Here is a 72,089-nt window from a genome sequence, read left to right as displayed (position 1 = left end):
CAAGTGACTGTCCAGTGTCTTCTTAAAAATTGCCAGTGATGGAGCACCCACAACTTCTGAAGGCAAACCATTCCACTATTTTATTGTTCTCACTATCAGGAAATTTCTCCTTAGTTCTAGGTTGGTTCTCTCCTTGCTTAATTTCCACCCATTGTGTCTTGTTCTGCCCTCAGGTGCTTTGTAGAAGAATAGAATAGAATAGAATAGAATAGAATAGAATAGAATAGAATAGAATAGAATAGAATAGAATAGAATAGAATAGAATAGAATAGAATAGAATAGAATAATTAGAGGTCTTCTAGTTCAATCCCCTACTCAATCAGGAAACCCTATACCAACCATATACCAGAATAATTTGACCCTCTCTTCTTTGTGGCAGTCCCTCAGATATTGGAATACTGCTATCATGTCCTCGAAGTCCTACTTTTCACTAGACTAGATTAACCCAATTCCTGCAATCCTTCCCCATATGTTTTACTCTCCAGACCCTTTCCAGAGTCTCAACATCTTTTTTATATCATGGCAATGTCAGGAACTGCATTTCTCCCCCAGGATTGGATGGGCTTTGCAGTACTCACAAGTGTTTCCAGGTTGTCTGAAGCTTAGCTGTAAAGGGAGGGCAGGACTTCAGTTGCACTATTGTGACAATATCTTGACTTTTTTGACCTCCCATCCTTGGGCAAGGCAGGAGATGCTCCCAACAACTGATATCTGGTCAGAGGCAAGGGAAGCAACCTCTGCCAGACTGACTAGGGTGGTCTCTATGGGGAAGATACGGTGCTCAACAGATGCCTCTTGCCCAGTTGAAGCTAGGTCAACGCCTTTCCATAGTTGGAAAAATGTCTGAAAAAAGCAGCAAGCTATGGGGAAGTGTCAAAATTGGGAATTCAAAGCACACAGTAACTGTGAGAGGGACCTAGGAGTCCTAGTGGACAGTCACTTATATATAAGTCAGCAGTGTGCTGTGGCTGCCAAAAAAAAACCAATGTAGACCTAGGGCTACATCAACATAGAGCAGCATCAAGATGTGATAATATCACTTTATATTACACTGGTGAGACACACTTGGAATGCTGCAGTCAGTTCTGGTCATCACAATGCAAAAAAAAATTGCTGAGGCCCTAGAAGAGCAGGAAAGATGATTAGGGGTCTGGAGGCTAAACCATATGATGAATGGTTATAGGAACCATTCCTATAGTATGTATCAGGGCTGGATTCTACTTACCTTTATTACCGGTTCGCATCATGCCTGTGCGATGCTTCTGCGCATGCGCAGATCGCTTCTGATGATGTCCGGGTCAGTGGGTGGAGCCTCCCACCGGTTTTACTACCGGTTCTATAGAACCAGTCCGAACCAGGGGCAACCTACCACTGGACCCAATACTAAGTATGTCTAGCCTAAGAAAGAAAAGGATTAGGGGTGACATGATTATGGCCTTCCAATACTTGAGGGGCAACCACAAAGAGGTGGGGGTCAACTTAGTCTCCAAAGCTCCTGAGAGCAGGACAAGAAGCAATAGGTTGAAGCCCATTAAAAGAGATTCAACTTGGAAATAAGCAGGAATTTCTTGATAGTGAGAATATTTAATCAGTGGGATAGCTTGCCTCTTAGAGTTGTGGCTGCTCCATCACTAAGGGATGGTATAAGGACTGCTATCTTGAGCAGGGATACTGAATTGTGTAATTTAAACTCACCTGTTCTCTGGGCTGCAACACTCATTTGACTGTGTCCATCATAGCCGCCATCTTTTTTTCATATGCTGCAGATTCTCCTGTATCCCAAGAATGTTTGCCTGCCTGGAAAGGATGGGAAGTTCCCAGTTTGATTGAAAAGGGTGTTTTTGCTTTGGAATGTGCCATATCATGATTTGTAGTTTTTAGGATTCGGTGTGAATATTAATGATGATGTCATATTTATTATATTGTTCTTGTCCATTTTAACTGAAATTATTAATTCAGAGACGTTTTGATTAGCAGTCCTTTAAATAATAACTAATAATTCAGCGTGGGAACCACTGTTGTCTGAAAATGCTACGTTGTGTAATTCAGCTGTACCTACAAAACCTCCAGAAGAAGAGAGTCAGCATCAGAGCTAGCAAGAATTCTGGGCTCCCGGGCATTTGGGTTGCTAAAGTTGAAATACCCGAAGGCCTTGAGTAGCATTTGATCATCTTTGGGGAACGGGGTGGGGGTGGGAGGTGCAACAGCAGCAGGCTTGCTTAGGAGGAACTCAGGTTTCTGTCTGCTCTGCTTGCATCTGCTGAGCAATTTCAAGCAAGCATCCTCTGCATGTTTCCTATGAAGCCAGTTCCGGGTCTTTGCAAAGCGCTATCCTAATTGATCCAGGCTCACTTATTTTCATACAGTGCTGCACTCCAAAGGAGCTTCGCTCAGCAGGAAGAGCTCAGTTTTAGACAAAACACTTCATCCATTTGCTTAGAAGCTGCAGGAAGAGAGAGTTACTTTAGATCAGATTAACTTAAAAATAAAATAGCAGTGAAAGGATGCATCAAAATTAAACATTACATCTGAAACAATATACAAAACACATGCAATTTTTTTGTAAAACATTCCAATGGAGCACTTGTTTAAGTTTCATCCTAGCCCGTACCAAATGTATTCCACCACATGAAATCTCAATCTCCTGATCATCTAATAGGGGACTGAGATAGCTACCCTCTGTTCTGCCTAGATATTATATGGAATTGAGAAAAGCATGCAGACTCTCTCTTTCTTTAAAAAGACCAGCACTGATGATGTTACGTAGTTTGGGTAATGAAATGTCTGCAACAAAACAACCAAGCTCAGAGAGTGTCAGGGCATTGATTAATCCCATGCTTGGCTATGGGACAAATCACCCTGGTTTAATTAGAGGATGGATCGAGGCCTCTCCAAGTTGCAATATTCTGAAAAGAAACGCGAAGAAAAGTTCTCTAATAAAACTCATTTATTTGTTATAAAGAAAATAAAACACCTCACTAACTAAGAGAAGTAATTGTTACATTTTGGCAAGCGAGGTCTCCTGCCGGTCCAGCCGGACCTCTCTGGCAGGAGAACAAAGGAAAGAGTGTGAGAAGGAAGTGAAAGAATGTGGGTGGATGGACATGCGTAGTAGCTTTTGATAACAATTCTTGGCAAGGTACGGAAAGTCTTATAGTCCAGAAATAATTGGCTCAGCTGGTAAATAAAATAACGCAGTGACATTCCCCTTCTTTTGCCAGTTGAGCGAATATCAGTACATCATCAAATAAGGCACATCTTCTTATGCAGATACTCGTGTTGAGCTGCTGGAAGTGGTTTGTTGAGCATATCAGCAATTTGATCATGTGTAGATATATATTGCATTTTGACAAAACCTTTTTTCACTAAATGTTTTATGTTTTGGTAACGGATGTCAATGTGTCTGGACCTAGAACCTGTGAAATGTGATTCAGAAATATGAACCACCGATTCATTGTCTTCCATCACGGTGATCGGTCGGATCGGGTGTGTCCAGATATCTGTGACTAAAGCATCAAACCAAGTTAGAGAATTACATGCATCTGAAAAACAAGCATATTCAGCTTCAAAATTCTGTTTACGTACTTGCCAATAAACAGGACATCCATTTAAGAACATCATATAACCTGAAGTACTTTTACGTGATTTCTTATCACTTGCCCAATCAGAATCTGCATAACAACATAATTCTGCATAATCAGTATGTGTTGGTTCTAACAATAACTTCAAATGTTTGGTGTATTTTAGGTATCTCAATAATTTCTTAATGCATGTCCAATGAAACTGTTTTGCCTTACCTACGTGTCGTGATAAGAGATTAACACTAAGTACAATGTCGGGTCTGGTCCAACTACTAATGTATAACAGTGACCCAATGACTGAACGATAAAGTGTTTGATCCTCGAACTCAGGACTTGCTTCTTGTGTCAAGTTATGAAAATCTGTTTGCATGGGTGTCTTTGTTGTGTTAGCATCTTTCATGTTGCAATGATGCAAAACTTGTTCAATTTTATCTTCTTGTGAAAGACTAAACCCCTTCTGTGTTTTTTCAATCTGAACACCTAAATAAGTGCTAATATGACCTAATGATTTCAATGTGAAGTATCTCTGCAAAGCTTTGGCAAAAATTTCACTCATTTGCTTATTTGGACCAATATAAACAATATCATCAACATAAACAAGAACTATCTCATATGCATTGTTAAATCTTTTTGTGAACACGCACTCATCAGTTTCGGACTTAATAAAGCCCCTTGAATTTAGTTTGTCAGTAAGACATAAATACCACATTAAACCAGATTGTTTCAGACCATAAAGACTTTTGTTTAGGAACCAGGTATCCCCTTCTTGCTGTCGGAATCCTGGAGGACTTCTCACGTAGATCTCTTCATCTAGGTCTGCATGTAGATAAGCCGTGTCAACATCAAACTGGAAAACTTCTAGACCAAGGATAGTTACAGTTGCTAAAGCAATTTTTACACTCTCAGTTCTGACTGTCGGTGAGTAGGTATTTGTGTAGTCCTCAGGATAACGTTGAGCGAAACCCTGAGCTACAAGTCTGGCTTTGTACAATGACTCACCATTTGGTTTCTTTTTGATTCTGTAGACCCATCGAGTGCCAATGACCTTTTTGTTTGCTGGAGGTTTTGCAGGTGTAAACACTTTGAGTTTCTTTAGACTGTCCATTTCAACCTGCATTGCTTCATACCATTTGTCTTGCTCTGAATCAGGGAGCTGCTTGATTTGTGTGAAATTATCAGGTGGAAGTGTAACATTGCAAATCAAAGGCAATGTCAGTTTGCCAAGTCAGTTGCTTTTGTCAGTTGCCAAGAATATCGTTGTGGAGGGATCCCTTTTGTGGCCCTCTTGGAACGTCTCGGAACAACTGTCCATTCTTCTTCTGCTTCGTCCTCGTCCTCACTTTCGTCACTCGCGTCAGCATCCATGGCTTGCGAAGATGGAACATCGGGTTGAGAAGAACTAGTGGAATCTTGATCATCAATCTGCGTAGCATCAGCAGTATCATCTCTAGGAAAATAAACTCCAGGATCATTGGAATGAATCCTGGAACAGTCAATATCCTCTTCAAAATTAGCAGATTGGGAAATCACAATTACATGTTTAGAGTCAATAAATTTGCTCCATTTTGAGTTATCATCAATACCCATAAATCTCAGTCTTTTTGCTGCTGGACTTCCTTTTCTTCTTTGAGCTAAGGGAATGTTCACCATAGCATACGAACCAAAAATATGGATGTTTTTAAGATCGGGCTTATAGCCATACAACATGAAGAAAGGAGTCTGATTTGTTACACTGCTCCAAGTACGGTTAACAATGTAATTTGCATACTTGATAGCTTCACCCCAGTATATCATATCAAGGTTGGCGTCTTCTAGGAGACAATGCATCATGGTTTGCAGTACCTCTCCGTTGTGAGCCGGTGTGTCAGGGGCCGAAGTCTGATGAATAATTCCATTCTTACGCATCCAGTCCTGGAAACGCTGAGACATGAACTCGGCACCACGATCACTCTGGATTCTGGCGATGCGAACTTGGTGTTGGGTAGAAACAATGGCTGCAAAGTCTTTAAAGATCTGAAAAGTCTCTGATTTTTCTTTCATAGGATACACATATCCATATCTAGAGTAATTATCAACAATTGTTAGAAAATATTTTCTACCACCAAATGATGGCGGGAAAGGACCAACTATGTCAGTGTGAACCAAATCAAAAATGCGTGTTGACAGGTGTGTAGCGCATTTGGGAATGGCTGCTGCTTTGGATTTGGCCTTTTTGCATACAGCGCAATCCAAAAACACCTTACACCCCTTTAGATCCAAACCTTTTGCGAACTCCGGCATCTTCCTAAGAACACGGAAACTGGCATGCCCCAATCTTCTATGCCATTTATGGATACACCTGGAATGCAAAGGTTTATCAGTTAGTGAATTCTCAACATTAACATTTTTATGCGGAACCTCAGGCTTGCTCTGAGCAACCTGTTTACCAACTCTCTTTTTGTTGGCTTTAGGACCCTTTGGAATAGCAACAGGATCTCTCTCTGGAGCATCTCTCTCTGGGCCTGTGCTTTCCCTTTTTGGAGTTTGTATACTTGCCTGTGTTTGTGGTTTAGGCTTTGGCTTTAAGTAATAAACACCACCAATTAATATGGTTCCAGAAACAATATCTCCATCTTTAACTATGTAACTTGCATTTTCAAGGTGGTGAACCTGGAATTTTAATGCTCTAGACAAGTGACTCTGACTAAGCAAGTTATTGGTTGCTGTTGGTATGTAATAAACATCAGGAATGAATGCATCGAGCTCTTCAACATAAACAGTTCCTTTTCCTTTGACCTGACAAGGATGATTTGAAAAAGAATAAAGTTCACGTAGTTCTGGTTCAGGCTCGTGCATCTCTGTGAAAAGTTCCTTTCTGTAGGTAACATGCAATGCTGCACCACTGTCCAAAGTCCACAGGAGTCGTCTGTCGTACTCTGGTTGAGGTTGTGGATCATTGGTTAAAGCCAATGTGGCGAGTGGAGTTTGTGGATCACGCCGGGGACCACGACGACCTTGTCTTCCGCCTCTGCCTCTGCCTCTGGAATCTGTTCCTCTGGGCTGGTACGTGACGGGAGCTGGAACTCGTTGGAGACAATCCCGGGTGGCATGTCCCATACGATTGCAGGTGTAGCATCTTGGCATCCTTGGAGCGTAGGATCTTCCTCGGAAGGGGCGCCTAGCTGGAGCTCTTGATGTGGGTGGTCCTCTCAAATGTGGCGTGGCCAACATGAATGCCTCTTCTTCAATTAAAAGTCTACAGACATTGTCCACTGTGCGTTGAGCAATTGGGACTTGGTTAATTTTTGTAACAGCATCTTTCCATTCATAGTTCAAAGAGTTAATAATGATGCTGATCATTTGAATATCTTCAATGTTATGGCCTCTTTCTCTCAATTCTGTTCTGATTCCTTTCAGTTTGGTCAAATGCCCTCCAATTTGTTCACCGGGTTTCAATCTCGAACCGTGGAGTTCAGACATGAGTAAACATGAAGATTCAATTGAGACAGGCCTGTAGCAATTTTCCAATTCAGCCCAAATTTGACGGGCTGTTGTATTTGGTGGAAAAGTGACCTGCAGTTCAGTATCCATGGACATCAATAATGTTGTGCAAGCCCTTATCTCTAAATCTCTTATTGCATAAATCCAAGGTTGAGCAGGAGGATTAAAACCCATGCACTGAGTGCCTTCTCTAAGAAGCAATAGTGTAATCTCACTGACCCAGGCTTTATAATTGTGTCCTGACATTTTTAGTTTTGACTCACCAGTTAGTGGAGAGACAGAAAATGCCTGGTAAGGAGCCTGCATTTGATATGCTGGCTGTGCTGGCAGAAATGCCTGTGGTATTTGCTGTGCCTGTTGTGGACCTAAAAATGGTCTTGGTTGTGCCATTGGAGGTGGGCCAGGAGCTGGCCCTATTTGCACTTGTGGCTGTGGCATATATGCAGGCATCTGTGCTTGAGCTGCAATATGGGCATGACCTGCTGGAGATGCAGTCATTTGCCTTTGCTGCATAAAGCGTGGTTGTGTTCCATCTAAAAGGACACCAACACCACCAGGGGGTGTTGGAGTTTGAGCCCGTGGAGACACTTGTGGCATTTCAGCTTGAATCTCTGAGTGAGTTAGAGACAGGTTTGCCAGGGTCTGCTGTAGTAATTTAAAGTGTTCATCTAAGCTCCTTTCTCTTTCAGCTTCCTGTAGTAAATTACTTTCGCCAGCAGATGGTGCTGCACCTTTAGCTTCGGGCAGCTTTGCATACGTGGCATTGTATGCTTTAGAGTAGGAGTGGTTATGTAAGACATGTGTAACTTTATCAGGGAGACTTTCATGTGACGTATATAGTGCTCTCTGTCTTAATTGGCCTGACACGGAATCCACCAGGGGGAGTGTCTTTGGCTCTGAGGAAGAAGACAATATGGCGCTTTTTGAAAATCTTAAGTCACGAGATTCTCCCTTATCTTGCTCAAGCATAGATATAGCCATTTGTGCCTGGGATAGCTCATGTTCATAGAATTTTATACAGTCACAATAGACTTTCATAGCCAGCTCATCCAGGGTGAACTCAAGAGTGCGAGGAGAATAATGAATTGTTTCTCTCTCTGCGTGGGAGGAATTTTGCTCGGCAGTTTGCTTTGGCCTTGCACTGAGCGTTACAAATTCAGAAGGTTCTGGGAGGACTTTTTCAGAGCTTTGAAAATCAGAAGAAAATGTTACTGACCTCAGTCATAATTCATTATCTTCAAAAACAGCTTCTGTCTTATCTCCCTTCATTTCTGTTCCCACAGCTTCTCCTTGTTCCAGGCGTGTGGCTTTAGCAAGGGGCTGGAATCTTGAGGGCATTACTATCTCCTGTTCTTCTTCGTAGGAGAGGTTGAAATCATTAATAGGGAATACTCTGAGTTTCATTTTTCCCTTTTTCTTCTGTTTGGGCATTTTAGCAAAATAATTAGCGTACCTCAGTAGCTAAGAACTAATTGCCTATGCGCTCTTATCAGAAATAACAAAACAAAGAAAAAAGCCATAAATCAACCATCCTCTGCTACCAGATGTCAGGGCATTGATTAATCCCATGTTTGGCTCTGGGACAAATCACCCTGGTTTAATTAGAGGATGGATCAAGGCCTCTCCAAGTTGCAATATTCTGAAAAGAAACGCGAAGAAAAGTTCTCTAATAAAACTCATTTATTTATTATAAAGAAAATAAAACACCTCACTAACTAAGAAAAGTAATTGTTACATTTTGGCAAGCGAGGTCTCCTGCCGGTCCAGCTGGACCTCTCTGGCAGGAGAACAAAGGAAAGAGTGTGAGAAGGAAGTGAAAGAATGTGGGTGGATGGACATGCGTAGTAGCTTTTGATAACAATTCTTGGCAAGGTACGGAAAGTCTTATAGTCCAGAAATAATTGGCTCAGCTGGTAAATAAAATAACGCAGTGACAGAGAGCACCAAGGATCCCTGAATCACCACGATGTAGGAAGAGATTCCTACACAGGAATGTACATATCCTATGTTCTGCACAGAGGATGCTAAAATGCCCAGCTGGTCTCAAGAGTAGCACCAAGCTTTAGAAATGAAGCAGAAACCCTTTTGGATTCTATTATTTGAAGGAGAAATAAGCAAGCGATATACAGTGCTGTGGGAAGCCATCCTCACACCCAGAAAAATGAAATATTTCAAGGAATATTTAAAAAGGCAGAATATTATATTTCCCTAAATGAGAAATGGAGAAACATGTTTTTTTTAGAGGCAGGAAGCAGACTCAGTCTTTCTTAATAGCCCCCAGCAGATACTTTGTGCCCATTAAGAAAGATTGGGCCAGCCTATTCAGAAACCAGCCCCCAGGCAGAAACTGAGGAGGCCACTTTTTAGAAATGCAGATTTGGTAATCCATTCAAGACAGGATATTTTGAAACAAAGGCAGAATGGTAGGTTTAGAAGCAGCCCAGAGCAATCCAAAGCCCCTTCATTGCACTATCCCCAGAGCAATCCAAACTTCACCTGGGAGCTCAAGATAAATACCTAGGATTTGCATTTCCTCTTTTGCCCATAGAGCCACTTATGACCCCTACATAACCCCTACATTACCCCATAGGAATCTGACAACAGCCAATAGAATATTAAAGGACATGTTCTTGCACAGGAACAGGAAGCTCAAATACAAAGCCCAAGGAAGGCATAAAAAAATCCCACTCTCAACTCCATTTTGTCAGCTGCAGCAGAACCACAAACTGTTCAACATTAAACTCTCTCTCCAATCAGCCTCCATGTTTCCAGTGTCTTTCTCTCTGGAACTGCATTTTTCTTTCAACAGTGCAAATAAACAGGCATGGAATTCAACTGATGATGATCCTGCATTCATTCTGTGCTGAGGCCTAAACTCTCTGCTTATTCAGGGAGACCAAAATCAAGTTGGCACTAGCCCTAACTGCATGGATATTTTTATTTGCAAATCATCTGCAGCTTAAGGCATGGCTTGCAAACTGGGTGATTTTGCCTTATTTTGCTTCTATGTAATTCCCTTGGTACTTCCTGTAATGTGAATAAGGTAAATAAAATAGGAATCATACAGAGTCAGCTACATGGACTCTAAAGGACCCTCTCTATTCACATTATTATAAGGGAAAAACGTGCTTAGCCCCATGAACTCTAAAAGACCCTCTCTATTGTAAGAAAGAAATGTCCTGGTTTGGAAGAACAATATTTGTTTGGAAGATTACACTAAGTCAGATAAATTACATCCTGGATAACATATATATCTTCTGAAGGGGCCTAGTTGTCAAGGATGTAAGAACATCCATATGGAACCAAGGAAAACATAAATCTATGCATCAGCAATCACAGAACTAATAAAGGATGTTTAGCTACGATAATCTTATGAATTAGAAAATAATATAGGAATTTAGTAATTAGGAAATGTCAATTATCTTATAATGGATGTATGTTAACCATATATGGAAAACTGCTGTGCCAGCAAAGTCCTTTGTCTTGGATATGTATAAAAGCAGTCCTACCAGGGCTCTTTCTTTGTTCAGATAGCAAGAACCAATCTGCCTCTGAACCTTGCGCAATAAAAACTGTCTCTGGCTGACCCAGGAATGTTGTTTGGTCCTATCATTCCATATCACCTGCATCAACTCAGGAAGTTCGACTGCCCCAGGAGCTGCTGATTCAGTTTTACAGAGAAATTATTAAGTCCATCATTTGTACTTCTAAAACTATTTTAGAAGCTGTGGTGGAGCAGTGGTTAGAATGCAGTACTGCAGATACTTCTGCGACTGAAGGTTGGCTGCCAGCAGTTTGGCAGTTCAGATCCCACCGGCTCAAGGTTAACTCAGCCTTTCATCCTCTCGAGGTTGGTAAAATGAGGACCCAGTTTGTTGGGGGCAATAGGCTGACATTGTAAACCAGTTAGAGAGGGTTGTAAAGCACTGTGAAGCGGTATATAAGTTTAAGTACTTTTGCTAATCTGGAATGGTGTGGGGTTTCCTGCCTGGGCAGAGGTTGGACTAGATAACCTCCAAGGTTCCCTCCAACTCTGTTATTTTGCTATTTATTTGCTAGTGCTAGCATTATTTGGTTTGGTTCAGAAGCCAAACATACAAACTCCAACAGATAGAACTGCAGAAAGAACAACTGCAATAGCCTGCCTTCCACCACATGGGTCAGAAGGAGGGCCTCTCCCATCATAAACTGATTCAACTCCTCCCCTTGGGATGGTGCTAACCCTAACCCTAACCCAAAGCAGCTAGACACAACGCCAGTTTTTCCCCTCGTGCTATCACTCTGCTGAATACCTAATTCTCACAGTTCTGTCTAATGTCTATATGCATTTACCCATGTAGTATGGCTGTAGTATTATTATTTATTCCTTTTATTATTTTCTTTTTATTGGGATGATGATGATGATGCTTTGCATATATACTTCCATATCAGAGACAAATTCCTCATGTGTCTAATCACACTTGGCCAAATAAAGTATTCAATTCAATTCAATTCTGTATAGAGGAAAAGCAGTTTAGTCCAGTGGCACCAATGCTGGCTTGCTAGTATTGCAGCAATACTGAAGTAGGTTTAAGGCAGGGGTGAAATCCTATCAGTTCGGACAGGTTCAGACGAACCGGTAGTGATAATTGGCATTGGTTCGCTGAACTGATAGCAATCATCTCTGGTGGCCCTGGCCTCGCCCACCTGGTCGCCCGCTCAACAAGCTGCTGCTTGAGCAGGGAGGAGGATGCTGAGGAGGAGAAAAGGTTTTGCGCCAGGCAGCTGGCCCTACAGTGGCGGCTTGAATGGCCCAACTAAAGTTGTGCTTGCCAGTGAATGTTGGCACGGGGGCCTCGGCTGCAGCACTGCTCCAATCAGCCATTCCAAGCCCAAGCTGGGCTGGCTGCTCCATCCCCACCGGCAGCTGGGCGATGCTGCGCATGGGGCATTGAGTGGCTGTCGGCTGTGTGGCTCTTTGTTGGTGGCCAGCCCGGAGAGGAAGCACACGGCCTTGGCTCTGCGCTTGAGGAAGTGAGGGGGAGTGGCGTGACAGCGGCTTCCCTGCTCCCTGCGGGCACCATGGATGAGTCCAACAAATGATGCATCCATGATGCCCGCACCAGTGCCCTGAGAGAAGCAGAGAAGATCACCGCTTGCAAGCAGGCAAGCAGAGGTAGCAAGCGTACGCAATGCCATGGGAAAAATGAGAGGCACTGTTGTCCTGCAGAGCCTGCCGCTGCTTATGGGGGGGGGCAAAGAGAACGGCGAGACTCAGGGTCAGGTGGAGCTGGCTGACTCAGGGCTGCTCAGAAGCTGCCCCCGCCAGAAGTTTGGGTGCCTCAGCTTCAGATCGCTCCCTCCCTTCCTCACACATACACACAAAAACAGAGGTTGAAGAGCTCTCTTGCTCTCTCTCTCCAAGCACCCCATGCACAGCCCATTTGAGGAAAGAGCATGCATGACTGGGCATATTTGGCTGCAGGAGGAGGCCTGGGTGGAAGGCAGACTTTTCTGCAGCATCCCCCTCCCCTCTTTTGATCGCCCTGTAAGGGGAGGGCTCTGCCTTTGCAGAAACAGGGCAGGTGGTTTGTACGGAGGATTGGTGGGGTGCACGTGCAGCCCTCTGGGATGGAGAGCGGGGCAAGAAAAGGCTCCGAGGTTCGCTTTGGCATTAAAGCCAGATGGCGGAGGGAAACTCAAAGTGTTGGGGGATTCAGAAGGGCAGAATGTGCTTCAGAATGTGCAGCTCCTGGCTCTAACAGGATTATGGGTAGGCTGGGGTCCTCCACATGTTTATTGGACCCTTGTCCCTCCTGGCTAGTTTCTGCAGCCAGAGAGGTGACTGGAGACTGGATCCAGGCTGTTGTCAACGCTTCATTAAAGGAAGGGGTCTTCCCCGCTGCCCTCAAAGAGGCACTGGTTCGACCCCTCCTTAAGAAGCCTAGCCTGGATCCTGATGTTCTTAACAACTATCGTCCAGTCTCCAACCTTTGCTTTTTAGCGAAGGTTGTTGAGTCTGTGGTGGCGCAGCAATTCCCTCAATTCCTGGAGGAAACAGACTACCTCGATCCTTACCAATCTGGTTTCAGGCGTGGTCACAGCATGGAAATGGCATTGGTCGCCCTAGTAAATGATCTCTGGCGGGCCAGGGATGGGGGTTGTTCCTCCATCCTGGTCCTTCTTGACCTCTCAGTGGCTTTCGATACCATTGACCATGGTATCTTGCTGCAGCGGCTCAGGGGGATAGGGATAGGAGGCACTGTTTTACAGTGGTTCTCCTCCTACCTCTCTGGTTGCTTGCAGGCTGTTTGGGCAGGGGGTCAGGGATCCTCCCAGAGGCCCCTCACTTGTGAGGTGCCTCAGAGATCAGTTCTCTCCCCTCTGCTCTTTAACATCTACATGAAACCACTGGGTGAGATCATTAGTGGTTTTGGGTGAGGTATCATCAATATGCTGATGATACCCAGCTTTACATCTCCACCCCTCACCACCCTAGGGATGCCCTTTCCGTGATGTCCCACTGCCTGGAAGCGGTGCGGGTTTGGATGGGGAGGAACAGACTCAGACTCAACCCTTCTAAGACTGAGTGGCTGTGGATGCTGGCATCCCAGGATCTGGAGGTTCCATCTTTAGTGATCGGGGGAGAGACCCTTACTCCCTCCGATAGGGTCCGCAACTTGGGTGTCCTCCTGGATACTCGGCTGTCCTTGGATGATCATCTGATGGCCGTAACCAAGGGGACCTTTGTACAGGTGTGTCTTGTGCGCCAGTTGCGCCCTTTTCTAGACTGGGATGCCCTTGCCACGGTCACTCACGTCCTCGTTACCTCTAGGTTGGACTACTGTAACACCCTCTACATGGGGCTGCCCTTGGGATGCGTCCGGAGGCTCCAATTAGTCCAGAATGCAGCCGCATGGGTAATTACGGGGGCTTCTCGATACTCCCATGTAACACCTCTCCTGTGTGAGCTGCACTGGCTGCCGGTGGTGTTCCGGATTCGTTTCAAGGTGCTGGTGCTTACCTATAAAGCCCTTCATGGCTTAAGCCCGGGGTACTTGCAGGACCATCTCCTGCCATTCTCCCATCGTCCCGTGCACTCTCACAGAGTGGGCCTCCTCAGGGTGCCGTCGGCCAAACAATGTCGGCTGACGGCCCCCAGGAGGAGAGCGTTCTCTGTGGGAGCCCCGACCCTCTGGAATGGATTGCCCACTGAGCTCAGGACAGCCCCCGACCTCCTTTCCTTCCGTCGCGAGCTGAAGATGTGGCTCTTCCGTCAACTCAACTGATCCATTGGGTGTACACTGTTATAATTTTAAACTGTTTTAATTGGGGTGTTGATTTTAATTTTATCTTGTTCTGATTTGTATTGCAAATTGTCATTTTGTAAGCCGCCTTGAGTCCCTCGGGAGAAAGGCGGCATATAAATCGCAATAATAAATAACAGTGAGTGATGTGAGTGATGTCAAGTTGGCCATGCCCACTGGTCACATGACCACCAAGCCACGCCGACCAAGCCACACCCACAGAACCAGTAGCGAAAATTTTTAGATTTCACCACTGGTTTAACGTAACCTATCTCCATTCACTGATGCTTTTCTAGATCAGTATTTTGCACTAAGCAGGCACGAAAGAAAGTTGCAAAGACAGTAGGAGTTCATTTTTTTCTCTCCATCCTCCAATTGCTGATGGAGGCAGCAGCCATGAGCTTCATGCTTCATGTTCTGTTTAGCAAATTTTCTCAACCAGAGAAAACATATTAAGCCATCTTCTCTGGAGGACTTTGAGCTCTTTCACATCTTCCTTTTTAATGAGCTCTTGCAGGTGATTGATGGGACACAAGAACATATTCATCATTGCCCTTTAGGTAGCTCAGCAGCTCTCTGATGAATGAAATGGAAACTCTCCTGTATCATAGCAAGCAACAAAGCCTTGTTTACCCGCAGGAATGAGAAAGAAAATGGATTCTCAAGGAGGCTCCTTTTCAGAGTATATTAGCTAGCTCTCAGAGGAAATCATCAGAGTGGGCTACATGTTCTGTCTAGTGATTTTAAGAATTGGTCCATGCACAAGGCACAGTGCTCAGTGGTTAAGACATTGGGATTGTCAGCTGGGTTTGAGACCCAAGCAACAGGGTGAGTTCCCATCTTCCTCCTAGCTCCTGCCAACGTAACAGTTCAAAAGCATGCAAATTTGAGTAGATAAATGGGTACCACTTGGTAGGAAGGTAACAGCATTCCATAATGTCATGCTGGACACATGACTGCAGACATATCTTTGGACAGTGCTACCACAATGGCCTTGAACCGGAGATGAACACCCCTTATAGTTGGCAATGACTAGCGAACAAAATCCACAAGGACTCCTTTTTATCATGCACAAGACCTTCTGACATGTACTCCAGGATGTACAATGTGCTTCACAATGTAATCCAGGATAGATATTGTAAGCCATATGCCAGTTGAATTGTCTGCCTACTGAATTTATGAAAGATTTAAATTGCACTTTGCTCTGCTTATCATCTTTCTCTTCAAAGAATGCTCTTTTCTCCATATAAGTACTCAGAATACTTGGCTGTTGCTTCAGGTATCCTTGTCTAGGATCAAACAAGGATTTAAAAAAAACTGCAGTGGGGAGCGTCAGACTCATTAGTGCTCATTAATGTTGGACTTCAAGGCACTGAATTTTGAGACAAGGAGAGAGGGGAAAGGGAATGTGGAAACCAGTCTAATATGAAAAAAAGTATAACTCTTGAAATTCATCACTTCTCTGAGCCAATTTTTAAGCAAACCTGTTCAAACAGGCTACAGGTAATCCTTAACATACAACTGGTCTCTTTACAAACATTTGGAAATGATGAGAGGCCTGGAATGAGTGTTTTCCAGTCCATAAAGCTCTGCAGGCCATTATAAAACATTGTGCCACACACACACACACACAACTGTATTTGGGGTACTTGGCAACCAGCTCCCCTTTACAACCAGTAAGAATGGGTTTGCATTTACAAATGTAGTATTTGCTTAACAACCATGGTGATTTGTTTAAAAACTTCCACAAAAAGTTAATGATCAGACCCAGTCACATGGGTGCCTTGACTTATGTCTAGTTCCAATTGCAATTGTAAGTTGAGAATTACCTACTGGTATATAGATGAGAAGCCAAAGATTTCCATGAGTTCTGCAGAATTCCTTTCTGAGCCGAGAAAGGATACGGATCTTGTAAACAGATTTGGGAAACGTTTGGACTAAACATACAGGAGTAGTTGGGGTTGGACCTGACACACTTTTAGAGTGAGAAAAATAAGACGCCTCACATGGGCGGGGGCGGGGGGGCAGGGGCTTTTATTTGTTTGCTAGCTTCCTATCCTGCCATCACCTCCCAGCTTTTCTCCAGAAGCCCGAGGTGGCTAAGATGTTGACCTCCCTAACCTCCTGTCTTCCCAACATCAGCCCACTAAGAAGGAGGCTGGGCTGAGCAAGCCACCCAGCAGGGTTTGTCAGGTTCTTCTCCGGGAACTTCACTGTGGCATTGCAGATGGGCATCTCCCAATTTGCTGCCAGTTATGATTCAACATGATTCATTAGACTTGTATCACAAGTACCAGAGTATCACGAGGGCCAAGGTGGTATGAACTGTTGTTACCTGAGACCACCTCTGCAGCACACCCAAAGTTCCTAATTTTCAAATGCAGTTTTACTGAGGACTGTTTGCCCAACCTCTCATTGACCTTCAGGGCATATTATATTGCCACTCAATAACTCCTCTCTTGCAGGACAAATCATCTGAATGAGTTGGTCTTTTTTAAATTTGGCATTCTGCATGATTCTGGGGTGTCCTGCCAGGGACTCAGGCAGGGGTGAAATCCAGCAGGTTCTGACAGGTTCTGGAGAACCAGTAGGAGAAATTTTGAGCAGTTCGGAGAACCAGTAGTGGAAATTTTGAGTAGTACGGAGAACCAGCAAATACCGCCTCTGGCTGCGAACCACCAGACTAGGGTGGGAATGGAGATTTTGCAATATCCTTCCCCCCCGGAGTGCGGAGGAAATGGGGATTTTGCAGTATCCTTCCCCCTGGAGTGCGGAGGAAATGGGGATTTTGCAGTATCCTTCCCCTGCCATGCCCACCAAGCCACATCTACAGAACCGGTGGTAAAAAAATTTGGATTTCACCACTGGACTCAGGTATGTGATGGGGATTAATAGTGCCATTTTGCCTGTTTCACCAGGTAATATACATTCAGCAGGGAAGTCTTTAGTCACTCGGCTTCCTAATGCTAGCCATGCACAAGCCCAGTGGCATCCATGGGGTGAGCCAAAAGCAAAAGGGCAAGATGCCGGTTGCAGCAGGGGGATCAAAGTCCCACCCTTTTAGCATTTATTTGATTTTTAATCCAAGTGACTCTTTGATGATGCTGGATAATTTACACATATAAAAGAAAACAATACATTGAAAAAAAGCACACTGGAAGGACAAATCGCTCAGACCAAGACCAAACCTAAATTGCATTTAGACTACAGAATAATAGAGTTGGAAGGGACCTTGGAGGTCTTCTAGTCCAACCCTCTGCTCAGGCAGGAGACCTTATACCATTCCAGACAGGTGGCTGCTCAGGCTGTATTTAAAAGCCTCCAGTGATGAAGCACCCACAACTTCTGAAGGCAAGCCATTCCACTGGTTCATTAAGTCTTGCTTGTCCTCAGACCCAAGCGGAGATGCTTATACCTAATCGACAAAATCCTGCTAGACCCCTTAGAGTAGGGCCTTTAGCTGTTTAAGTGCTCTCTGCAAAATCCAAAGGGAAAGATCTATAATTCAGCCTCGGCTTTATTGCATCCAATAAGCCCCTCACCCCCCTGGGTTACCGGTCCCACTGTGCATCTGTATCATATGGGCATTTAAGGTGACAGGCTATTATCCTCCTCTTTGCTCTCTGGCAGTATGTACAACCAGGTTTGCTTGTCTTTTTCTTCCCTGCCAGTCCATGTTTTACTGCAGGAAGCTTTCAATGGAATCCAAGAGGGACCATTGGAAGGGTTAGGAATCTAAGCTGGAGCAAAAGTCTCAGTATTTTTTTTTTCCTCCAAGGAGCAACAATTGGGACATGTCAACAGAAGTGACCACATTTTGATCAGAAGTAGCAGCAGGGGGAATGTGTTTCTTGCATGCCCAGGCCTTGATTTGCCACATCTCAGTTATAAACCCCATAGACGCTTGCTTATTCTCCAATTTGAGGTGCAGCTGGGCAGAGGGGGGAGGGAGGCAAACTCCCCCAGACTCTCTTGTCTTCCTCAACCCAACCCTATGTCCATTTGGGCTTCGACTGTCCTAGGTGGAAGACTGCAATGGGGATATAAAATCTTCTGTTTACTGGCCTATGGCCTCTCACTTATGACCTGTTTGCACATATAAAAATATTTGTGTACACTTGAAATGTTTATATTCCATTGATGTCAGGTTTAGATTGATCCAAACCACTGAAACACAAAGATGCAAGCAAATGTATGAAATGAGAGGGCAGGGAGAGCCACTCCTTTCAAGCAACCTGATTTGGAAACTATCCGTTACGCCTAGTTAAAAAAAAAAAAAAAAAAAAAAAAACTTAGCTTTAGCCACGATGCAGGTTTGATGTGTTTGAAAGAAAAAAAGTGAAAGGCAAAAGGGAGGGAGAAGGGGAGGGAGGCGCACCAACCCTAATCCCATTTGCCGTGAAAAGGTCACACGTTCCGATATGAGTAATTAATTTCCTTCGCACAATGTTGAAAAGGTTAACCTGATTTGAGAGGAGCACTTGCATTGGAAATGCCTCGTGTACCTTGTTAAAAGAGCCCAATTACTGCCCTGTGGACCAGAGGAATCTTGGCAATATGCTAATAGGACCGCAAGAGGGAGAAGACAAACGACGAAGAGAGGGCCAGAAAGCAAACAGGCTGTTTCGCTTTGAGACAGAAGTTCTCTTCAGAAGTTCACAAACACACACATATTATTATTTATTTATTTATTACATGTATTTATATGCCGCCATTCTCCAAAGGACTCAGGGTGGTGATCATAAGTTAAGAAACATGTACAATAAAATCCCATTTTAAACCAAATAACTAATTAATAATAAATAATAAAACCCAGAATCAGTCATGTCAACACTGTCACAATGAAGACTGGATGCCTGCAGAGGGTGGGTGGGATCCCACTTTACTTTCTGTTCCCCCTGAAAGGGTCCTGACGGAAGGCAGAAACCTGGAACATTAGAACTCTTCAGGAGCTACATGAACAACTCCTTTTCCCAACATATGGTGGACTAGTGAGAGCAGATCAGACACAATGGAAGGGCCAACAGGCTCGTCCCTCTACCTTAACTGATTCTAATCGCATGGAAAATGAGATCCAGAAGAGGCAAGCAAGCTGATCGCCCCCACCTACTGACCTGTGAAGGTTCCACAGAAGGTTTATTGGTTTGCTTGTTTGTTTATTAAATTTATATGCTGCCCATCTTTCTTTGGGAGGCATATAAATTTAATAAATAAATAAATCCACTGTGGGGCCTGTACAGACCAATAGGCGGTGGTGGTCAGCTTGCCTGCCTCTTCTGGATCCCAGTTCAGGCGTTCATCTGCCTCTCCCTCCATTCTCCCTCTGGAGCCTCAGGCTTTAGGAGAAGGACGGAGAGCAAGAGCACTTCCTGCCAGGTTGGAAGACCTTCCTCACCCACCCACCCACCCACCCACCCTTCCAAACAGCTGGGCAGGCAAGAGAGAGGCCGGGCTTTCTTCCTTGGTTTCTCTTATTAAGAGGAAGGGGCAAGCAAGATGCCCTCCATTCCCCCTTTATGCCACTATGCCATGTTTATGTTCAGACTAAATAGTGTGTCTTATGTTCTTTTTCTTAAAACATGCACAGACACAAATACAAATCAATAAATGTATTAATTCCTTTAAACATTGTTCAGAATTGCCAATTTGAGTTTTCCAAGACCCTGAATCAGCTGTGAAAATCAGCTTGCAAGAAGCCTGGAACCTTCCCCAAGCAGGGGGAGGCAAGGGTTACAGATTGGGCTCCTTCATCTGGGGAGTCTCAAGGTGGGATCAGCTAAGGGACAGTGCTGGAAAGAGGCAGTTTAAGAGTTAATCCTGTCAGGAAGGCAGGAAGGAGACATTCTGGTGTGCCTCTGTGTGTTGTTTCTAGTCTAATCCTTGTCTTTATTGCCCTGCTTAAGTGTTTTCAGAAACTGCCTTTGCGGTTAAGCTTTGTTACATTGTAAAAGCTAATGGTTCTTGGCAATATGCCCAGACTTTCTGTAGCCTGAGCTTCTCCAGAGTCTTTTTTTTCTTTGCTGATACTTTTATTAGGGGCTTTTCTTAAAGGGGGTGGGTTGTTTTAAGCTATTTACACTGCTTTATTAGTTTCTGGCACTGTCCTTTTGGGGTGTACTTCCAAGAGGCAGGATTTTTTTTCAGAGTGGCCAAGGCACATGATTGTTCACTGATAGTAAGATTAAAAAAAAAAAAAAGGAGATAGGGGTGTGGATCCCTCCAATTTATTTTAGTTTTCTCTCATGATAATAAGGCTTAGTAACATGGCATGTCTGTGGCATATACTAATTTTATTGTGATCCTGACAAGTTTGGGAGGGCAGAGACTTGAACCTGGGTCCCTTATATACTTCATTAATTTGTCTCTTTAGCTCGGCATTTTGTAGCTCAAGTGTGCCCACCCACTTTCTGGAGAGCTTAAATGAACTCTCTGCTAAAGGGTTTCACTTTATGAGCAAGAGTTGGCTGCTGATAATTGTTGCATTTTAACTATTTTAATTCCTCAAGGTGCTCTGGCACCCTGCCTGATTTGTAACTCTGGGTATTGCTGATGAAAAGGAAGGTATTCAGATAGAATGGTTTAGATTTCCATCATGGCTGTGTGACTGTCATTGATCTTCAGTGTGTTTCTAATTTCTAATTTAATGATTGGTATTTAGGGCATCTTTTTGCAAGCAAATAAGCTTTTTGTATTTTTGTACAGGTAATCCTTTATTTACAACAGTTCATTTAGTGACCATTCAAAGTTACAATGTCACTGAAAAAAGTGACTTATGACCGTTTCTCATACTTACGACTGTTGCAGCATCCCCACGGTCATGTGATCAAAATTCAGATGGTTGATAGCTGTCTCACATTAATTATAGCTGTAGTCTCCCAGGGTCAAGTGATCCCCTTTTGCAACCTTCTGACAAGCAAAGTCAATGGGGAGGCCAGATTCACTTAACAGCTGTGTTACTACCTTAACAACTGCAGTGATTCAATTAACAAATGTGGCAAGAAAAGTTGTGAAATGGGGCAAAATTAACTTAATAAATTTCTCACTGAGCAACATAAATTTTGGGCTCAATTGTGGTCATAATGTTGAGGAGAGGCCGGGCATGACAAGGAGTGGTTGGGACGGGAAGGGAAGGGTGAGGCAGGACCGGGCATGGTGAGGCGAGGTGCCCCTCGACATGAATGACATTGAGTTGGCCATGCCCGCCCAGTTACATGACCAGACAGCCATGCCTACCCAGCCGGTCATTAGGACAGAGAACCGGTTGTTAAATTATTTGAATCCCACCATTGGCCCAGTGCAAGATAAAGATGCAGCTGGGATGGCTCCCTTGAGTCCCTGGCCAGTCAGCCACTAGTCATCTCCCAACAATGATTTTTCTCCAGGGCAGGGTCAGGAGGCCACTGCAATTTTAGGTTCGTGTCTGGATGACCTCACCGGGATATTTCTCACTAGGGTAAGAAGATTAACCTCCTAGAGATCCTGTGGGGGGAAAATAAGGAAAAAAGGGGGACAGAGTGCCTGAAGTGTCCTTCCCAGGACATTTTTTACATAGAAATTGAGGGTTGTTATTGGGTGAGAGAGGAAGTTCAGTCAACAACTCTGAGAGAGACAACCATCAAACTGCCCTTCCAGGTTTGGGGGGTGGAATTGCGCAGAAATGTCAGACTCAGTCCCATTTCCAAGCACAGGTTTGAGGCCCCACCATGCCAGAACATGGTCAAGCAGCTGTGAACCAAGGGGGAGAGACAAAGCCCTCACCCCACAGCTTTTCCCCCAGCTGCTGTATCCAAGGTCTCCAAGGCAAGAGGGGCATTAGCAGCAGCTGCAGGCCTAGAGTCCCAGGAAGCCATTAGCGGAACATTAAGAGGGCAATTTTCCCTTTGGAGCCAGGAGAAGCATATTAGGAGATGGAGAGGGGCACACTGAGGAAGCATTCCAGTGGGAAGCAGGACATCTGTCTCTCAGTGCAGTTTTAATATTTACTTCTGTTGATGAGAATTCGTCATGCTCTATTACAATTCATAGAGTTGTATTTCCAAATTTTATGCATCAAAATACATTGATTTATCGCATTGAAGAGGAGTCTTCTTGATCCCCCTTCTCCTTCTCATATTGTCATAAATGTGGCCAGTGAGGCTCATCTCACGCTATTAATGTGCCTCATTTAATTATATTGTCTTGCAGGAGAGATTTGGGGGGAAGTTTTCTTTTTAAGAAAACAGAGGATTTAAAATGGATAAATCCACACTTGTGGGCCTCCTCTTGTGCTGCAAGTGAAGAGCTCTTGATCAAAAAAATGTGTAACTGGCACACATCGTCTCAAAGAAAGTAACAATTATACAAACTCTTCAAATGAAGGATGATGACCAGGAGCATCCTGATGGTCAAAGTTTGGAAAAGATGATGTAAACCACCAGCCAGCCACAACTGCAGAAGGAATTAGGAAGTTTCATATGAAATATGAAAGAAATAAAAGGAAGTTCTCAAAATAAGTTACCAGAAGTACAATTGCACACATACCAATGTAGGAAGTTAGGGATAGAGGAGAGCAAGAGTATGTTATATATTTTGGATTCTGAGTTACCTGGCACAGATGTGGGATGAAATGAGCTGGCCCTGGTTGACCAGCTCAGAGAAGGGCTTACTGAAGATCTGAGAGATGAACTGGTGAAGCAAGGCACCCCAAATAATTTGGATGGCCAGCCAGAACAGTTGAGACAGGGACGAAATGATAAGGAGAAAAGGCTTATAGCACTGATGGCGAACCTTTCTTTCCTCGGGTGCCAAAAGCGTGTGCGTGCGTGCTGACACCCATCATGCAATGCCCCCCCAGGCCCTGCCCCCTATGCATGTGGCTGTGACCCCCCTGCTCCCCCCACCCCCACGCATGAGCACGTGATCCACCCATGTTCCCCCCGCCCCTTGCGTCTGCAACCCCCATTTTGGTGCTACCAGGCCTCCTTGAAGCCTCCTGGAACCAAAACAGGGTGTGGGGGGGCGTTCCGCACTCCCAACCCCCATTTTTGTGCTAGCAGGCTTCCTTGAAGCCTCCTGGAACCCAAAATGGGGCACGGGGGTGCCGTACCCCCCACCCCCCATGCATGTCTGACACCCCCCACCCCACGCATGTGCGTGCGACACCCCCAACCCCACACATGCACGCGTGTCTCCTGGCAGAGACCCGAAAATCAGCTGGCCGGCGGGAGGCGCGTGGGCATGCACAATGGAACTGACCTGGGCGTCGGCTCATGTGCCCGCAGAAATGGCTCCGCATGCCATAAGTTCGCCACCACGGGCTTATAGCCTACCTTCTCCATGGCCTCCCTCCCAATGCCTCGGAATCCAGTGCAGGAGAGCCCGTGTAAATCAGAGCAACCAGAGACATCTTCTTATCAGGAGGAAAGCAAAGAAAAAGGGATTTGGGACCTGTGCCTTTACTGTGGAGCTCTCAGGCGCTTAGCCGGATCACGCACAATGAAATCTCAAGCCTTGGACAAAGAGCATGTAATCAGGGAGCCAGTTTGGCCTAGTGGTTAAGGCACCAGGCTAGAAAGCAGGAGACCGTGCACGTTCCGCCTTAGAAAGCCAGCTAGGTGACCTTGGGCCAGTCTCTCTCTTTCAGTCCTAACCCGCCTCACAGGGTTGTTATTGTGTGGAAAATGGGCGTGGGGGAAGGAAGAGGAAGTTGTGCTGGATATGTTCACTGCCTTGAATAAAAATAATAAAGGCAGGATACAAATAAATAGGTAAATGTAGCTAGTAAGTGCCCAAATCACTTCAAAGCAACAGCATTAGGAAACTTTGCAGGTCCCTCTCTCAGGGACAGGGACCTTCTGACAACTAAGATAGCTCAGATGGCTGACAGCAGGCAAGCATATTTATTATCCCTGTGACTGTTTGTTTAGATTCAGGCCAGAAGGTCTCTGCCGTTGTGGATTCTGGAGTAGCTACTAATTTCATCGATATAAACACAACTTGAAAGACTAGTGATGGTCAAGAGAATAGACGGACAGCTCTTCCCAGGGACTTAGCTCCACCTACCATCCAAGTAGCAGTGGGGCTGCCAAACATGCCAAGACCTGTGCTGTTATGTAAATTATCAGCAGACTAATTGGGCCGAGCTCCTGCCTTTCACAGAAGTGGCGTATACCAGTGCACAGCAGCACAGATTTTACCACTTTCAAAGCGGCCATGGGGACCGAGTTCATGCCCGTGCCAGAGTTTCCACAGGAAGCTCCATCCTCAGGGTCATTAGCTGACTGCATGGATACTCTAAAAGCCACTTGGCCCGCCAGGCATGAATTACTAAATAAAACTAGGGAAAGCCAAAAAAAGGCAAGCAGATCAGAAAAGCACCACACAAAGCAAATTTAGAGTAGGGAATAAAGTATATTTGCCACCAAGGATCTAAACCTGAGACAGCCTTGTAAAAAGTTAGGTCCCAAATACACAGGGCCTTTCCAAATCAATCAGATCGTGAATCTAGTGACAATGGAGGTGAAATTGCATCTGGTCTTTTAAAACCCTTTTGGGATCTGGCTTGAGGCCAGTCAAAGAACCACCTCCTCCTGCCATCCTAGTTAAGAGAAAGAAGCACTATGAGATCAGAAGAATTCTCGACTGCAGATACCACAAGGGAAAATTACAGTACCTAGTACTAAAGTCTATCCATTAGCAGATGCTAGTTAAGAAGTTTCACATTAACAGCCCCAATAAGAAATGCAGAAGTAGTTGGGTTTGATCTGTCCCCGTCCACACACACACACAAACACAGCCAGTCGAGGGTTAAGGAAACACTTTGGCACACACCCAGGTCTTTATCTCCAACTTGGCAGCGATTTACACACCGTCTGCCAAGTGCGTTTATTTCCACAAAACAGAAAGATAAGATACTTAGCGTACAAAAAGTCCAATCAGAATAATATTTCTCTCAGCAGTTCCGGACGAGGCTTTAGTGACTATCCAAGGTTTACTTTTGTTCGTCACAGGGATCACTGGCCACCACCCTCTATTATATAGTCTCTGGGGTGTGGTCCAGTGACTCAGTTCTAATCCCTAGCACGCCTCCTGAGCTGCTGCAATTGTTTATCACGCCTTCGGAGGCGTGCGTCCAGGAATGATGTTTCTCCTCCGCTCTCATCCGAGCCACCTGTCTCCCTGCTAATCTCCTCTCCCTCGGCCGGCACCTGAGACAGTGCCAGAGGGGAGGGGCCTGGAGAGGGAGGCCTGGCTGACTCCTCTTCCTCATGCTCGGAGCTTTCTTCCTCCGATGGGACAGGCTCAGAGGGCGGGGCCACAACAGGGTTGTAATGATAATATGTATATATGTTTATTGTTGTTTCAAGTCTACCCTTCTTCTGAGGAGTCGGCTTGTCAAGACTGGCTCAAACCTTCACCTATATTCCACTTTACTCACAGCTTGACAAAGAATGGGGGGGGTGGATTGGAATGCACGGGTGGGGGGGAATGGCATCTAAGCATCATTGGTTCCCATAAAACATTGCTCCCACCCACCCCCAGCACACCCAGAGAAGATGTCACAGCGTGGTAGGCTGGTTCCCATAACAAAATGAACAGAAGTGATTGGTGGACATAATGGACTGTGGTTGGCCTGTGGGAAAAGGAGGAGTGAACTATGGGTGCTTTTGTGTGGGAAGCCCAGAGCTGGTTTCGCTTCTTCTGTGCCAATGTGGATTTATTCAGTAAAGTTTATACTCGGTAAAATAATGTCCCAGGAGTTTCTTTTTTGGGATTCGCCAACTGGACAGTTGACAGTGGGCTGATTTTGCAGCCCACAGACTCTCTGTAGCGGAGAATCCAAGACACATAGAATTTATACCTCTCTACATAACTGCTTCCTTGCAAGTGCCTGTTGTCTTTGGGATGGAGTGGCTACCATTATGCAGTCCAGATGTAGGATGGGCACAAGGGAACCTTACATCCTTATTCCCAAAATGCCAGCAACTCCAGTGACAACTGCTGAGAGTTACACTCAGAAGTTGGTGTAAGTTGAGATAAGAGCAACTCAGCAGATAAAAAGCCTGGAAGAAAAAAACTTAAGATGAATGATTGGTGGTGTCAGATGTGTTTTGCCTGGAGAAATGTACATGATAGCTCTTTTCAAACACTGAAAGAGCTGTGATGTAGAAGACAGAACAGAATTGCTCAGACCTTTTCCCAGAATGACAAGGCAAAAAAAGAAGGTGTTTAAATTATAGGAAAGTGGATTTGGGTTGGATATTAGGAAAGATATTAGGAACAGATCCACAATAGAGCTGTCCTTCATTGGAGGCACAGTAGTCCTTGATTTACAACCATTTTTTAACTGATTGTTTGAAGTTACAATGGCATTGAAAAAACAACTTATGACTGTTTTTCACACTTACAACCATTGCAGCATCCCCATGGTCACATAATCAAAATTTGGATGCATGGCAACTGACTCATATTTATGACAGTTGCAGTGTCCTGGGGTCATGTGATCATGTTTTGACCCTCTGACAAGCAAAGAAAGCCAGATTTAACAACTGTGTTATTAAATTAACAACTGCAGTGATTTAACAACTGTGGCAAGAAAAGTCATAACATGGGGCAGAACTCACTTAACAACTGTCTTGATTAACAACAGAAATGTTGAACTCAATTATAGTCATAAGCCAAGGACTACCTGTATTCAAACAGGAGCTGAATAGCCATTATTTGAGTTCCCATAGTAGTGTATCCTTTCTCTAAACAGGAATGAATAATCTCCTTGCAATCTAGGGTCGGAGTTGAATTTCAAAGAATTTCCTTCCATTTATTATTCTGGACCAACATGAAATATACTTTGAAAAATAGATTATTGTCATTTGGATTCACATCTTGTTGACCTCCAGCTGTGCTCTAGGTGTCTCTTGACACATTTCATCTCCCTCAGATTTCTCAAAAAAAACCACAGGGCATGCTTGGATCCATGGAAAAGAGAGACTGTATGGGCACAATCTCATTTAAGGCCCCTGCCATCCTCTCTTTCCAGATGACAACCAGGGCCTCAGCTGAATCATGCCTCAGTCTATTGGAAATAACTCCCACTTCTCTCTAAAAGACATCCAGTTCCATCAGTCCTGCATCTTTGTGTTGGGGGGATAGTACCAGAGAATCCCATGTTTACCAGGGAGTGGCCTTATCATGGCAGGAGAGCCACAGAGAGCTCCCCCAATTCCAGATCATGTTGGCTTTGTTCCAACAAGAAAACCAGATCAGGTGTGCGACCCCTGTCCTGTGTTGGGCACTGGATGACCCGGGATGGGCACAATAGCCATGAATTTCTGAGCAGCCTCGGGCTCTATCCCAAGAGAGGGCAGATTAAAGGCCCCCAGGACCATAGGCCTGGGCAACTCCTCTGACAACCAAGAAACAGAGTCAAAGATCTCAGGTAGGGAGGTTGCTCATTCCATAATCCTCTGTACAAAAGTTTTTGTCCAAGATGGTGGCGCCGAAGGCTGCCTCGATGAAATGCTCTCTAATGGTTTCTTTATTTTTTATTATTCTCTGCGATTCACTACAGATTTCATGCCCACGAGACCATCTGCTAAGAATTAAGCAATGTTTCTTTAAGGAGCAGCTTTCTGTGATCTCACTCCCCCTCCCTCTTTACAATCACGGAGGAGATTCTAACACAGGAAGAAGCAAATTCCCAGGAGCTATGGATTACCAAGAAAACCAAACAGAGGAAACGGAGACGAGGTAAAAGGGCAGGAATTTTGAACAAGCTAAGGAATAAGGGAAATAGAACTGCTCTGCCTTCGATCTTCCTGACCAATTTACGCTCACTTGCTAACAAGATGGATTAAATACTCCTTTTAAACAGATGCAATTTTGATTTTCACAGTGCAGCTGCCCTACGCTTTATTGAAACCTGGTTACATGATGATATTGATGAGAACAGCATGGAAATTCCAGGGTTTCAGATACATAGACAGAATTGCAGAATCATCAGGTAAAAAGAAGGGAGGAGGCTTATGTTTATATATCAGCAACAGCTAGTCTCAGGATATAACTATAATACATAAATTCCGTGATGAAAACTTATCAACTGTAAACCATTTTACTGTCCACGTGAGTTCTCCTCATTTGTACTAATTGCTCTTTATGTCCCCCCCCCCCCACAAGCCTGTGTAAACAAGGCATTACGAAGTCTAGATGACCAGAATATGGAGGCTGAAGCCAAATACCCCGACTCACTGGACATTATTTTGGGAGATCTAAACAAAGTGTAGGAAGTTAGCACCCATCTAGAAGAATGAAATATTTAAGGAAATATTTAAGGAGGCAGAATATTATATTTCCCTGGATGAGAAATGGAGACACATGTTTTAAAGACAAAGCAGCTTCCTGCCTCCCCCCCCCACACCTTTGTCAATGGGCCATCATCTGAAACACAATAGGACCCATCTAGCAACAGAAACTCACCACATGGCAAGACTAAAGCAAGCTTGAGAGACAACCTACAAAGTTAGCTAAGACCCCTAGACCACCTGGGATTTTGACAACCAATCAGGATACATTTCTTATACAGGAACAAGAAACTCAGAAGTGGGGCCCAACAGAGGGCATAAAACCAAGGCACTCCCAGCTCTGGGGCTTCTTTGTTTTCTACTCAGGAACTCAAGCCATGTGATTCTGCTCAGGAACTCAAGCCATGTGATTCCTGTCCACCATTAAACCATCTTTCCAAGCAGTCTCCATGTTTCCAGTGTCTTATTCTCCACTTGGAACTGAACCCAGATGGACATTAAGCAAACTTAAGGAAAGAGCTACCAAAATACTTTCAGCATGTCAATTGTCCCACTAGAGGCAAGAATACTTTAGGCCATTGCTACACAACACTAAAAGATGCTTATCGGTCTTTACCACAAGCAGCTGTAGGACATTCTGATCACCTTGTACCTGCTTACAGGCAAAGACTTAAACCACAAAACCAACAATTAAATCCGTGAGGACCTGGACTGAGGAGGCAAAATTAAAGCTACAGGCCTGCATTGACTGCACTAATTGGAATCTTTTTGAAAGTACCTCTGCAGCCTCAGATGAACTCACAGATACTGTAACATCATATGTCAGCTTCTGTGAAGACCTATGTGCACCAACCAGGAACTGGCGAATATACAGTAACAACAAACCTTGATTCACACCTAAACTTAAGCAGCTACATCGTTCCAAAGAGGAAGCCTACAGAAAAGGTGATAAAATGCTGTACAATCAGGACAGAAATGTATTAACAAGGGAGATCAGAGCAGCAAAAAGAAGCTACTCTGAAAAGCTAAGGAATCAGTTCTCAACAAATGAACCAGCAAACATGTGGAGAACTCTTAAAAATATAACCGGCTACAGTAAACCTCCTTCCCAGGCTGAAGGAAATCAACAACTGGCAGATGACCGGAACGTGTTTCACTGCAGGTTTGAAAAGAAACTACAGCCACCTATCTCCACAACCCCCATCTCAGACACACCAACAACAGCCAAGCCTCCTACAACTGACCCCATCTTAGACACACCAACAACAGCCAAGCCTCCTACAACTGACCCCATCTCATTGGGCTGACAACCCCTAGTGATCACAGAAAAGGAAGTGCTAAAGGAAGACCTATTTCACAGACAAAAGCCAGGAAAACTCCAGGCCCAGACAAGATAACTCTTTCTTGCTTAAAAGCTGGTTATTAAGACAGCTGCCTGCAATTACTGCAGGTTCGAATCTCGCCAAGGCTCAAGGTTGACTCAGCCTTCCATCCTTTCTAAGGTAGGTAAATTGAGGACCCAGTTTGTGGGGGCAATAAGCTGACTTTGTATAAAATATACAAAAGGATGAAGGCTATTGCTGAGCACATTGTAAGCCGCCCTGAGTCTCTGGAGAAGGGCGGCATATAAATCAAATTAAAAAAAAAAAAAGTCTGTGCTGACCAATTGGCCCCCATCTTCACCCATATCTTCAATAAATTGCTAGAGATGTGCTATGTTCCTTTTTGCTTCAAATGCTGTACTATCATCCCAGTGCCGAAGAAGCCCAGCATCAAGGAATGAACAACTACAGACCAGTTGCTCTAACATCTGTAGTAATGAAAACCTTTGAAAGGCTAGTGCTGTCCCCCTGGATCCGCTGTTAGACCCCCTGCAATTTGCATACCAAGCAAATAGATCAACAGATGATGCTGTTAATATGGCTCTGCACTACATCCTACAACATCTTGAATCTCCAAAGACCTACGCAAGGGTCCTCTTTGTAGACTTTAGTTCAGCATTCAACACCATCATTCCAGACACTCTTCTAAGTAAGCTAAACCAGCTACAGGTACTTGAACCCACTTGTAAGTGGATCATAAGCTTCCTAACAGACAGGAAGCAGCAGGTGAAGTTAAACAGAATCACATCAGATACCTGTACAATTAGCACAGGGGCCCCACAAGGTTGTGTGCTCTCTCCACTTCTCTCTCTATACCAATGACTGCATCTCAAATGATCCATCTGTTAAATTATTGAAGTTTGCAAGATGACACAACAGTGATCGGTCTCATTCGAGACAATGATGAATCCGCATACAGACGGGAGGTTGAACAACTAGCCTCATGGTGCGACCAGAACAATCTAGAACTGAACACACTCAAAACTGTAGAAATGGTGGTGGACTTTAGGAGAAACCCTCCCATACTACCACCTCTCACAATACTAGACAACACAGTATTAATAGTAGAGATCTTCAAATTTTTAGGTTCTACCATATCTCAAGATCTAAAATGGACACCCAACATCAAGAATATCATCAAAAAAGCATAACAAAGAATGTTCTTTCTGCGCCAACTCAGAAAGCTCAAACTGCCCAAAGAGCTGCTGATTCAGTTCTACAGAGGAATTATTGAGTCTGTCATCTGCACTTCCATAACTGTCTGGTTTGTCTCTGCAACCCAATAAGACAAACACAGACTTCAACAGATAATTAGAACTGCAGAAAAAACAATTGCTACCAACCTGCCTTCCATTGGGGATCTGTATACTGCACGAGTCAAAAAGAAGGTTGTGAAAATATTTACAGACCCCTTGCATCCTGGACATAAATTGTTTCAACTTTTACCCTCAAAAAGATGCTATAGGGCACTGCACACCAGAACAATTAGACACAAGAACATTTTTTTCGTGAACGCCATCACTCTGCTAAACAAATAATTCCCTCAATGCTGTCAAACTAGTTATTAAGTCTGCATTACTATTAATCTTTTCATTCTTCCTATCACCCATCTCCTCCCACTTATGCCTGTATGACTGTAACCTTGTTGCTGGTATTCTTATGATTTACATTGACTGTTTCCTAATATGATTTGATTGCTTGTTTGTTCCCTGTGACTATCATTAAGTGTTGTACCTTATGATTCTTGATGAATGTATCTTTTCTTTTATGTACACTGAGAGCGTATGCACCAAGACAAATTCCTTGTGTAATCCAATCACAATTGGCCAATAAAAAATTCTATTCTATTCTAAAAAGTTTTTGGAATACTTGTTCCATCTTCTTTTAACCTAATTTGCTTCTATTATATCTCTTCCACGATTACTCTTGAATAGTCCTGCTTTAATTGCTTGCATTTCCTGATTCTTCCCCTGATTTTCTTAAAAACAAGTCATGTTTTCTTTTTCTTGTTATTTTCCTCTTTCTCTTGATATTTTTTTACCTGAACCATTTTCCTTGGTCTGTCCTTTCTTGTCTGATGTTGAATTTCACTGTACATTCTTCTTATTCCCCCGAGTTTTCATCTTCCATTTTTACCTGATTATTCCCACGGCTGCTCTGAAATTCACTTGGATCTGTTCTTACTCTGATATTGCATTTGGATTGTGTGTCCTCTGGATCAACTATTGCAGGCAAACTTACTCCCTTTAACCAATTGTTTTACCAATTCATGCTGTGTTCTGAAATGTGCACCTGGACATGTTTTGGCTTCCTGGATTGCACTTCTCCACCTTCTATATCTGATTAGATAGCCGCTTTTATTCCACTGTCATCCATCCAATGACATCTGGCCATAGAGTCTGTATTTGTGTGGTTTGAATAAAGTGTTGGCATAAACAAGAAAAAAAGTCTCTGCAACATTTGCTCGATCTTCTGCAGGACTGCATCCTTCTTGTAATTTCAGCTCCCTCTATTCCTTTACCTCTTGCATTCCAATCTCCCAGGAGAACTATATATGTGCATTATGTCCATTCCAGGCCTTTCATTTTCACTTTCGGTTCATACAGCAGCAGTGTTACTTGGGTGGACTGCTTGTGCTGATGGACCATTTGCAGCTTCTGGAGGGTCTCCGGGGGCAGCCTCACAGAAGGCACATTGCAGTCAGCCAAACAAGGAGGATTTGGGCAAAGCCCACCCCCCACCCCCGGCCATGGCTGCCACCTTCTCTTCCAGCAAGAGCTGCGTGTCCAAGAGGAATCCCCAAATTGTGCACCCGATTGTACAGGGGATATAACCCTCATCCAGAATCAGCGGTCAGTTCTCCTGACCCCAGGAAGCAAAAAACCCAAGAATACTCCATCTTGGTAAGGTTGAGTTGCAGCTGATTTCTCCCCATCCAATTTATTGTTTTAACCTCGGGCATCATGGATTGGGTGGTCAAATGCTGTTCTAACTTTGTACATCATTTAGAGTCACCACCAGTGGTGGGTTGCTACCGGTTCGGCCCGGATCAGGCAAACTGGTAGCGGCAGCAGTGGAAGGCTCCGCCTACCTGCCCGGACGCTTCTGTGCATGCGCAGAAGCATTGCACACGAGCGCACGCACACCCACGAGCGAACCGGTAGCAATGGGTTTTGAAACCCGCCTCTGGTCACCACGTCTGTATAAGTCAAACAAATAGCAGTGTGCCGCAGCAGCCAAAAAAGCCAGTGCAGTCCTTGGTTGCATAAACAGAGGGATAGAGTCAAGACTATGTGAAGTATTAGTATCGCTTTATAAAACCTTAGTACAACCACACTTGGAATACTGCAACCAGTTTTGGCCAGCACATTATAAAAATGATGTTGAGACTTTGGGAAAAGTGCAAAGAAAAGCAACTGAGATGATTAAAGGCCTGGAGACAATATGAAAAATGGTTGCGGGAATTGTTCTGCCCCAGCTACGGATCCCAAAGAACACAGCATACACAAACTCTGAACAAATCTTAGTTTACTCAAATAACGCAGTTTTAACAAATGCCGGCTGTTAATAAGCATTCTTTTTTTTTTATTGTAAAAGTTTTACAATTACATTTTCACCCCATTTTCACCCCCCTAACCCACCCCTAACCCCCCTAATCCTCCCCTCCCCCCCGGACTTCCATAGAATATGCCCCATCATTATCCCCTTTATATAAAAACCTTGAACCCCCCCAACCCCCATATCATTTTTCATCTTCACATAGTTCAAATATTTCTATCTTAATATAATATAATACTATCAATAAAAAGCTATTTGATACTTCCTAGTTTGATATTTGTTCTGCACATAATCTATCCACTTTTTCCATTCCCATTCATAAGTCTCTTGTGAGCGATCTTTTAAGTATGCTGAAATCTTCGCCATCTCAGCGAAACTGGCCATCTTCAAAGTCCATTCTTCTACAGTGGGCAAAGCTTCATTTTTCCAATATTTGCCTATCAACAATCTCGCTGCTGTAATCATATACAAAATCAACTTTGTTTCATCCACTGTAAAACCCTTAACTATACCCAATAAGAACAATTGTGGAGAAAATTGGATTTTTTTCTTTAAAACATTCTGCATAACCCACCAGATTTTTATCCAAAAAGCCTTAACTTTCTTACAGGTCCACCAAATATGATAATATGTAGCATCTGTACAATCACACCTCTAACATTTTGGCTGAACATTAGGGTACATACACGACAATTTCTTAGGATCTAAATGCCATCTATAAAACATTTTGTAAAAGTTTTCCCTCAAATTCTGCGACTGTGTAAATTTAACATTCTGAACCCAAATTTTTTCCCATGTTTCCAACATCACTGGTTCTTCAAAATTTTGTGCCCACTTAATCATACAATCTTTAACTAATTCAGTTTCTGAATCCCTTTCTAACAAAACATTATAAAGCCTTTTAATATGCATTGGACCTTTCTCTTTTATATGTCTAACCAATTCTTCCTCATGCACCATAATACCAGTTTTTTGGTCCTCTCTCCATCTCAATTGTAGTTGATTATATTGTAGCCAGGTTAAGTTAATCCCTTCAGCCAACAGTGTCTGTAATGTCTTCAACTGCCATCTGCCCACCTCTGTAAAAAGAACCTCTTTGTATAAAAACCCCCCAAGTGACATTATATTTGTATTCCACGTAATATGACCAAGATCCAGCCATAGCGGTATTTTATAATCCCATTTGAATCGGTGCTTCTTCCAAACTCTCATCAAAGAGTCTCTAAGTATATGGCTTTTGAATACTTTATCCACTTTGTTGTCATAAAATAAGTAAGCATGCCATCCAAATTCCAGGTCAAAACTTTCTATATTCAGTATTCCAGTCTTTTTCCTTCCAAACCAATCGCTTGCTTGAGTCAAAGCTGCTGCTTCATAATATAACTGTAGGTTTGGAAGTTTAAGACCTCCCCTTTCTGGAACATCTTGCATAATTTTCAATTTCACTCTCGGTTTTTTCTCGTTCCAGACAAACTTATTCACTCCAGTTTGCCAGACTTTCAGTTGTTTATCACTTTTAAGCACCGGAATCATTTGAAACAAAAAAAGAAATCTTGGCAAAATGTTCATCTTAACTGCTGCTATTCTCCCAAGTAAAGACAGCTGCAGTTTTTTCCACGTCTCCATATCTTTCTGTACAACTCGCCACAGTACTTCGTAGTTATTTTGAAACAATTTAATATTTGATTCTGCAACCTGAACTCCTAGATATTTAACCTTTGATACGATCTCAAAACCTGCCTTGTTTTCAAGTTTATGTCGTCGATCTTGTGTCATATTTTTAACTATCATCTTAGTTTTTTTCTGATTCAATCTAAAACCTGATACTGTACCATAATCTTGTATAATGTCTTTCATCTGGATTATTGATTCCATCGGCTGTGTTAGGGTAACAACCAGATCATCTGCAAATGCCCTTATTCTGTAATCCTCTTGCCTTATCACTATACCTTTCAAGTTATTCGAATCCCGTATTGTATTCAACAAGACTTCTAGTGTTAAAATAAATAACAATGGGGATAACGGACAGCCTTGTCTGGTCCCTTTTTCAATATTAAACTCTGATGTCAAACTTCCATTAATAATAATCTGTGCCTTTTGCTCTTGGTAAATTGCTGAGACCGCCTGTATAAATTGGTCTCCAAATCCCATTTTTCTTAAAGTCTTTAGTAGAAAATTCCAATCCACTCTACCAAAGGCCTTCTCCGCATCCAAAAAAACCAGCACTGCAGAGATCTGTTTATTCTTCTCAAGATATTCCAATAAATCTATAACTTGCCTTACATTGTCCTTCATGTATCTACCCTCTATAAATCCCGCTTGGAATAAGCATTCTTAACAGCCTGTCAGAATTCCACAGATAAGATAGTCAGAGTCTTACTGGAGTTGGCAGAAAGCCCAGAAGCAAGGTTGCAGAGAAATCCCAACGCGATGATTAGCGAACTAAAGTTGTTTCCTGCAGCTTGTTGCAAGCTGCGTACTTTCTTAAATAGGCTAAGGGTGTGGCCAATTAGCCCCAAGCCTTACTCTCAAGGAGACCTCCACCTGAGGAACCACTCCTGCCTTTTGGCAGCTCTGCGCACCCGTGCATTGAGAAGAGGCTCCTCCTCTTCATCCTCTTCACTTAAAGGAGCCTCTGGAGGTTCTGAAGGCCCTGACTGAATCCTTGCCTCTGGCACATCTTTTTCAGCCTCCTCGCTGTCGGACTCGAGCGCCGGCTGCACAGGCTGCTGGCGCAGCACCATACCAACCTCCTCATTGTCGGGATCAGCAACAATCTGCACAGGCCACTGGCGGGCCACAACAGGAATTGAGTATGTTAGTCTAATGAAAAGAAGGACTAGGCACATCTGATGATAGTAGTGTTCCAATATCTCACGGGTTGCCACAAAGAAGAGGGAGACAACCTGTTCTCCAAAGCACCAGAAGGCAAGACAAGAAACAATGGAGGGAAACTAATCAAGGAGAGAAGCAACCTAGCACTAAGGAGAAATTTCCTGACTGTGAGGAAAAATTAACTAGTAGAAGGGCTTGCCTTCAGAAGTTATGGGTGCTTCATCACTGGAGGCTTTTAAGAAGAGACTGGAGAGCCATTTGTCTGGAATGATATAGGGCCGTGATGGCGCCAGCCATTGCCCCAGTCCAGATCCACCGCGCATGTGCGGCGCCTCCCACCAGCCAGCTGGTCTTCGGGTCTCTGCCATTCAGGCACAGGGGGTGGGTGCATGCGCAGGGGGGCAGGTTGGTGCAGGAGGCTTTCCAGGTCCAAAACAGGGCATGGGGGGCTCGCACAGCCCCCCTGCACCCCGTTTTGGGCCTGGAAAGCCTCCTGCACCAACCTGGAAGCCAAAACGGGGCACGGAGGGTGGGGCGCATGCACAGGGGTCACTTGTGTTGCATTTTGGGGGTTCGGGCACACGTGTGTGCATTCACGCACACATGCGAGCGCTTTGGGCACTTGGCACCAAAAAGGTTAACCATCACTGATATAGGGTCTCCTGCTTGAGCAGGGGGTTGGACTAGAAGACCTCTAAGGTCCCTTCCAATGTTGTTATTCTGTAAATAAATTAATTGTCAGCGTTCCAGAAAAAAACCCCTCTCCAAGTAAAGACACAGGAGCAGGCATTTTCTCCCCAGTCGGTCACATGCTCCAATCACGTCCATTCCACCTCGACTCAGCCCCTGACCTTGACCGATAGGAAGAATGCTATTATGTCTACTAATTCTCCTCTCCTAAATCCCCCCTCCTACTTTCCCACACATGAGGAGATGGCAGCATTGAAGCTTCTGGCCTAATATGGCTTCCAAGGCTGACAGGCGTCCCCCCTTGCAGAAAAACCACATCCTGAAAATAAAACTAAAAATAAAAGAGCCTTGGTAGTACAGTGGTCTAAAGCACCCTGTTATTAAGACCAGCTGCCTGCAATTACTGCAGGTTTGAATCTCGCCAGGCTCAAGGTTGACTCAGCCTTCCATCCTTTCTAAGGTAGGTAAATTGAGGACCCAGTTGTGGGGGCAATAAGATGACTTTGTATAAATATACAAAAGGATGAAGGCTATTGCTTAGCGCATTGTAAGCAGCCCTGAGTCTCCGGAGAAGGGCGGCATATAAATCAAATTAAAAAAATAAAAATAATAAAACAGACAAACACAAAAGAAGGGGTTAACACTAGCACCAATCCCCTCAACCCCCCCTCCCTCCCCGGGGAGGATCTTTCGGTTTGTCAGGAAATTTGTCATGAAACTGTTTCATGAGCGTATCAGCCTTCACATCCCAACTTTTAACCCAAGTAGCTTCAGCCAAAGGGTAGCCTTTCCAGTGCACCAAATATTGTAATCGCCCCCTGTAGAGTCTAGGATTTTCTTCACCTCATAATGAGTCTCCCCTTGTACTACTAAAGGAGGGGGCGGAGCAGCTGGCAAAGGTCTGAGGGTAGATTCTCTGACCGGTTTCAATAAGCTACTGTGGAAAACGGGGTGTATTTTCCCCAATATATGAGGGAGTCTAAATTGGACAGTCACTGGATTAATCACTTTCACTATGGGAAAGGGACCAATGAATTTGGGTCCAAACTTCTTGCTAGGCAACCTCAATCTTAGGTACTTGGTTGACAAATACACCTTATCACCTATACTTTTCTGCTGACTCCACTAAAGCTTTTTTGGTATTCTCCGAACCCTTTTTCAACGAGGTCATCCAGTCCATCAAGGACACGGAAGTAGGCGGTTCTCTAGGCAACTCAGGCATCAGCACAAAATCCATGTCCGTAGTTATCTGAAAAGGAGTCAACCCAGTACTGCTGTGTACTGCATTATTATAAGCAACTTCTGTGAATGGTAGCAAGTCCGCTAAGTTCTCTTGTTGATAATTCACATAACACCTAATGTACTGCTCCACCATTGAGTTCAATTTTTCAGCCGATCCGTTAGTCGATGGGTGAAAAGCCGAGCTAAGTCCCTGGGATGACACAATGGATCGTAGGAACTCCCTCCAGAACGTAGCGGTAAACTGGACCCCGCAGTCCGATATTATTCTTTTTAGGACTCCATGTAGCCTGTAGATGTGTTTCACAAACAGCTTTGCCAGTTTGTTGGCCGAGGGTAGTTCACTACAGGCAGTGAAGTGAGCTTGCTTGGAGAATAAATCAATGACAGTCTAAATGACCCGGTTACCCCCACTGTCCGGGAGCTCAACTATGAAGTCCATCGCAATCTCCTCCCAGGGCTTTGTGGGTTCGGCTACAGCCTGGAGAAGTCCAGGGGGCTTTCCTGGTTGGTATTTCATGGTGGCGCAGGTGGCACAGCTCCTCACATAGTCTTCCACTTCAGTTTTCATCTTTGGCCACCAGAATTGCCTCCTAGTCAAATGGAGGGTTTTTAAAAACCCAAAGTGACCCCATAGGCGAGAATCATGACTTCTGTTTAGTACCAGGAGCCACAGGCTGCGGGGCACATAAAGTTTAGTCCCCTTCCAGGCCAACCTGTCCCTTAGGGTGAGGTCCGCCTGGTTTTCTTTGAACCAGGAATCATTAGAGAGAGCCGCTTTTAGCTCCGCTGTCAACTTGAGCCTGAGTGGCATAGGAGGCTAATGCCTCCTACTAAGGCAGCATTTAACATCCAGCTGCCTGCAATTACTGCGAGTTCAATTCTCACCAGGCTCAAGGTCGACTCAGCCTTCCATCCTTTCTAAGGTGGGTAAAATGAGGCCCCGGTTTGTGGCGGCAATAAGCTGACTTTGTATAAAATATACAAAAGTATGAAGGCTATTGCTTAACGCATTGTAAGCCACCCTGAGTCTCCGGAGAAGGGCAACATATAAAAATAAATAAATAAATAAATAAATAAATAAATAAATAAATAAATAAATAAATAAATAAATAAATAAATAAATAAAAACCTTGTCTTCGGGGAGATTTGAACCCTGGCGCGTTTGTGCTCTGGTGAGGGCTTGGGTGGTTGGTTGAGTCTCTGAGATCATGGCGTGAAATACCTCTTCCCATCAGCTATCAAATTGTGGTTTGCGGGAGAGAGAGTCAGCCAGAAGGTTCTTACCTCCTGGGATATATTTCAGGTTAAAGTTAAAGCGTTTGAAATATTGAGCCCAATGGACCTGCTTTGGAGAGAGCTTCCTCGGGGTCTTCAGAGCCTCGAGATTTTTGTGGTCAGTCTAAACCTCAAAAGGCTCATCCACCCCCTCCAGGAAGTGCCTCCAGGACAGGAGAGCCCATCGCACCGCAAACACTTCTTTTTCCCATACCGCCCATCTGCGCTCAGTGTCCGTTAACTTCCTGGATACATAAGCACACGGCATTAGATTGTTCTGGGGGTCTCTTTGTAGTAGAACAGCCACCACTGCCACATCACTTGCGTCCGCCTGAACCACAAAGGGTTTAGTTGGGTCAGGATGCTGTAGGATCGGCTCCACTGCAAATAGGTGTTTTAATCGTTCAAAAGACTTTTGGCAGTCCATTGTCCAAGCTAAAGGCTGGCTAGATTTTGGCTTGGTTGGAGATGGGCCGGTCTTGACTCTTCCGGTTTGCTTTTCGTAGCCGCCAGACGGTCCCTTGAGACCGCCAGCCCCTTCGCCTGTAAAGAGCCGCCTTTACAATGGAAAGGCGGCTCGAAAAACTCCATTTCCAGGAGGAAATGTGAGAGAGAGCAGGTGAGTGTAGGTAGAGCTCTCCGCGTAGCCCCCAGAGTTTTTTTTTTACTCTTGGGGGCGAGTGGATGAGGCTCCCTATATCACTCGCCGTTTGCTCCGGGCGTTGGGAGACCTCTGCTTTTTTGCAGAGCAAGGCTACGAAAACAAGCTTTTCAAGATAACTAACAGATTAAGCAAAGAGGATGAGATCTGGATCTGGACCTGTGACCCTAAATTGCAAGTATTTATACTTATTTTGCAAAGGATATTGAATAAAGTAAAAAAGAACTTTTAAAATGGCGACTGCCGAAATTTGAGCAGGGAAGCTGAAAAGGGAAAGTCCTTCCGTTTCTTATTAAGCCACAAAGTAGCGGAATAAATGCTCCTGGCTACAATTGAAGAAAAAGCTCCACTTTTGTGTTTTCTCCTTCCTGGAGATTTGATTTGATATTGATCTCGTTTGGAAAGAAGCTTTGCTTTTTTTTTCTTTTCCAAAAATGTTTGCCTGTGTGGAAATATGGCGTTTAGGCTTACAAAGCCGGACAAACAAGCAGGGGGGGGGATTCCCCCATCCACAAACTATATGAACAAGTTCTTAACTTACAGTCTCAGAAAACTGATTTTAATATAATTGAATTTCTTCTGGAGGAGATTGTAAGAAGGGATGAGATTATGAATCAGAACTTTGAGAAATTTAAGCAGGAAACTAAAGAATTGGTGCAACTAAAGTTTGATATTTTGCAACGAAAGATCATAAAAATGGCTAATGGTTTCTCAGAATTTTTGATCAAGTTGGATACAGATATTAATCTATTAGAGTCTAAAGTGGAGGAAATTGAGGACAATTTGGAAAATAAAATAGAAAAAATTGAAAATGATTTGATAAACATTCAAGACAATAGTTTAGAAGAAAAACCTAAAATGGAAGCTGATCCAAAGATTTGTAATGTAGAAAATATACAACAACGTATTGAAAAGGAAGTTTTAATGATGCAATATAATTTTACTGAATATGCGATTAGACTGAGAGGATTACAGGAAAATAACAGAGATGACTTAAGGAAAATATCTTCTGAAGTTCTGGCTGGGATTTTAAATGTTCAACCTGAGGAGGTATTTTGTAGGATCGATAGAGTCTATAGAATAAACTCCTGGATTGCAAAGCAAAGACAATTGCCTAGAGATGTGGTGATTTATTTTACAGATAAAGAAATAAGAAATAATATTGTGCAGAAATCTTTTAAGTCTACTTTGCAACTGTTTGGAAGAAAGATTTGGATATATAAAGAACTACCGCCTAAGATGTTATTGGAAAGAAAGAAATTTGGTTTTCTGGTGGCTGAGCTTAAAAAAAGAAATATCTTATTCAGATGGAATGCTCCAGTTGGTATAATATTGAGATATCAAGGAGAAAGATATCAATTAAATACTGTTGAAAAAGCGGAAGAATTCTATCAAAAATTTTTAAAAATGAACTTAACATCTTTATGCACAACACAAAACAAGCAGAAGGAATTAGAAATAAAGGAAAAATATCGAGTTACAGAGGCCTTTGTAGATGAATTGCCTTTGGATTCTCCTGACACCTCAGCTGGATTATTTATAAATAAGAGAGAAGTGGCATCGGATTCTAACGTGATGACTCACCAAGTTACAGGCAACCATGGAAATCAATTAATTGATACACAACTTACAGAAAAGAAATATGAGTCACAAAACCAAAACCAACAAGATCAAGTTATAAATCAGAATGAAAACCAATCAGTTGATACACAACTTGCAGAAAGGAAATTAGGATGGAGATCAAACCCACAAAAAGAAAGGAAAAAAAGAAACAGGTCTCATAAAAATAAAAATTTCTAAATTAAGCAACAGCGAAGCCAGTTATTTTTAAAAAATACATGACTGAATATATGAAAAGATGGTTGAGGCGAAGTAGTGGTTAATATCATCCTGAGGAGAGTGACAGACCTCTGCAATGCCGTAATTTTGGGATGTGAAAAGGGCCTTAAATTGTTGGATTGGAATTATCTATTTTTGGTTTTCTTTTCATTGATCAACGTATTATATCTATGCTGAGCTATAAGGCAAGAGAGTTATGCTGGGGCATGCAGAAGATCTGGCTGTTACCCCATTATGACAATGGGAATTATTAATCCTGAAGAAAACCACTATTACAGATATTATATGGATTACAATTATAAAGTCACTCGGGTGGTTGTTTTCTTTTTTATATATATACGAAGATATTCATTATTGATGGGGGCAGATGATAATTGAGGATTTTGAATATTCTGTTGCAACTGGGATGTTATGTTACCCTAATCCGGATGATGGAGTCAGCAATCCAGTGGAAAGACATCAAAGAAGATATTATATGGATTATATGGATTATAAATTTAAAGTCATTGATTTTGTTTATATAAGGGAATACTTTTTAGTAGGATGGGCAGAAGAATAAAGATATTAAGAATTGTTGTGTATGGTAATTTTGTAGGAAAGTGGGTGGAGACAGGCTAGGGTATTGATTGTATAGATTAAGAAAAGGGATGCTTAAGAGATATATTTATGGGAGTGGAGGAAATGGATAGAGTAGAACAAATGTAAAACTAGAATTCATGGGGAAGGCTGCTTTGAAATGTCATGTTAATATACACAAAAGATTAAATGTTAAAGTAGGATTTATTATATATTTATTTTATTTATTTATTTATTTATTTATTTATTTATTTATTTATTTATTTATTTATTTATTTATTAAATTTTTATACCGCCCCCTCTCCCGAAGGACTCGGGGCGGTGAACAGCCAAAATTAAAAACACACAATACAAATATTAAAATACATTAAAACAGAATTAAATTATCTTAGGCTTCTCCAATTTAAAACCCCGTTACCCATAAAATTCACCCAATTAAAAAAAAATATTTTTTAACCCAGCCTGGCTTGCTGAAATAAAAAAGTCTTCAGGGCCCGGAGGAAGGTCCGGAGGTCCGAGATTAGTCGTATCCCTGGGGGTAGCTCATTCCAGAGGGCGGGTGCCCCCACAGAGAAGGCTCTTCCCCGGGGGGTCGCCAGCCGACATTGCCTGACAGACGGCACCCTGAGGAGACCCTCTCTGTGGGAGCGTGTTGGCCGGTGGGAGGTTATCGGAGGCAGAAGGTGGTCTCGTAAATAACTGGGTCCTAAGCCATGGAGCGCTTTGAAGATGAGAACCAACACCTTGAAGCGCACTCGGAAGACCACTGGAAGCCAATGCAGCTCGCGCAGGAGAGGTGTCACGTGGGAGCGCCATGTCGCCCCTGTAAGTACCCGCGCGGCCGCATTCTGCACCAGTTGGAGCCTCCGAGTGCTCCTCAAGGGGAGCCCCATGTAGAGAGCGTTGCAGTAGTCGAGGCGGGAAGTAACGAGGGCATGAGTGACCATGCATAGGGAGTCCCGATCCAGAAAGGGGCACAACTGGCATATCAGGCGAACCTGATAGAAAGCCCCCCTGGCCACGGCCGTCAAATGCTCTTCTAAAGACAGCCGTGCGTCCAGGAGGACACCCAAGTTGCGCACCCTTTCCGTGGGGGCCGATGTCTCGCCCCCAATAGTCAGCGATGGCACCAGCTGACTATATCGGGACGCCGGCAGCCACAGCCACTCAGTCTTGGAGGGATTGAGTCGGAGCCTGTTCCTCCCCATCCAGACCCGCACCGCCTCCAGGCACCGGGACATCACTTCAAGGGCATCGTTGGGGTGGTCTGGGGTGGAGATGTACAGCTGGGTGTCATCAGCGTACAGATGGCACTGCACCCCAAAACCATGGATGATCTCGCCCAGCGGCTTCACATAAATGTTGAACAGGAGAGGCGAGAGGACCGACCCTTGTGGCACCCCACAAACCAAGTGCCTTGAGGTCGACCTCTGCCCTCCAGCCAACACAGACTGCGACCGGTCGGAGAGATAGGAGGAGAACCACCATAAAACAGTGCCTCCCACTCCCAACCCCTCCAAACGGCGCAGCATGATACCATGGTCGATGGTATCAAAAGCCGCTGAGAGGTCTAATAGGACCAGAACAGAGGAGCAACCCCTGTCCCGAGCCCTCCAGAGATCATCAACCAACGCGACCAATGCCGTTTCCGTGCTGTACCCGGGCCTGAAGCTGGACTGGAACGGATCTAGATAGACGGTTTCATCCAGGTACTGTGGGAGCTGTCGCGCAACCACACTCTCAACAACCTTCGCCAAGAAGCGAAGGTTGGAAACTGGACGATAGTTTGCTAAAACAGCTGGGTCCAGAGAGGGCTTCTTGAGGAGGGGCCTCACCACCGCCTCTTTCAAGGCGGGAGGCAAGAACCCCTCACTCAAGGAAGCATTTATAATCCTCTGGAGCCAGCCTCGTGTGACCTTCCGGGTAGCCAGCACCAACCAGGAGGGACACGGGTCCAATAAACATGTGGTTGTGTTCAACCTCCCCAGCATCCTGTCCATGTCCTCGGGAGTCACAGGGTCAAACTCATCCCAGATAACCGTCTCAAGACAGACCTCGGACAACCCGCCTGTACCTACCCAGTCGGAGTCCAAGCCTTCCCGAATTTGAGCGACTTTATCGTGCAGATAATGCACAAAATCCTCAGCACGACCTTGCAAGGGGTCTTCCCGCGCTCCCAGATGGAGAAGGGAGCGAGTCACCCTAAACAAGGCAGCTGGGCGATTTTCTGCCGACGCGATAAGAGCGGAAAAGTAATTACACTTCGCCGCCTTTATCGCCACTAAGTAGGTCTTGATATAAGACCTCACTAGTGTACGGTCAGATTCGGAGCGACTGGCCCTCCAACTACTCTCTAGGTGTCTTTTCTGGCGTTTCATCCCCCTCAGCTCCTCGGAAAACCAAGGAGCTGGGCAGATTCGGCGCCGGGTCAGAGGCCGCAAAGGCACGACCCGATCTAAAGCACCAGCGGCCGCCCTATCCCAGGCGGCCACCAGGTCTTCCGTCGAGTCGCGTGCCAGAGTCTCAGGAAATGGCCCAAGCTCCATTTGGAACCTATCAGGATCCATCAGGCGCCTGGGGTGGAACCACCTGATCGGTTCCGCCTCCCTGCGGTGGGGCATAGCGGTCAGGAAGTCAAGTCTAAGGAGAGAATGGTCTGACCATGACAAGGGTTCAATAACTATATCCCCTGTATCTAAGCCATTCAACCACTGACCAGAGACGAAAACCAAGTCCAGCGTGTTTCCTCCTATGTGAGTGGGGCCCTGAATTAACTGGGTCAGGTCCATGGCCGTCATGGAAGCCATGAACTCCCGAGCCGCCTCAGATGCTTCACCGATGGACGGCAGGTTGAAATCCTCCATGACTAAAAGCCTGGGGGTATCAACCACCACCCCGGCTATAACATTGAGGAGCTCGGGCAGGGTCGCTGCCACGCAGCAAGGAGCCAGGTACGTAACCAGCAGGCCCATCTGCCTCCCATGGCCCCACTTCACAAGGAGAGACTCACAACCGGCTATCTGAGGTACAGTGGCCTCCCCAGGATCAAGACCTTCCTTTACAATAACCGCCACCCCCCCCACCCCTACCCTGGGCCCTTGGCTGATGGAATGCGCGGAAACCCGGTGGGCACATTTCTACGAGGGGGACCCCCCCCTCCAGGCCCAGCCAGGTCTCAGTAATACCCGCCAGGTCCGCTCCCCCCTCCTGAATCAGCTCACAAATGAGGGGGGCTTTATTAGCCATGGACCTGGCGTTGCACAGCATCAGCCTAAGACCCAGGCTCTGAGACTCCGGACAACCCAGGGAACGAGAAGAGCACTGGGGGCCGGAGCATGTCACCGCTTGGAGACAGCGGATACGTGCCCCCACAACATGATATGGCCCCCTGCTCCCACCATACCTGCCCCTCCCACCTACGGTCCTGATGACATCGCCCTCCTCCCTACCAACACCAACCCCCTCCGATCCCCGCTCTGCACCTCCCCTAGCGCGACCCTGTGCCGGGCCTGGTCCCCTCCCCAACAAATCACCCTCCCTATCCTTTGCCAAACAACCCTCCCCCCTCCCAAAACCCCTTAAAAGATTGGCAAACGACAATTTTAAAAATCCCCTCAACCCCCTCTTCGCCGCATGCCATATAGTTCTAAAGTGGAAGGTTGTTTTGAAATGTTATATTAATATACAGACATAAGTATGGGGGAGGAGAAAAAAGGGCAAATTATCGATAAATTGGGAGTTATAATAATATTACTGTGTTAAATCAGAAGTTATTATATAGTGTTATAATGGAATGTTATTTTGAAGTGTATGGTAAGAGGGGGAAGTAATAATATTAATAATATCACTAGAAGTAAGGGTCAGTATTTGGAGGAGGGAGTAAGGGGATGGTAAAATATTATATAATCTGTTATGTATTAGGTTTTTATTTTGAAGAAGTCACAGGGGGGATGGGGTGGTGAGGGGGGGTTAGGGAGGAGGGGGGGGAAAGGGGGAAAAATTTGTAATTGAAAACTTTTTCAATAAAAGGAGATGGGCCGGTCTTCAGCAATTCTGTCAAAGGGAGTGTGACCTCAGCGAAGGAAGGGATGAATTGTCTGTAAAAGTTTGCAAACCCCAGGAAGCTCTGGAGCTGCTTATGGGTGCGTGGGGGCTGCCAGCCCAGTACTGCCCTCACCTTACCTGGGTCCATTTCGATGCCCTTATTGGACACCCTGTATCCCAAGGGCTTCCTTATGGAACTCGCATTTGGACAATTTTGCATAAAGTTTGGCTGCTATGAGTTTTTTCAGCATTTGTCTGACCAATTTGACGTGGTCTTCCATGTTTTCGCTGAATATGAGAATGTCATCGAGATAAACAAGAACCCCCTGATATAAATGCTCATGCAAAATTTCATTGATCAGTTGCATGAAGATCCCTGGGGCCCCCTGGAGTCTGAAAGGCATGACCCGGAATTGGAAGCTGCCCAAGGGGCAGTTAAAAGCGGTCCTCCATTCGTCTCCCTCCTTTATGAGAACTCGGTAGTAGGCTTCTCTTAGATCTAGCTTGGTGAAAATTTTCCCTTTCGATAGGTGGTTCAGTAAGTCTTTCATCAGTGGGAAGGGGTAGGTATTTTGTATGCAAATAGCGTTCATGGATCAAAAATCAATACACAACCTTAAGGTGCCATCTTTCTTTTCTTTAAATAATATTGGGGCAGCCATGGTGGATTTCGCAGGCTCAATGAACCCTCTGGCTAGGTTGGTGTCAATGTACTTCCTCAATTCAGTCATCTCAGCAGGTGTCATGGAGTACATTCTAGGCTTTGGCAATTTAGCCCCCCGGTTGTAATTCAATGGCGCAGTCTGTGGGCCGGTGAGGGGGGAGGAGGTTACATTCTTCCTCACTGAAAGCTTCAGCCAAGTCTGCATACACCTTAGGGATTTGGTGTTCGCCTGGAGGCCCATCTGAACAAGCCACTGCTGTTTCTGGCTGCTGGTCATTTTGGGAAGGTTGGTGTTTGGGGGGAGGGACAGGGAGTGTTGGGCCAACCCCTATCCTGATTTTTCGGTATCCATCTTCCCATGTGATGGTGGGGCCCCATTTGTCTAGCCAAGCCAGGCCTAGTATGATAGATTCTGACATCTTTGGGGTTACTATAAATCATATAAGTTCATGATGTTTCCCCATCTCCAATCTAATCAGTTCAATAATATGAGTGGAAGGGACTCCCCCAATTAGCGTGCCATCCACCTGGTAAAATTTAATTGGTTGTTTTAAGGGTGTTGTTCTGATCCCCAGTTGTTCTACAATCTTAAGACCGATTAGACATCTGGTACAGCCGGTATCTATTACTGCTGGGAGTTCTGTTTTGTTTCCTGTTTCTCGCAGGACTAGTTTTACTTTAATTGAGAAAGGGGTGATGGGTGCACTCACCATCGGGTCTTCATCCCCGCTGGGCTTGTCGGGAGGTGCTCCTGTAGCCGGAGGGTCCCCCCTCTATTCAGTGGGGAGGGGAATCTCCACGGCTTGTTTGGCAAATTGGCCGGTTTCTGGGGCTTTCTTTGGAGCCCTCTTCCCTCGTGCAGCTGTGGCGGGTCGTTGTTGTGGAACTGGGGCAGGGGCCAGGTACTCAGAAGCTCGATGCCCTATTTGCCCACAGCGATAGCATTTAATCACCCCCCTGGTGGAGGGGGGTGAGATTTGCAGGTTTTGAAATGGGCTTTTTAGCTAACGCCATACGAGGTGGCTGCTGTGCTAGGGTTTGGCTGGGGGGGGGGGACTTCTCTGTCTAGAGCAATGGACATGGTATACCACTCGTGGAAACGCTCAGGCACTCCCCAGATCCCACAGGCTTTTCTGACTTCTGGGTCGATGGCTTCCTTGAAGTAGTGCAGGAGTAGGCGGTCAGGCCAATGGCCCAGATTCCCTGCAACTTGCCTAAAGTCCCATACAAAGTCTTTCATCAGTTGATTACCTTGCTTCATGACTTTTAGCGTGGCTTCATTTTCATTTACACGGTCTGGGTCGTCAAAGCGGGACCATAGCAGTGTGATAAAGCCATCAATATCATACAGTTCAACAGCGCCCTCATCATGCAGCTGGGCTATCCATTCAGAGGCCTCCCCCTCATTCATCCCATCTGAGATTGCCGACACCAAGTCCCGTTCTGATTCGTATTGGTCAGCATACTGATCAACGTGAGCCCAGACCCTGCTGAGGAAATAAGCTAGCTTGGCTGGCATCCCGTCAAAAGTTGCTCTGACGCGGGGTGGTTGGGGGAGGGGGCTGGTTGCTGAGCTGCTTGCTGCGCTGGAGGGGGGGGGAATTCCAGCCAGTTGTTGGATTAGTCCCCCCTGTGGTGCCCCTGGTTGTTGCATTCCAACAGGTTGGTGTGAAGGTAGATGGGTTGGAGGCAGGGCGGGCAACGGCATTGGCTGTTGGGGGAGGGGGCCTGGCTGTTGAGCTGCTTGCTGCAGAAGGGAAGGGCACTCTAGCCGGCTGCTGGATTGGCCCTCCCTGTGGTGCCAGGGTCGTTGAGCCATAGGAGGGGGCCCAGGGGGATCCCTGGAAGCTTGAAATAGACGGGGCAGGATACCACTGGCCCTGGATCCATCCCTGGCCGGGACAGAAACCCCATCCGAACTGTATGTTCTCAGCAGGAGGTAACGAGAAGGCAGGCTGGCAAGGGGCCCCGAAAGGGGGGTTTTACATTTCGTATGCCGGCTGAGCCTGATGCCCCATTGTTGCAGGATTGGAATGCTGTGCTAATCCTCTTGTTTGGCCTCTGGATGGGTAAGGGAAGGTCTGCACCCTACTAATCCCCCCTCCATGTCCTGGATCAGGGAGGGTGAACGTTGGTTTCGCTAGCCTCCAACTCACCTCCAGGGGTAGGGAAGGGGGGGGTGAAAGTCCCCACTTCCATCCTCCAGTCTGGCTCACGGGGCGACTTCTTTTCCCCCTCTTGGAGCTGGGTCAGAGTGACAACTCTTCCAGGAATCTGACGCCTCAGCTGCCTCCATGGCTCGTCCCATTTCTTCAGCAAGAGAAAGCAAGGGATCAGCAAATTCTTGAGCATTCGGGCCCCTGGCGAGCCTCCCTCCAATTTCTCCTTTCTCCTCCATCTTCACTAAGTCTTTGCATCACCCAGAGTTTAGGTAGATCCCTTACGGGGTGCTGTTAGGTTTAGGGAGAAATTCGGGATAATGTCAGCATTCCAGAAAAAAAACCCTCTCCACGTAAAGACACAGAAGCAAGCATTTTCCAAAGTCCTCTTTACTAGAGTAGGCAAACTGGCACATCTGGGAAATCCCGAATCTGAAAAGCCCGGGCTTTTCTTCAGTAATTCAAAGCTCCCAAAACCATCCCATTTCTCCCCCAGTCGGTCACATGCTCCAATCACGTCGATTCCACCTCAACTCAGCCCCTGACCTTGACCGATAGGAAGAATGCTATTATGTCTACTAATTCTCCTCTCCTAAATCCCCCCTCCTACTTTCCCACACATGAGGAGATGGCAGCATTGGAGCTTCCAGCCTAATATGGCTTCCAAGGCTGACATTAATACATTGATTGGGGTTTGGGGTTTGATGTTGCTAATTTTCAATGCCCAAATTTGGTTGCTGCTGTGGAGGTTTGCAAAAAAGAGGTTAGAAATCATTTGCAAACTACACACGGCCATTCCTAAATTGGACAATACTGAGCTAAGACTGAGTTTTAGCCAGTCATAACAAATCTCCCAAGATTCAGGAGAGGTTCCAGCAGTTGCATTGTTTTGCAAAACAAAACATTGTTTTGTTTCTGGCAGAGATTTGCTTGCTGTTTCTCTCTCTCTCTCTCTCTCTCTCTCTCTCTCTCTCTCTCTCTCTCTCTCTCCCCTACCCCCTCCATGTCTGTCTGTCTGTCTGTCTGTCTGTCTGTCTGTCTGTCTGTCTGTCTGTCTGTCTCTCTCTCTCTCTCTCTCTCTCTCTCTCTCAGATAGACAGACAGACAGACATGGGGGGGGAGAAAAAGAGTGAAAGAGACTCCCTTTACAACACAGTACATGAAGAATCAACAGTGCAGGCTGAGCCTTCCCAGACAGCTGCTTGTTGCCTTGAATGCCAATTCCCAGGAATAAGCAAAAACATCCCAAAAGGCTTTACAAGGATTCTTCACTGCAGGTTGCAAAGCCCTTTCCCAGGTGTGTGTGTGTGTGTGTGTTTTTTTCTTTTTCTCTGCTTTATCACTGCTTATTGATTACCTGATCTATGTAATTACAATCAGAACAGCTGGGATTTCAAGCCTGATTGGCTTCAAATTAGAAATCCATGGCTTTTGTTGGACTCTCACACCAAACTATTATGACCGAACATCATTGTGTCTGGCTTTCTCGCTTACTTTTCTTTTTGTGCACATATTTTTCAGAACCCAAGTACCTGACCACAGCAATTCCTACACCTCACCTGATAAGTAAGTTTTTCCAAGGATCTTGCCCAATAATCACAGACACGATAGGCTTTGAGTTCAATGTATTTATTTACTCAATTTCTTTCTATTCAGGTAAACTCATTTGGAACTGGTTCTGGACTTCTGCGCATAGCCTTTATATATGGAGGAGGTGGAGTCAAGGTAAGGAGGGGTTATGGGAAGGGCTAAGTGAGGGAGGAGGGATCAGTGGGTCAGTCTATGCAATGGTGTATACACAGTTAGGCATTTACTTGTAACAAATCCCCCTCTAAATGCCTAACATTCGGGGTTGATTCGTACCCGGCATGGTCACCCCTAGTTTTGATGTGAGATATGTGTGTTGCTTGTTTGGTAATGGTTTCGTTAGAATGTCCGCGACTTGCTCAGAGGTTTCACAATGTACGGCCCTAATAAAACCTACATTTGATAATTGCCTGACATGCTTATGCTTGATGTCGATATGTCTGGACCTCTGACCCACTGCTTCTGCGTTGGAGATGTCTATGGCTGCTTTATTGTCCTCGTGGATAGTTATAGGATAAGCCGGTTCAGTCCATATTTCAGAGAGCAGGTCATCGAACCACACTAAATTGTTAGCTGCCTTTGATAGGCAGATGTACTCTGCTTCTGCCGTGGATGTGGCAACCAGGTTCTGTTTGCCAGTATACCAGTGTACCGGGCAGTTATTGATGAGGAACACGTAACCTGATGTGCTTTTCCTGCTCTTGGTATCACCTGCCCAGTCAGCGTCCGCATAGCAGGTCAGCGCCGGTTTTTTGGATTTGGATGGTTCCAGGCATAGGTACGCGTCTATGCTATGTTTCAGGTACCTGATTACTCGCTTCACCCCTTCCCAGTGGTATACCTTGGGTTCACTGACATGTCTGGATAATAAATTAACAGCTAAGCTGATATCGGGCCTTGTCCAATTGGCAATATACAGGAGGGATCCAATGACAGATCTATACAAGGTGTTGTCCTTAAATGACTCCCCCTCTTCGTGCATATGTTTCAAGAAGTCTGTTTGCATGGGGGTTTCACATGGTTTAGCGTCCCTCATGTTGCATCTATGTACAAGTTCTAATATTTTCTCCCTTTGAGAAACCTTGAACCCGTTCTCTGTTTTCTCGATTTGTACTCCTAGATACTTATTGACTTTCCCTAGGGTCTTGAGTGTGAATTGTTTCCCCAGTTCTCTGGCGAATTTATCGCAATTTTGCTTGTGCTGCCCCATGTACAGGATGTCGTCTACGTAAACGAGTGCGTATTCGATCGATGTGCCCTCCCTCTTGGCGAAGAGGCAGAGGTCTGCTGATGTGGCGGTAAAACCCATGTCCCTGAGTGTTTTGGCTAGGCATTCATACCATCTTTTCCCGGACTGTCTTAAACCGTACAAACTTTTGTTTAGTAGCCAAGTGACTCCCTCTTTCGCGCCTTTCCCTGGGGGTGCCCTGACGTATATTTCTTTGTCTAACTTCGCATGGAGGTATGCGGTTTGAACGTCAAATTGGTAGACTTCTAGGCCTAAGATAGATGCAACTACTAGGGCGCTTTTGACACTTTCTGCCCTAACTGTGGGTGAGTAGGTATCCGTGTAGTCGTCTGGATACCTTTGGGCGAACCCCTGAGCTACGAGTCTAGCCTTGTAGAGGGCCTTGTTGTCTTCGAGTTCCTTGATTTTGAAAACCCACTTCGTGCCTATGAGTGTCTTATCGGCTGGGACCTTAGAGGGGGTGTACACGTTTAGTTCGCGCAGGCTAGCCATCTCCCTTTCCATAGCTTGCTCCCACTTATCTCTCTCTACCTGCGGCAGACTAATGATTTCTTCGTATGAGTTGGGTGTTGTTCTATTTGGGTGAATGGACATGACATAATCTTTAAACCTCTTGGGCATTTTGTTTCTGTTGGGTCTGATAGGTCTCATGGGTCTTGTGTCGGTGTCGTGCATGTATTTGGCCTCCTTCTCTGTGACCGTGTCTACCTTGATGATGGGGTGGTCTTCCTTCCACCCCTTGGTGGCTACCTCATGGTGTCTTGGTCTTTGTCTGTCTTGTGTATTTGCTTCTAATGTGATGGGTTTGCTTTCGTCCCTTGATTCGTTTGTGTTTTCCTGTCTGATGAGTGTCTCGTTGAGGTGTATCTTAGACCAGTTGGCGTTCTCGTGGAACACCGCTGTTCTGGATACGATGAACCTATTGTCCCTGTCAATGAATCTATAGCCTTTTGTGCCTGGTTCATACCCCATGAACCTTAATCTCCTGGAGACCTTGTCTCCTTTTCGCCTCAGTTGCCTGGGGATGTGCACATCCGCCGTGACTCCAAATATGTGCAGGTGCGCAATCTTTGGTTTTCGGTCGTACATCACCTCATAAGGTGTTTTCCCTATTACGCTAGACCAGAGTCTGTTCAGCGTATAATTTGAGTAGTTGATAGCTTCCGCCCAGAATGGCTGTCCTAACCCCGCATCCTCTAGGGCGCATCTCATCATTGTTTGTAGGACTCCATTCCTCTTCTCTGCGACTCCATTTTGGAACGCGGAAAAGGGAGAAGTCTTGTAGTGTATTATCCCGTGCATCTTTGACCAGTTCGAGAATTCCCTCGATAAGAACTCAGACCCCCTATCTGTCATTATTTGCCTTATCTTTGTGTTGTGTTGCGTTTCCACTCTCTTATAAAACTCTTTAAATTTTTGGAATACCTCGTCTTTATGATTAATGGTATACACAAAGCCATAGCGGCTGTAGTCGTCTACTATTGTCAGAAAATATCTCCTTTTGTATTTTATAGAGGGCTTCATGGGGCCCACAATGTCCATATGTACCAGGTGGAAGATAGAATTGGTAGTACGGGTGGCTTTTCTAGGTCTGGGTTTGGTTTTTAACTTAGATGATTTACATATAGAACACTCTAAGTAGTTTTTGCAGTTTTTTATTTTCAAATCACTGGTACATTCTGTCATTTTTTGGATGACTGGGAAGCTGGCATGGCCCAATTTTCTGTGTAGCAAATGGGCGCAGTCATCGTGAATGGGTTTGCCTATCAGCAATTTCCCTCTGTGTGTCGTGTTGCCTTCGGTGGGGTCGTCTTCCCTGCCCCCCTCTGCCTCAACATGTGTGTTGACTTTATTCTCAGTGTTTTCTAGTTGGGCGATAACTTGGGTCTGGTTATTCTTTTTAGGGTGGAGGTATGTTAGCCCTCCATTAATGACTATTTTGCCGATGCTTTCCCTGTCTCTGGTCAGGTAGGCTTCTCCCTCTTTGAAGGTGGTCTCTATGCCCATGTCCTTGCTCAGTTTAAGCGGTGCTAAAATGTTGTGGGGTATTTCGGGTATGAGTAATACCCCCTCTACTTTGCCTATTCCGCTTATGAACGTGTTTCCTCTCCCTGTCACTAGGACCTTGTTTTGATTGGCCACCTTAATGTGGTAGTTTTCCTTTGTGAATGAGGTCAGTATCTTTATGTCATGAGTTGTGTGGTTGGTGGCTCCCGAGTCGATGAGCCATGTTTCTCCTTCTCTGGTTTGTGAGTGTGTGTGTGTGTTCTCCCCGATCCCATACATGGACCCTGGTCGGCTCTCCCTAGAGCTGTCCCTACTTCCCCTTCTGTTCCTTGGGTCGGGGGAGTCTCTGCGCCTGTATCTGTTGTCTGATGGGGATCTATCGGAGAGCCCTGGCTTCCTGCCTTCCCTCTCCCTTTGGTAGGTGTGGTCCCTTCCCCTTGAGTTTCTTGGGCAATCCCGTTTGTAGTGATTCTTTGAGCCACAAGTGAAGCATTCTGGGTAGTCTAGGTTCCTAGTTTGGAACTCAACTTTCTTAGTTGGCCTGCTGTCCCTGCGGCTGATGGAGCGGTCCCTCCTTAAGCTATCTTCTGCTATTATCCTATTTGTCAGTGACTCGAGTGTGAGGTGGCCTAAGCCTATGCTATCCAGCTGCATTATAAAATTGTCCCAGCTGGAGTCCAGGGAGTTGATGACTATGCTCTTCATGCTCTCTTCGGATATATCCTCCCCCCTTTGTATCAGTTCAGTCCTTGTGGCATTCAGGTTCAGTATATGTTCACCCATGGGAGTCCCCGCTTTATGCCTGGCAGAGTGGAATTCCCTGGATATCCTTGCTGTGGTGGCAGCGCTTTTACTATAGAACAGATTAAATATTCTCTGCTGTATCTCAGACACAGTCAGATAATGGCTTAGGCTGGGGTATACACCTGGTGGGATACTTGCTATAATTAAATAGTAAGCCCTGTGATGCAAGCAATCTGTTTCTAAAGTCCAAGGTTTTGTGGGGGGGTCATCAACTAAAAACAATAGATCCTCTTTTAAAAATAAAACCTGGAGTTGGTGATTCCACTGCATGAGGTTCGATCCGTCTAATTTAAGAGTGGGAAAGTTAGCTGGTAAATTCCCTGAGTTGTGTGATGAATTACTCACAGTCTGTTGCTGCCCATGGTGTCTCAGGTGAGGGAACTCACAATATGGCTTGGGTATGCAGTTTGCAGCTCTGCACAGACTTGGATTTATGTTCCCTCCTTCTCTTCTTGCTGGAGCCAACTGAGCACGTGCGAGGCCCATTTCGCTACTGTAGCCGATGGGGGAGTAGCTGGCTGTTGCTGCTCTTAGGCCTCGGCCTAGGCCTCCAGTTGGAGGTCCCATCTCACTCCAGGGGTGTCCGGCTTCATCTCTGGAGGCAGGCATCCATCGCTGGGCGTCCGGATCCATGCAGGGGGCTGGAGAGAGGCGAGGAGGCGAGGCGGTCGTAAGTCGAGGACTTCTGGGGTTCTGGGGCGTGGTGGCTGCGGTGGGCCCCGATCCTTGATTGCTGGTCCCTGGGCACGTGAGTAGGCCGGGCGGAGGCCGCATGGGGGTTGAGTAGCAGGTGTGGCCTCTTCCCCTCGGGCCTCTTATGCTTGGTGCTGTGGGTGCTGGGTTCGAGTCCTGCCATTTGCATGATTCAAGCATAGTTGGTGCCCTGCGGTTGTCTTCGTGGGGGTTGGTCATCATGTGGAGTATCTGGGGGTGTGTGCTATCATCGATGGCCCCCCCGTAGCCCCCTCGGTTCGCGGCGGTGTCTCTGGGGTGCATGGCTGGCGTGAAGGGGTTGCGTGCAGGGCCTATCGTGGCTGCTGGGGCCTCGGGTGTCTTTCTGGCTTCGAGCTCGGGAGGCGAGCTCCAGATGCCTTGGTGTGTCCCTTCTGGGGTGCCTTTGGCTGTTCCCCTATTTGTTCTGGGGTTTCTTTCATTTCCCGCCATTGGATTTGAATCCTGGCTCCCTATTGGTCGGTGGCCATCCCAAGATGGCCGCCCGGAGCATGGCACGAAAATGGGACCGTTTGGCTCTTGGGCCTCTGCCAGGGGGTATCTCTGTCTTACCGGTCTGGCAGCCTCGTGGTCTTGCTCCTGGGGGCTCATCGCTGCTCCCTGGTCATCTAGAAGGTCCCGGAGCTTCGCGATGAGTTCATCCTTGCTTATGGAGGCTTCTATCATTTTCTGTATGGTGTCCTTCAGTTCATCTCTCTCGGGTGATCTGTCTCTGGCGTGCCTGGCTGCACTTTCTTTTGGCCTCACGCTTCTGTTTGTCTGGTCCAGTTCCTCCATCTCTGCCATCAGCCTGGTGGTGGACCTTGTGTTCATCCTTCCTTCCATTTCCGATTTTGGTTCTGTTTATTGGGCACAACCGTCCTCTGCTGCCATTTTGATAAGTAAGTTTTTCCAAGGATCTTGCCCAATAATCACAGACACGATAGGCTTTGAGTTCAATGTATTTATTTACTCAATTTCTTTCTATTCAGGTAAACTCATTTGGAACTGGTTCTGGACTTCTGCGCATAGCCTTTATATATGGAGGAGGTGGAGTCAAGGTAAGGAGGGGTTATGGGAAGGGCTAAGTGAGGGAGGAGGGATCAGTGGGTCAGTCTATGCAATGGTGTATACACAGTTAGGCATTTACTTGTAACATCACCCTTTATGTATAGTCTGGGCCTTACAAATGTTTTGCACATGTGCTACACCTTGTGGGGGGTGGGGGGTGTCAGGCTCTGCACACATTACAGGCCCCTCATTCATCTTTTGTGATAACAGAACACAGAGCTTACAAAGGGCTTTTGTTTTATTTTTATTCTTTGCAACATGCTACTTTTGGAAGGCACAGCACAAGAGGTTGGCCGGCTACCTGGACAGGCTGGCCTTTGTACTGGTGGACACTGGTGAACAATCCAGCAAGGTCAGGGCAGACACTGAAGATATGTGCAGAAGCTGATCAAGGGCGTCTTTGCTGGATCTAGGGCCTGTTTATGAGTTATTCATAAGCACATAACAAAAGCAATGTTTTTGGTATCATTTTGTAAGATTCCTGATAAACTTACACCCCCAATTGGGACCGGGATTGTCATCAAAATTCAATGCAATTATAAAACAAGGCATTGTGTGACCACAGCAATTTATGACAGCAATCCCAGCACTCCACATTGTGGTCGATAACTGAAAATTGCAGGTCATTAAGTGAGTACCCACTACAATCCAAACCAGCTCCAAACCTCAGTAAAATAGAACATAGAACACAGAATCCTAGGGCTGGAAGGGACCCTAGAGGTCTTCTAGTCCAACTCCCTGCTCAAGGCAAGAGCCTTCTACCATCCCAAATGGTTGTCCAATCTATTTTTGAAGCCCTCCAGTGATGAAGCACCCACAACTCCAGGAGGCAAGCTAAGAGACTGTCTCAGTTCTCCCCACCCACCTCTCTACCCCAACATCTCTGCCCTTCGGCCACAGTGCCCTTTACCTTGTAAGGTGGCAGCCGGCCCCAGAACCGCTTGTCTCTAGGGCCATGCCGCAAGAAGCCACAGCCACCCCTGCTCAGCCACAGCCACCCTTACCCCCTTGCCCTCTGCCACCCCAGCTGACCAACACCATTTTCTTGCTGTTGCTGCTGATGAGGCAGGCTCAACCCTTTGCAACAAAAAACAAGAATGGTTCCTCAGGAAAGCAGAGAGCAGAGGAGCCACTTGTCTTTGTATATGGGCCCCAAGCCCCTCTCCCTGCCTCAGCCGGAGTGGGAAGGTGAGTGGCAGGAGAAGGGGCTTCTCTACCTGATGAGCCTTGAAGGTTAAAAGCCATTGGAGAGAGGGTTGCACCTGTGTGACACTTCAGCCCAAGAATCCCACTTTCATCCATGAGGATGTCAACTTTTCCCTTTGTCAACTATTTTCAACTGTCAATTTGAATGGAAATTGTTTTCTTTAGAAAGGAAGAACTTCTCAAGCGGGCAATAAGTCTCCTTGGGCATCATAATTGCATGGCAAAGGAAATCTATAGGGATACCTAATGGAAATCCAGATGAGAAGCAAGATAGAAGAAATTATGGCTACTAGGACTAGGGTTGGTTTGAATACCCAGATCAGAAGGAAAATTCCAGTCATATCATTAGACTCTGTGTTGAAAGAACTGTCCATCTGGGTGCAATTCCAAGTGTGGAGAACGACACTGGAAACACAGAGGCTGCTTGGAAGGATGGTTTAATGGTGAAGCAGAACCATCAAGCATGTGTGATTCTCGGAAGAACACATGAAGGAGAGGGAGGGAGGGAGGGTGAGAGATTGATTTATACCCTCTCTTGGGCCCCGCCTTTGAGCTTCCTGTTTCTGTCTAAGGGCAGGTATCCCATTGGTCGCTGTAGGGGCCATGTGCAAGTCCTAGGAGTTTGTCTGAGATAAGTCTGGTTGAACTGTGGGCTAATGTAATGTCCCTAGGTGGGTAGAGGGCTAATCCTATCATGTCCTGAGGGCCATGTCTTAATCCCACTGTCATCCCTGACACCCATCACCCTGGAGCTGCAGGGAGCTGCTTTGTCTTTAAAAACATGCTTCTCCTTTTCTCATCCAGAGAAATATAATATTCTTCCTTTTTAATATTTCCTAGAATATTTCATTCTTCATAGAGGGGTGGGTGTTAACTTTCTTCAATTGGAATAGATTTTTTTCCACACCGGTTTAGAAAATCAAACCCATTCAATTTTCCCAACAACAGATGAAATCCACGATCATCCCTCACCCGCCACAAATGCCCAACCTTAGTTGACAATTTCCTTTAAGGCTCCTGGAGAAAGATCTGGGGGCCCCTCCTGCCCCCCCCCCACTGCCACCAATACTCCCTATACTGTATTTTTCTTGCAGAAGCAAATCCAAAGATATCAGCTAATTGATCGCAGGAGGCTGAGAGGGCAAATCTAAGCAATATTTTTTTGTCTGGGTGGCTTCCAGCCTTTACCTTAACATCTGAAAGAGACCTGGCAGTTGGCGGGGAAGGGAGCAACCATCCCACTTTTCTTTCTGTAAAGGTAGCAAAGGAAAGTAGATTGGCTGCGGGTGAGGCAGGAGGAGGGGAAGTAATGCTTTCCCGTCTCTCTTTTAAATAGGTTTCTCAGTTAAAAACCACTCCCGACTGCAGATTAGTGCCTGGCTCTATAGGTTTTCCAGAGATAAGACCTGGGGATTGATTTCAATTACTAAAGTGGATAAATGGAGGCACTCGCATCACCTCCTCCTCTTCGTCCTCATCCTCCTTGAGGAGAGGATTAACCCTCCAGAGGCCGGCGCCAAAGAAAAAAGGCAGGCCTCTTCCTTGAAAGACCCTGCCTCGCTCTCCCCTTGCCTCCTTTCCCCAGACGGCCGTGGGAGTAGCAATGTTAGCACTATCTCCAGAGGGTTTAAATCCCCGCCAAGAGAATCAGGCAGCTGCGAGAGGCTTACAAGGAGCTCCAGGAATCTGGTGCGGGATGAAAGGGCTGAGCTGAACCTTGGGCCAAGCTGAGGCAGCTGAAAGGACTGGGCCAAAGAGGCCTTTCAAGACAACACACACACAAACACACACACCTTCATGGATTCCTCTTCCATTAGAAAGGAACAAGGGAGAGGGTCTGGGGGCTAAAACGTATGAAGAAAAGTTTCAGGAAAAGAAGGACTAGGGATGACATGATAGCAATATTTGAGGGGCTGCCCCAAAGAAGAGGGGGTCAACCGATTCTCCAAAGCACCAAAGGGCAGGACAAGAAACAACAGATAGAAACTAATCAAGGAGAACTAAGAAATTTCCTGAAAGTGACAGTGAAGTGTTGGGCTCAATTGTGGTTGTATGTTGAGGACTATCTGTAAACCCAGGAACTGCAGTTCCTTCAACTGCCCTTTTGTCACCCAGGCTGCTAAGTTAGGGAAGTGGTGAAGATTGGCTGACTTCTTTGCCTTAACCACAGGAGCTCTGCAGGGTCAGTTCTACAGATAAAGTAAGATAAGATTTGGTTCTCCTAAATTGTCTACCAAGTTGTCAGCAGAAGGATTGGGTGAGCAGTAGGTCCCTTTAATGAGGACAAGAGATCCATCACTGAAAAAAACCCATAGAAGTTTCCCCTGAGGTCCTCTTGGGGAGAAGTCAGGGAGACTGCAGACCCCTGGAAGGAGGGCTGTTGTCAAGCACAGGAAATCAGGAAGCAAGGTGGTTTAAACAAATACAGATTTATTGCACACTAAAGCTCTCTACAAGAATCTGAACTACTAACAGTCAAAGCAAATTGGTGGTAGATAAGAATCAACAGAATTCAAGGAGGGCTGGATTTAGATCTCTTGTGACGCAAAGGGATTCAACACTGGTGACAGCTTGACCCTTCCCTTGGGCTCAGCCTGGCCATCTCCTACAGCTGTACCCCCAAAGGCACATCCAGTCATCCAGTCTCATGGCCACCCTGTCATTTGACCTGACAGGGCCATTCCAGATTTGTCAATTGTTGCTTCATCTCTGAACCCAATAATTGAGAACTGAACAAACTATACATTTGACAAAGCATACTTTTGACATGCCTTTTTCAGGCCCAAACAGACAGCCTCTGAATCGGACAGTGTTACTCATTTCAGCAAAGGTTTATTCATCCTGTTTCAAGCTGTTTCTGCATTTTTAAAGAGATGTCTACAACATCATCAAACTGGGTTAAATTTTCAGTCTGCTACACTTAAAGGCTGTTGTGTCTTGCAGGAGTTTTTGGAGAAAGGAATTTTCCAGCCTATAAAAAAAAGCCACAGTTTTAATTGTGCCTATCTCTGGGTAAGTGACCTGGAGCACTTCAGAACAATAGCACTAACACCTAGACTTAAATATCACCCCATAGTGCTTTACAACCCTCTCTAAGTGGGTTTACAGAGTCAACCTGCTACCCCCAACAATCTGGGTCCTCATTTTTCCAACCTTGGAAAGATGGAAGGCTGAGTCAATCTGGAGCCCCATCAGGATCAAACTCCTGGCAGTAATCAGAGTCAGCCTGTAATACTGCATTCTAACCACTGTGCCACAAGGGCTCCTGGTGTAAGAAGCAGTTACAAGGAATGAAAACCAGCTTCACAATTTTCACCCTCGTTTGCCCAGAAAACATCAAGTCTGGAAGAAGAAAAGACAATGTCAGCATTCCAGAACCCCCCCTCCCCCAACTCCAAGTAAAAACTCTGAAGCAAGCATTTTTCAAAGTTCTACTTACTAGAATAGGTAAACTGGCACATCTGGGAAAACCCGAATCTGAGAGGTCCGGGTTTTCCCTCAGTAAATCAAACCCTCCAAAACCATCCCCTCACTCCTCAGTTGATCACATGCTCCAATCAACCGCCATCCCATCTCAAGACCTCACTCCGACCACTCCTTCTCCAGATGCAGGATCACCCTGACCTTGACCGACAGGAAGAATGCTATTATGACTACTAAATCCCCCCTCCTACTTTCCCACACATGAGGAGGTGGCAGCATGGAAGCTTCCGGCCTAATATGGCTTCCAAAGCTGACAGAGTAGCTGTATTTGGCTGAAAAGCTTGGCTGTGTCAGCACAAGGTTGCTTTTTTCCTTCTTTCTCCTCCCTGCCCTCTGCTCCCGTTCGATGTAGAAGGAGGAGAACCGTCATTTTGACAGGTGGTAGGAGAACCTTAGGCAGAGCAGCTCCCCCACATTGGCCCAAAGCAGCCAAGAGATCCAGAATAATGTAGCACAGAGCAAGTACTTGAAAATCTATGAAAAGTTGAATACAGGTAGTTTTCAACTTACAACCACAATGGAGCCCAAAATTTCTGTTGCTAAGCAAGACAGTTGTTAAGTGAGTTTTTCCCTATCCTACAACCTTTCATGCCACAGTTATTAAGTGAATCACAGCAGTTGTTAAATTAGTAACATGGTTGTTAAGTGAATCTGGCTTCTCCATTAACTTTGCTTGTCAGAAGGTCACAAAAGCGGATTGCGTGACCCTGGGACACTACGGCCGTCATAAATATGACCAATTGCCAAGTGTCCAAATTTTGATCAGGTGACCAATGGTTGCAATGGTCTTAAATGTGAAAAATGGTCATAAATCACATCTTTCAGTGCCACTGTAACTTCAAATGGTCAAACTTTGAGCTTTGAACGAACGGTCACTAAACAAACTGTTGTAAGTTGAGGTCTACCTACATATGAAAATTAAATCATAGTTTCCAATTCCTGGCTGGAGAGGAACACTTCCTCCTCGCTACCCACATTCTCCCTGCATCTTGAAGCTCTCCTGGACCTCCAGCAGTCACTCTTAGCTGACCTAAGTGGGATTGGAATACTCAGTTCCATTTATTTATTTATTTATTTCCAATTTATATACCGCCCTTCTCCCTGAGGACTCAGGGCGGTGTACAGCCAGAATTAAGAACATGAAATACAAATATTAAAAAACAATTAATATATATATAAATTTGGCCCAAAAATTAAAAATCACAAACCAATTAAAACATTTAAAATTTCTTCTTAAGCCAGCCCGGCTTGCTGGAAAAATAGGTTTTAAGGGCACGGCGGAAGGCGCTGAGGTCTTGGATTCTCCTTATCTCTGGGTGCAACTGATTCCAGAGGGTAGGTGCCCCCACAGAGAAGGCCCTCCCCCTCGGGGCCACCAGCCTACATTGTTTGGCTGATGGCACCCTGAGGAGGCCCTCTCTGTGGGAGCGCATGGGTCGATGGGAGGTCGTCGGTAGCAGCAGGCGGTCTCGAAGATAGCTAGGCCCTATGCCATGGAGCGCTTTAAAGGTGATGACCAACACCTTGAAGCGCACCTGGAAGACCACCGGGAGCCAGTGCAGCTCGCGCAGGAGCGGTGTTACATGGGAGCGCCATGCTGCTCCCATCACTACCCGCGCTGCTGCATTCTGGACCAGTTGGAGCCTCCAGGTGCCCTTCAAGGGGAGCCCCATGTAGAGAGCATTGCAGTAGTCCAGGCGAGAGGTGACGAGGGTTGAGCTTGAGCCTGTTCCTCCCCATCCAGATCCGCACAGCCTCCAGGCACTGGGACATCACTTCAAGGGCATCATTGGGGTGGCCTGGGGTGGAGATGTACAGCTGGGTGTCATCAGCATACTGGTGGTATCTCACCCTGAAGCCACGGATGATCTCGCCCACCGGCTTCACATAAATGTTGAACAGAAGGGGCAAGAGGACCGATCCCTGCAGCACTCCACAGATGAGAGGCCTCGAGGTCGACCTCTGCCCCCCTGCCAACACAAACTGCGACCGGTCGGAGAGAAAGGAGGAGAACCACCGTAACACAGTGCCTCCCACCCCCAACTCTTCCAGCCGGTGCAGCATGATACCATGGTCGATGGTATCAAAAGCCGCTGAGAGATCTAACAGGACCAGAACAGAGGAGCAACCCCTGTCCCGAGCCCTCCAGAGATCATCAACCAACGCGACCAATGCCGTTTCCGTGCTGTGCCCAGACCTGAAACCCGATTGGAATGGATCTAGATAAGATGTTTCCTCCAGGAATTGTGGAAACTGTCGCGAGACCACACTCTCAACAACCTTCGCCATAAAGCAAAGGTTGGAGACAGGATGGTAGTTGGCCAATATTGCCAGATCCAGGGACAGCTTCTTGAGGAGAGGCCTCACCACTGCCTCTTTCAAGGCAGTGGGGAAGTAACCCTCACTCAACGAAGCGTTGATAACACCCTGGAGCCAGCCTCGTGTAACCTCCCGGGAAGCCAGTACCAACCAGGAGGGACACGGGTCCAGTAAACATGTGGCCGCACTAAGTCTCCCCAAAATCCTGTCCACATCGTCGGGAGTCACAGCATCAAACTCCTCCCAGATAACATTCTCAAGACTATTCCTCGTCACCCTGCCCTGATCTACCCAGTCAGAGTCCAAATCCCCCCGGATCTGAGCAATTTTGTCATACAGGTATTGTCTGAAATCCTCCACCCTGCCTTCCAGGGGATCCTCCCGCACTCCCGGATGGAGCAGGGAGCGGGTCACCCTAAACAGGGCGGCCAGACGATTCCCTGATGACGCAATAGAGGCGGAAAAGTAATTAAACTTTGCCGTCTTTATTGCCACTAGGTAGGCTTTAATATGCGACCTTACCAGTGCTCGATCAGATTCAGCGAGACTGGCCCTCCAACCGCTCTCCAGGCATTTTTTCCGGCGCTTCATTTCCCTCAGCCCCTCAGTAAACCAAGGAGCCACCCAGGATCGGCACCGGGTCAGAGGCCGCAAAGGCACGATCAGCCGCCCGATCCCAGGCAGCTACCAGGTCCTCGGCCGAGTCATGTGCTAGATCCTCAGGAAATGGCCCAAGCTCCATCTGGAACCTATCAGGATCCATCAGGCGCCTGGGGCGGATCCATCTAATTGGGTCCGCCTCCCTGCGGCGGGGGGCAGCGGTTCGAAGATCCAGGCGAAGGAGTGAGTGGTCAGTCCATGACAAGGGTTCCATGTCTATATCCCCTATAACAAGACCACTCAACCAGTGGCCGGAGACAAAAATCAAGTCCAGAGTGTGACCTCCCCTGTGAGTAGGGCCATGAACTAACTGGGTCAGGTCCATGGCTGTCATGGAAGCCATGAACTCCCGAGCCACCTCAGACGTTTCACCAACGGATGGCAAGTTGAAATCACCCATGACTAAAAGCCTGGGTGTATCTACTGCCACCGTGGCTATCATGTCGAGTAGCTCAGGTAGGGCTGTTGCCATGCGACAGGGAGCCAGGTACGTAAGCAACAAGCCCATCTGAACCCCACAACCCCACCTCACAAGGAGGGACTCACATCCGGCTATCTGAGGCACAGCGGTCTCCCTCGGACCCAGATCTTCGTTAATAATAACTGCCACCCCCCCCGCCCCTCCCCTGGGCCCTCGGCTGACCCACTGACCCTATTATCCTCAGCCTGACCCACAGGAGAGATAGGACTGCTTTCCCTCTTTTGTCAGGTGTTCCCCTTGCCAGCCACCCTCCCTTCTGTCCATCCTGTTGCTTGGCAGTCTCCTCATTTGGTCACGGGGTGTCTCCCCCTTGGCAGCATGTGGACCTCGTTACCCCCAAGGAGTGATGTGGCTTCCCCCTGTCCTGTGACGCCTCTTCCCACCTTAGCTCTCCCTGTCGGGAAGCGCCAGGAACTGTTATTGCTCCTGCTGCCTCTGCAGGATCTCCAATATGCTCCAGGCTGTGTTTTCTGACAATGGCATGACTGCAAAACCCTTGGCAGGGCTCTCTGCTGGTTAATAAACCACCTGAAATACGTATTTTTCTGCAAGAGAATAGAGTGGGCAGCATGTAAGAGGCACAATTGTAAAGAGAAATCATAGCTTCCTCAGAAGATTGGCTAGGAAATTAATTTCCCAGTGGCAGGAATAACACGGTTTGGTGGTGACAGGCATGTCAAACGCCGAGGACAATTTGCTGATCAAATTGCATTCAAGATCCAGAGAAAATGAATTCTATGAAAACATGAAGAGCCTTTTGTTGAGGAATCAGCCAGGCATCTCTGCTGCTTGACAAAGATGTTCAGATGTTAAGATTTGCACTTTGCTTCTGCAAACTATAAGTAATTAAACTATATAAAGCAGTTGCAATATCAAAATGCCTCCCAAGTATTGTCACATTGTTTTTTTAAAAAGGAAGTTTCGCCAATTACTTTCTTTTTCATTTTTTTGAAAACTTATTTATAATTCTATTTCTGTTTTGTTATAGTTTAGTATCTAACCTGGGATGTATAATTTACAATCTAAGTCCCCCCCCCCTACTTGTCAAGCACTGCCAATTCTTATAAATTAAAGTTAAAAGTTAATCTTAGTAGTTTAAGATGGAAATGGGTGGAGTTTAAGAAAAACAATATTTTTTTAACTTCATTCTTTCTGCTTTGCCCTCCTATTCCTATTCTCCTACTCTATCACAGAAAAGACTGAACAGCCATTTGTCCAGAACTGTGTAGGGCACAGTCTAGTCTTCAGACTGTCTAGTCACTTGTCTGAAATGATATAGGGTCTCCTGCTTCGGCAATGGGTTGGGTTGGAAGACCTCCAAGATCCCTTCCAACTCTGTTATTCTGGTCAAACAAAAAGAGGGGAATGTGAACAATTGAGAGCAGGACTCCATCTTTGAACTACCCACCTACCTTCCCCCCCCCAACCATACTTTAAGCATTCTTGGCATGGAAAGGAACCCTCCCCAAACTTTTCATTCTCCAAAATACCTTGTTCACAGGAGGGAAAGATGCACAGGGTGTGGGCACACCGAGGCACAGAGGAGGCTTTGCCACCACATTAGACTAAAACTGCAGAGGAATGTGAGCAGTGATTCTCACTGCAGAAGAGGCCAGAAATTCACAAGCACCTTTGCTCTGTATCAGAGGTGGAGATCTAGGGCCCTTTTATGAGTTGTGGACTTCAACTCCCAGAATTCCTGAGTGCTGAATGGCTCAGGAATTCTGGGAGATGAAGTCCACAACTCATAAAAGGGCCATAGATCTCCACTCCTGCTATAGAGGCAGTACTGCTCAGAAGCAGAATCCAAACTCCAGGGAGGGTCTCAGATTAGGGCCCCTCCCACTTGGGGGCTCTCAAATTCAGAGAAGGGGCATCTTAGAAAAATCTTGTCTGAGAATTCCACATCCTAGATTTAGGTCCAAATTTGGACCGTTCCCACGTTGCGTGACTTTCTAAAAATAGATTTCGGAAGGACCAATAATTCTGTTCCTCCTCCAGAGTAAGCACTCTTTAAATGAAAATAACATTTACAAACATTTTAATCTGACTTCACAATGACAATTCCTGGCCTTTTTTCGGTGCAAGTTTTGTTCCCCCTTCAGTGGAAGATGAAAACTCCAGCCGAAGCTGGTCTCTTGGAGCACTGATACATGGGAGTTCATAAATTATGCCAGTGGCAAAGCTCTTTAGGTTGCCTGACAATTAAGTAATGTTCTGATAACACTCCTCTTTGTTTCCATTAAATGAAAATGCCTTTATTTTCTCTGAAAAGGCATATTTTTTAACAATAAGATTCACCAGTTCCCAAAGCTCAGTTAATTAAATCTTCCCCCAGCAAACCGTTATAGACAAGCGAGGGAGACGGTTTCCCTTTCGTTGCACAGACAACAGAGCTGGGCTCTAGCCAATGCTAAGCTGCTTTGATCCTTTCTCACAGCAACGTTCCCATCGCTCTGCAAAACTCCAAGCATAAATTCCCAAATTAACATCACTCAGCAGCATTAACCTCCAGCCAAAGATGCTGCTTATCAGTTACAAATGTCCACTATTTAATTAAAAACTGTATTTTTGTGAGCAACAATGCTCTGAATCTCTCTGCTGCTTTTCCCCCCAGCTTTGCCAAGTTATTCCCTGGTTAAATTGTGGCAATCTATTGCAAAGTATATTCCTTCCCTTTTTTCCACTGTTTACAGAATAGAACAAAATAACAGAGTTGGAAGGGACCTTGGAGGTCCTCTAGCCCAACCCCCTACTCAAGCAGGGCACCCTAGACCATTCCTGACAAGTGGCTATCAAGTCTCTTCTTAAAAGACTCCAGTTTTCAGGCACCCACAACTTCTGGAGGGAAGCTGTTCCATTGGTTCATTGTTCTCACTGTCAGGAAGTTTCTGCTTAATTCTAGGTTTGTTTTCTCCTTGATCAGTTTCCAACTGTTGCTTCTTGTCTTGCCTTCTGGTGCTTCGGAGAATAGGTCAGCCCCCTCTTCTCTTTGGCAGCCCCTCAGATATTGGAACACTGCTATCCTGTCACCACTGGTCCTTCTTTTCACATACCCAATTCCTGCAATCATTCTTTGTATGTTTTAGCCTCCAGCCCCTAATCATTTTTGATGCTCTTCTCTACATTCTTTCCAGAGTCTCAATATCTTTTTTATAATACGGTGACATGATGGATTTTATAAAATGTGCAAGGAGCAAAGGGGTAATGTCTCTAAAAGCCTTGTTTTGTGTTTGGGAGGATCCAACCCAGAGTTCTGCATGGCACTTTCAGCATTCCTCCTTTCTAAGTTAAGAAGATGCATCAAAGGTCCTTCTTCCCAGTCCCGCCATTCATCTTTTCTTTGCAGGGCTTCAGGCATTCTCACAGTGTGCCTGAGGATTGGGGGTAGAAAGGAGAGAGGACCTAATAAGAAAAGAAGATACAATGCTCTGGTCCTGGCTGTTCCACGCTAATGATTTATAGGGTCTGTCCTGCAGCCATCACCATGGCAATATTTCACTAATGAAGGAGTCTGGCTTTGCATGGACTCAGCACTGGCTGCACAATATTCTAATACTCTATAAATCCTAGGCTAGAAATGTTCCCAGGCAAACATCAGCCTAAAGGCTTTGGGCTTCCCCATTCCGCATTTGCACCAGCTTCTGCAGAACTTCCCAAATATTTGTTGACTCACTAAATAGACAGTCTGACTTGTTTTTTCTCAGAAACACACCAAGCACAAGTGAGGTTAATCCTACCCTTTCCACAAAGGCTCAGTGGTGGTGTGTTTGTGTGTCTCTGCATGTGTGTGTGTGTGTGTGTGTGTGTTTTCCCACAAAAGGTGCAGAGATGAGATAAGGCTTGGAATTGGACAGCTCACAGCCAATAGCTCCAAGTTGCCAGGGCCCAGGCTTTGCCTGTACTCCTCAAATGGCTGTTCCTGCAAGATAACCTAGCACTACAATATTCGTATTTTGGGGGAGAAAACAAGGGGGAAGTAGGTAAAGGACAAAGGATGTATACAAATCTTCCTCTTGGTGAATGTTTGAGGCTGAAGATTTCTCAGTCAACAGTCATGAATAAGAAACGAGCAGAGTAGGGAGACAATTCCATTTGATCACCTCGCTTGGGTTGAAATGGACCCGAAGCTCATCCAACAGCCTCTCGGTAAAATTGGTGGGATGTCTTTCAAATTTCAGTTTTTTCCTAAGGGGTGGGACTGAGTGCCTTGGGTCTCCTGCTTGAGCAGGGGATTGGACCTCCAAGACCTCCAAGGCCCTTTCCAGCCCTGTTCTATGTCTTATCAGAAGCCAAATATTTTAATATTGTAAGCCATGCAATAATAGCTTCCAATGTCCATGTTTCTTCTTTATATCAGTCATATTTACAGCAATTGTCATTCACAGCAACAATGACACTAACTGTGACCTTTGGAACAGGCATTGGACAGGAGGCAGACAAAATTTGCATGCGAGAAAAAATTAAACTATTAAACTATAACTTTTCACCTGACATTTAAATGAACATCTGCTCATTTAAACTACTGCGGGCATGAATCCCTCAGAAGAAATGGAGTAGCCTTCATAGTCAATAAAAGAGTAGGAAAAGCAGTACTGGGATACAATCCTCAAAATGACAGAATGATCTCAGTTCGAATCCAAGGCAAACCATTCAACATCACAGTAGTCCAAGTTTATGCCCCAACCACTGGTGCTGAAGAGGCTGAAGTTGACCTACAACACCTTCTAGACACCTTCTACATTAACACCAAAAAATGATGTCTGATGTCCTTATCATTATGGGGGATTGGAATGCTAAAGTAGGAAGTCAAAAGATAACCGGAATAACAGGCAAGTTTGGTTTTGGAGTACAAAATGAGGCAGGGCCCAGGCTGATAGAATTTTGTCAAGAGAATACGATGGTCATAACAAAGACTCTTTTCCAACAACCCAAGAGATGACTCTACACATGGACATCACCAGATGGTCAACACAGAAATCAGATTGACTATGTGCTCTACAGCCAAAGATAGAGAAGCTCTATATGACTGTAAAAACAAGTAAAAACAAGACCAAGAGCTGACTGTGGCTCAGATCATGAGCTTCTCGTTGCAAAATTTAGGCTTAAATTGAAGAAAGTAGGGAAAAGCACTAGACCACTCAGGTATGAAGTAAATCATATCCCTGATGAATATACAGTAGAGGTGACAAATAGATTTAAGGAATTAAATCTGATAGACAGAGTGCCTGAAGAACTATGGACGGAGGTTTGCAACAAGAGGTAGCAACTAAAACCATCCCAAAGAAAAAGAAAGGCAAGAAAGCAAAATGGCTGTCTGAGGAAGCTTTGCAAATAGCTGAGGAAAGAAGAGAAGTGAAAAGCAAGGAAGAAAGATACACCCAATTGAATGCAGAATTCCAGAGAATAGCTAGAAGAGATAAGAATGCCTTCTTAAATGAACAGTGCAAAGAAATAGAAGAAAACAATAGAAAACAATAGAATAAGAAGGACCAGAGATCTCTTCAAGAAAACTGGAGATATGAAGGGCATGCAAAGATGGGCATGATAAAGGACCAAAATGGCAGGGACCTAACAGAGGCAGAAGAGATTAAGAAGACGTGGCAAAATTACACAGAAGAACTATTCAAGAACGAGCTTAACATCCCTGATAACCACGATGGCATGGTCACGGACCTTGAGCCAGACATCCTAGAATGTGAAGTCAAATGGGCCTTAGGAAATTTGAGCAACAGCAAAGCTAGTGGGGGTGACAGTATTCTAGCTGAGCTATTCAAAATCTTAAAACATGATGCAGTCAAAGTGCTATACTCAAATTGCCAGCAAATTTGGAAAACTCAACAGTGGCCACAGGATTGGAAAAGATCAGTTTACGTTCCAATTCCAAAGAAAGGCAATGCCAAAGAATGTTCAAACTGTCGCACCATTGCACTCATTTCACATGCTAGTAAGGTTATGCTTAAAATCCTACAGGCTAGGCTCCAGCAGTATGTGGATCGAGAACTACCAGAAGTACAGGCAGGATTTTGAAGAGGCAGAGGAAGTAGAGTTCAAATTGCCAACATACACTGGATCATGGAAAAAGCTAGGGAATTCCAGAAAAACATCTACTTCTGCTTCATTGACTATGCTAAAGCTTTTGATTGTGTGGATCACAACAAATTGTGGCAAGTTCTTAAAGAGATGGGAGTACCAGACCATCTTATATGTCTCTTGAGAAACCTATATGCGGGTCAAGAAGCAACAGTGAGAACTGGACACGGAATCACTGATTGGTTCAAAATTGGGAAAGGAGTCCGGCAAGGCTGTATACTGTCACCCTGCCTATTTAACTTATGTGCAGAGCACATCATGAGAAAGGCGGGGCTAGATGAATCAAAAGTTGGAATTAAGATTGCTGGTAGAAATATCAACAACCTCAGATATGCAGATGGCAGAAAGTGAAGAGGAACTAAAGAGCCTCTTGATGCGGGTGAGGAAGGAGAGTGCAAAAGTTGGCTTGAAACTCAACATTAAGAAAACTAAGATCATGGCATCCAGCCCTCTCAATTCCTGACAAATAGATGAGGAAGAAATGGAGGTAGTGACAGATTTTATTTTCCTGGGCTCCAAGATCACTGCAGATGGGGACTGCAGCCAAGAAATTAAAAGATGCTTGCTCCTGGGGAGGAAAGCTATGGCAAATCTAGACAGCATACTAAAAAGCAGAGACATCACCCTGCCAACAAAAGTACGCATAGTCAAGGCGATGGTTTTCCCAGTTGCAATGGATGGCTGTGAAAGTTGGACCATAAGAAAGGCTGAGCGCCAAAGAATGGAGGCCTTTGAACTCTGGTGCTGGAGAAGACTCCGGTGAGTCCCTTGGACTGCAAGGTGATCAAACCGGTCAGTCCTCAGATCAACCCTGACTGCTCTTTAGAAGGCCAGATCCTGAAAATGAAACTCAAATACTTGGGCCACCTA

Source organism: Pituophis catenifer, unplaced genomic scaffold (genome assembly GCF_029215685.1).
Source record: "Pituophis catenifer annectens isolate HBS135680 unplaced genomic scaffold, rPitCat1.0.hap2 SCAF_9, whole genome shotgun sequence".
Classification (NCBI taxonomy): domain Eukaryota; kingdom Metazoa; phylum Chordata; class Lepidosauria; order Squamata; family Colubridae; genus Pituophis; species Pituophis catenifer.
The sequence above is the reverse complement of the archived record's forward strand: the minus strand, read 5'-3'. Positions refer to the sequence as shown.